Source organism: Glandiceps talaboti, chromosome 4, assembly GCF_964340395.1.
Source record: "Glandiceps talaboti chromosome 4, keGlaTala1.1, whole genome shotgun sequence".
Lineage (NCBI taxonomy): Eukaryota > Metazoa > Hemichordata > Enteropneusta > Spengelidae > Glandiceps > Glandiceps talaboti.
The window spans coordinates 4620616-4692704 of NC_135552.1; the positions used below are offsets into that span (position 1 = coordinate 4620616).

Consider the following 72089-nt stretch of genomic DNA (forward strand, 5'->3'; position numbering starts at 1 on the left):
CTAATTATTGGCCGTTTAACAATTTTCTGTGAATATATTGTTTGTCTGATCGAAACATTACAATCCTTTTATAACTAATAACAAGGAAAACCTGAACTAGACACTCACACATAAAGAAAAAATAATGAAATAAAATAAAAAATCTACCAACCCACCTGTTAAATTGAATGTAATCGGAACCACATATTTTTTTATGCCTAAACAATGTAATACAACATATACAAAGTTTTTATACGTACTTTTCACACTTTGTGAGTTACAAACACAGACTCAGTCCTGGCCCTCACCTACACCGACAGTCCCACCCCAAAAGGGAATTTTTAACAACTTAAAACGTGTAAAGTTAGTTTACAATTTGTGTGGGTGCTCTTGCCATCGTCAACACGACACACACCAGCCATTGATCTTTGGAGTTCCTAATCTATGACCCAGTCCATCTCTATTCGGTGTCCCTCATGGATCTGTCAATGGGGAGGGGGGGGGGGGTTTACACCCCTCTTGGATCACCATTCACCAAGAAGTAAATGCCCTAATTCACCATTCACCAGTATCTCCCGATATCAATTCACGTTCACCAGATATTAATGTAATTCACCATTAATCAGTAAAGGCTGTGTAAATTCACTGCAGTATCATCAAACATACAGTTTTGTCATAGTTTGAATAGCCTTAAAATGTTAACATTTCGTACAGTGTATGAGTTTGGAATGTAGACCAGAGACATGTACACATGAGTTAGGGACTGGTCAGTTTCTCCGGCATGGGGGTGGATTTTTCTATCGTGTAGACAAAAAGTCACTGACCCCCCTGCAATACCAAAAAGGGCAAATCCCTTATATCTAAATACAAAAAGGTGGCACACTGTCATCTAGTCTCACTGCCAGACTCATGAATATCATCCCTAAGCTTTGTAAGCCGTTTTTTGAGGGACTAAAGCTTTATAAGCCGAGCGGCGAAGACTCGAGAAAGAGAGTAAAGTCCCTCACTTTTCACGGCTTCGCCGCTCGGCTTACAACGCTTAGGGATTATAGTCACGAGTCGATCTGGCAGCGAGACTACCTGTCATAGAATAGTGGTTAGATTTTTGTATAATCAAAGTCGAACTTCAGTTAATGAAACGGAAACATTGCAGTTGAAACCAAAGGGGTGTAATCCTGTTATTTAAAGGAATTTATAAGTTGCCAGATACAAATATTGAACTGAGAACCAAAGACAACATAGTAAATGCGGTGTAGGTTACATTAGCTTAAAGGAACATTAGTCTATTGTTTAGTAAATGGATACAGGTGTGCAAACAAATAAATCCCTTTACACTTGGCCAGTAGCTTATTATGATACCAAACAGAGCATTAATTTAATAGTGGAGTTGCATAATCCCATATCTTTGGCCAATAGTGATTCACTGTAGGTTCATGTGACTGCTTTTATCCAATGACGTGTAGAGGGCTGGAGTACAGATGAATGCCTTGCCTATTTGACTTTGAAAATGAGGGAATATGTCAAAGTGTCATTAGAAAGCTCTCCATTGATAACAGGAATGTAGAGTCTTTCAACCACGTTTTCGATGTTACTTGGCAAAATGTGAATTTTCATTTATGGCCAAATTACCTTGAAGGTCAAGGTCTGTCATTTGCCAGTTTGTCGATATTCATTCATAGATAACATGGGTGTAGAAACTAATACATAGTCTTTATATGTACTAAGCTTCCGATGCTACTAGGCAAAAGGTTAATTTTTGTGACAAAAATGGTCGCCATTTGGATGTTTTTGGAAGAATCAAGAAATGGAGTGACGTGCATATGCACAGGATCACTATAGTATTAGATATTTACCATGTTTTGTTGAAATTGGCCTGTGTGTATTATGATAGAGGTGGGCATGGATGGATGCACATACATGACCCTAGGGAGTAAGGTATTTAAATTATTGAAATAACGTGACATGCATATGTCACCTACAGTACACAAAATGTATGCCAGGACTGATTGAACTTGAATTATGCAGATCAAGAATAGGACTGATAACAGATAGTCATTCCTATAGTCCTCTCTTTGCTCTGTCTAGTGGGAATAAATACGAATGGAAACTGTGACAATAGTATAATAATGCTTTATTGAATTCTATAAAAATGTATCACCTTTCAAAAAATATAACACTTGAAACATTTTCATGATATTAATAATTAACATACATGTATACTAGTATATAATGTATACATATAAACTCGGTATACGTAAAATGTATATACTGGAATAAACAGTGCTCAATACATATGTATGTAGAGTTGTGTAAATAACACAGTATCAAGCAACATTCACAAGAACAGTTTTTTCATGCTGTTGCGATCATCACACTGATCACTGTGTTATAGTTATATATATATATATATATATATATATATATATATATATATATATATATATATATATATATATATATATATATATATATATATATATATAACTGGTCAGACCAAGAATGGAACAGCCACGAAAGGTAAACCTGAACTACTCTCTAAAGAACATTCCTCTCCCACCTTCGAACACTTACACAAAAAAACTCATCGAAAAAACTGAAAGCGTCATCCGGAGAATGCGATGGAAGGCATTCTTTTTTCTCAAAAAACAATCAGGCGAAAACGATAGCACCACTACAAAAACAAATTTCGGTTTCAATAGCAAAAGATGCCCACCACAAATCGACGAACTTCGACCATTCGAGAACGATATGTTAAAACTCATAGAAGACATCAAATTCCGTAAAATCAATGACCCGTTCCAAACCACACTTAGAAACGATGTTAGAAAAATCAAAAGCTCCCGCGAAATGATCATCCCAGCCGATAAAACCAGAAACCTGTACCTCCTTCAAAAAGATCAATACAGCAAACTCCTTAGAGATAATATAACCAAACACTACAAACCCGCCAGCGATAGAGCCTACAACAGCATTAACGCAGAAGCAAAAAGTATAGCACAAAAACTCGATTTAGACGATAGGACTTAAATACTCGCCAAGAAAGAAGCTTTTATAACGTTAAAAGACCATAAAGACAATTTCGAACACAGTTTACCTTGCAGACTAATCAACCCCGCAAAAAGCGAGATAGGCATTATTAGCAAAAACATTCTTGACACCATCCTCCAAAACATAAGACCCATAATCGCCGTCAACCAATGGAAAAATTCTATGTCAGTCATCGAATGGTTCAAGAACTTAGAGGACAAAAACAAACACACTTTCGCCTGCTTCGACATATGCGACTTTTACCCATCCATAACCGAAAAATTGTTATTAGAATCCCTCAAATTTGCCGGCCAATACACCACCATATCAGATGAAGACAAACAAATTATCATGCACGCGCGGAAATCCCTCCTCTTTGATAAAACCAAACCATGGGTAAAAAAGAATAGTAATGGATCATTTGACGTCACAATGGGAAGCAACGACGGGGCCGAAATATGCGAACTGGTCGGAATATTCATACTACACAAATTAGCCAAAAAATACGGTAAACAAAACATAGGTCTCTATAGGGACGACGGACTCGCCGCCTTCAAGAACATCACTGGAAGTAAATCAGAAAGCATCAGAAAAGACATAACTAAAACCTTCAAAGCCATGGGGTTAAAAATAACCATACTCACCAATCTGAAAACCGTCAACTTTCTAGACATAACGCTCAACCTCAACAACGGTAAATATTACCCTTACAGAAAACCCAACGACAACCCCATGTACATACACACGCAGTCTAACCACCCACCCAGCATCATCAAGAACATATCGTCAGCCATCGGCCGTAGAATTTCCGACATATCATCCGACGAACACATCTTCAACCAGGCAGCCCCACTGTACCAAAATGCACTAAAAACCAGCGGCCACAAAGAGAACATCACGTACACCAGCACCCCGACGCAGAAAAACAAGAAAAACAGAAATAGAAACACCATCTGGTTTAACCCACCATACAGCAAAAACGTAGCCACCAATGTAGGCAAACGATTCCTCAACCTAATCGCTAAACATTTCCCAGCAGACTCTAAGTTACACAAAATATTCAACAGAAACAATGTCAAAGTCAGTTATAGCTGCATGCCAAACATGGCTACCATAATCAAAGCGCATAACGCCACCATCTCCAACAGCGAAACTAAACCCACTCAAAAACCTTGCAATTGCAGACAGAAAGACACCTGCCCTCTGAACGGCGAATGCCAAACGGAAAACATCGTATACCAAGCCACCGTCCACGGAAAACAAACAAAAGTATATATCGGTCTAACAGAGAACAACTTCAAACAGAGATACGCCAACCACAAACAGTCATTCAAACATGAAAAACACGAAAACAGCACAGAACTATCAAAACACATTTGGAAACTGAAAAGAAACAATGAGCCTTTTTCCGTATCCTGGTCCATCAGCAAGAAAGCCCAAGCATACACCAATAAAACAAAACGATGCAACCTGTGTTTAACCGAAAAACTAACTATTATTAAAGCAGACAAAAGCTCCACACTAAACAAAAGAACTGAGTTGATATCCAAATGCCGACACGAGAATAAGTTTTATTTGTCCAACTTCAATAGAGCATCTATCACCTAAACTAAACCCGTTAACTAACGGAACATCAAAGCCCAACATGTAACAACCCGCCAACACTTACTGGTCCGCACCCAATAGCTCACACAATAACAACCAACACCTCCACACATACAGCACCTACCCACCGACACAGACAATAGTGATGGTATTTCTATTGTCTACACTCTATATATACAGCACACCCAGAGAGTAGGCCTCAGAGTGTCTGATGATCGCACCATGCGTGAAACTCCGAGTTACATCCAAGAAAGAGTTCCAGTACTACCAAAACTATATATATATATATATATACATATATATATATATATATATATATATATATATATATATATATATATATATATATATATATATATACATATATATATACATGTGTGTATATATATTCATAAAAGTTATTAAAAAATTGGGTTGCCATGGAACCCAAAAATATTTACAAAAGGAAATACATTGGGAAATTACTAAAAGTTTTATTTTACAAATAATTGTTTGTGCAAAAAATCTCCATACAAGCGAGATGATCATGTTTCACATCATATGACGTAATCTACTCAAATGTTGCTCAGTCGAATGTTGCTCAGTTACCATGGTAGCAAGTATAGTGTAGTAATAATACACTGCTAAAAACACTTTGGCTTGTTTGCCACAAAATTAACATTTATTCAAAGGTAATATATAGTGCTCATTCAAAGTACATCAGGCGCAATTATGGACAATGCAATGGAGAAAAATATAAAATATTGCCGTATTGCCACAATTTACCATTGAACACACAAGTTTTAAAAGTAATGTACAGCTTTTCCCTTATGAAAATAGAGTGTAAAGGCTCGCAATCAAAGTAAAGTATAACTGTTCTTAGAGCAAAGTAAATTGTAACTCTTAATAAAGCATGACTTTTACCAATCAAAGTAAAGTATAAGTGTTCACCAATCAAAATAAAATGTAACTGTTCACCAATCAAACTAAAGTAAAACTGTCCCCATATCAAAGTAAAGTACAACTGTACCCCAATCAAATTACAGAGTAACTGTTCCTCAATCAAAGTAAAATGTAACTGTTCCAAAAGCAAAGTAAAGTGCAACTGTTCCTTGGTTAGTCTAGTTCCTATACAGAATCATTACTATTTACATCTCCACTCACAGTATAGTCAAAGTTGTTACACTACAAGTCCTGAGATGCACGAGCTGCAATTTAATGTAATTTAAAATTCATACACACCCACCCAAACAGTCATTAACATCATACCTTTAATTTTAATGAATCACAAAATTCTAACCAATAACACAGCCCTCATAAAGATAGTGGTTATTGGGGCAGTTATGTAATGATATATTTGTCAGCTTTGGGTGCTACTTATACACTGTTCATCACTATAGCAGCTGGGGTTCACTGATGGGATGAACAACCTTTTGTGCTGATCGAGGGACTTTGACCAGATGTGGTTTAGTGTGAAACCAAGTTAGCATCCAGACTATTCCCTGTCAGAGTAAAGTGAGACTATTCCCCTAGCAAAATAAAAGTAAAGTAACAACTCTAATCAAAATAAGGGTTAACCTTTCCTCAATCAAAGTAATGTGTAAAAGTTCCCCAATTAAAATCGAAGTGTAAATGTTCCTCAAAGTAAAGTGCAACTGTTCCCTAATCAAAGTAAAGTGCAACTATTCCCCAATCAATGTAAAGTGTAACTCTTCCTCAATCAAAGTAAAGTGTAACTGTTCCCCAATCAAAGAAAAGTGTAACTGTTCCTCAATCAAAGAAAAGTGTAACTGTTCCTCAATCAAAGTAAAGTGTAACTGTTCCTAAATCAAAGAAAAGTGTAACTGTTCCTAAATCAAAGTAAAGTGTAACTGTTCCTCAACCAAAGTAAAGTGTAACTGTTCGCCAATCAAAGTAAAGTATAACTGTATCCAAATCAAAGAAAAGTGTAACTGTTCCCCAATCAAAGTAAAGTGTAACTGTTCGCCAATCAAAGTAAAGGTGTAGCTGTTCCCCAATCAAAGTAAAGTGCAACTGTTCCTCAATCAAAGTAAAGTGTAACTATTCCCCAATCAACGTAAAGTGTAACTCTTCCTCAATCAAAGTAAAGAGTAACTGTTCCCCAATCAAAGAAAAGTGTAACTGTTCCTCAATCAAAGAAAAGTGTAACTGTTCCTAAATCAAAGTAAAGTGTAACTGTTCGCCAATCAAAGTAAAGTGTAACTGTTCCTAAATCAAAGTAAAGTGTAACTGTTTCCCAATCAAAGTAAAGGATAACTGTTCCCCAATAAAGTAAAGTGTAACTGTTCCCCAATCAAAGAAAAGTGCAACTGTTCCTCTACCAAAGTAAAAGTGTAACTGTTCCCCAATATAAGTAAAGTGCAACTGTTCCTCAATCAAAGTAAAGTGTAACTGTTCCTCAATCAAAGTAAAGTATAGCTGTTCCCAAACCAAACTAAAAGTGTAATTGTTCACCAATCAAAGTAAAGTGTAACTGTTCCTAAATCAAAGTAAAGTGTAACTGTATCCAAATCAAAGAAAAGTGTAACTGTTCCCCAATCAAAGTAAAGTGTAACTGTTCCCCAAAGTAAATTGTAACTGTTCCCCAATTAAAGTAAAGTGCAACTGTTGCTCAATCAAAGAAAAGTGTAACTGTATCCAAATCAAAGAAAAGTGTAACTGTTCCCCAATCAAAGTAAAGTGTAACTGTTCCCCAATCAAAGTAAAGTGTAACTGTTCCCCAATCAAAGTAAAGTGTAACTGTTCCCCAATCAAAGTAAAGTGCAACTGTTGCTCAATCAAAGAAAAGTGCAACTGTTCCCCAATCAAAGTAAAGTGTAACTGTTCCCCAATCAAAGTAAAGTGTAACTGTTGCTCAATCAAAGAAAAGTGTAACTGTATCCAAATCAAAGAAAAGTGTAACTGTTCCCCAATCAAAGTAAAGTGTAACTGTTCCCCAATCAAAGTAAAGTGTAACTGTTCCCCAATCAAAGTAAAGTGTAACTGTTGCTCAATCAAAGAAAAGTGTAACTGTTCCTCAAAGTAAAATGTAGCTGTTCCCCAGTCAAGGTATTGAGCAATGGATATTGAGGCGTGTTTGATCTACCGATGAGGGCGCGCTCGTAATTAAGAATCATGAATCCTAGACATGGTATGGAACTGTGGGGTGTCGAAATTTGAAAAGTTCACTAGAAATCACCATTGTTGGATCGCCATTCATGTAAATAGGTCATATGTTTCAATATATACACTTACGGTCTTTCCTTCGAATAAACATTCATATCTACATTGGTAGCGAAGTGATCTTTATAATAACAATAATATATATGCAGTTTATTAAAACAAAAATTGTGACCAAAATCAAATGGTCAAAATGCTTGGGTTCACACAACACTGTCAACAGTAATATAAGCATGCTGAGAAATAAAGAAAAAAAAGTTGATCAATAATTAAAAGAAGTCCTAAAAAGTTGTAAAAGTGCAATTATTACAATTAAAATGTCATTTACAAGGAACAATTGCAACATAAAAGGCAGGGACTAATAAAACAAACAAAGATACATAGATAATAAATGCGAAATTAGCAAACTGTCAACACGCTAACATACGATAAACGCAACCAAACACAAACTTGAAAATTATTGACCGTCGTTTGCGGCTGCTCGAGTCGGACTGCGAAATGACGCTCGGCTTACTAACAATTTTCAACTTTTTTAGGAACAAGAATTTAAAATAAATTATTTGCTTCTTTCTACGTTTCTGTTAAAGTGGCCATATGGATGAGAATTTGGTATTTATTTTGGATTTTTATTTGATAAAACAGCTTCACTATGTTTTTCTACTTGAAAAAATAATGCGAAATAACATATACCAAGTCCATGTTCACATCTCAATAAACGGCAAAACATTAAACAATGTGTAAAATGTTTGTTATTGTACGTACAATAACAAACTTTTTACACTTTGTGCATCTTTTTGCAATGTTTTGAGTTATGAACATGGACTTAGTATATGTTCTTTCGCATTATTTTTTCATGTAGAAAAACATAGTGAAGCTGTTTTATCAAATAAAAATCCAAAATAAATACCAAATTCTCATCCATATGGCCACTTTAAGGTAAAGAAGTCCCCGCCTAGGCTATTATAAGCTTAGATATTATCGCCCGCCTCTCTAGCTAGCTGTCGTTACGGGATTTCGAACACGGCACGGATATAATAGATATGATATATGAGTGCCTTTAAAAAAAACAAAATGTTCCTCAAACAATTTGTTGAGGGCGTCCCATGACCTGGATTCCATGATAACTAACCCAAACATACCGAAGGCTCTATCAACAATGACATGACACTAGCACAGTCCCATATATCAAACCCGTGACCTATTATGCACACCGTCCCGTGGCGTCACACGACTTCGATCGTTTGAAAGGGACAAGACAACAGAACAATGCGTTGACCGGCTGTCCATTTTGTGTGAGGACACGGTACTATTGTTTGTTTACGGAGCTCGAGGTTCGTATGGTACGACATTTACTTACCTTGTGCAGTCCTATGTTATGTCGGAACGTTAAATGATCGAAACTGTAACGTTCACCTTTGCTGAGTCCAGGACTTGGCGACGCTGAGCGGAGTCGAGATCGAGGAACTTACCGTTTGATTTGTTGTAGTGATTGAATTCAATCATAATCTGTCGTTAAGGACGAGTGAACCGAAGAAGAGAGATGGCGGGCGCCGAGAACATGAAAGTTGTGGTCCGTGTCAGACCATTCATATCCTTTTCAATGTACAACAATGTCTAGTTCACCGTCAACTTCACAATAAGTGTTCAATCATAGAAACTTTGTAGGATATTCCTTTTCAGTTATTTGCATGTGTCGTTCAATAATTCTCACAGACTACATGGAAATGTCAGCTCTCGCGTTGCCCACAGGTGTTTATATTTACAAGACCAGTATCGGGAACTGTCAAAACTACATGTCTTAGATCACATAACATATATTCTAAATCTAATTGTATGTACGTACATGGTGTGATTCCTTCTACAAATTACACACAGACTCACGTCAGTACCCAAGTTAAGAGTTACATGAGGTATATTATATTGTCATTCTTCTTAGATTGGGTTCTGGAACGCATATTTATGTTTCAGTGAGAGGAGATCCTGTCTTTGAGAGGTTGAATACGTTGTAAATAAAATATAAAGGAGGAGCACACAGTGAAAGGTTACTGAGGTACAGTGGCACCTATTGAAATTTTGATTGGTTTGACATAATGATTTATGATATTATGACATCATTCAAGGTTTTGGCGATGATGTCATACAATCTTGCTGGAAGTAATGTAAATAATAATAAAACAACAACAACAACAACAACAACAACAATGTTTACTAACAGTGGTATATAATACAAAACATAATATCTTCAGGAAACAAAAGCAGGATACAGACTTTTTTGTTTAGGGATACTAGTGAACTGTTACATATATTATCCACTTATGTCATCTGAGGTCAACTACATGTATACATGATGTATACTTTAATCCAGTCAATGAATAATTACAGAATGTTATTCCTCAACATCTTTCTTCATTCAACCAAGGAAAATACAAGTGAACTACGAGGGCTTTATCATCATGAGTCGATAGACACAACCCTTACATGTAGGACACGAGTATTTTCCGGCTGAATGAAGAAAATATTAGAGAATAACATAATTATACTAATGCCAGTAATATCAAAGAAAAATTGGGGAAATAATGACATTTTGAATGTTTTTATTCATATTTCGAACACAGCAGAACCAGTGACTCATAGAAAAACGTTGTCGTTACATCAACGCACGTTGTCGTGACGTAGAACAACAAGAGTATATATTCCATATTTGTTGTATATGGCTAATGCACATGGTATAATGTACATGTATATATTATTAGGGACTCATTCCTTCTTGGGAATACAGTGTTTAAACTAAGTATTAATGGAACATTTTGTATATATTAACTTGTAAAGAAATCATTGTGAAGTTAACTACCTTTAGCAGTAAAGGCCATGGATTATGTCCCTGGTTCTCACATCATTATTATGTTATCAATGGTGTCGACTTCACATAGGATTATTCTTTTGTTCTGGACCAACATTTTCTGTAATTCCAGCTGTCAGACTACGGGTTTTTTATACTTAAATTGTGATCCTCTATACTTAGTCCAAATAAATCAGACTTTGGAAGCGCTGAAGTCCCCTTTTGCCAGTCAGAGGAATTTTTCTGCTTGAGTCGACTGTCAAAAAAATAATGTGTTGCTGCAAGGCATCCAATGGACCATGGTTTACATATAGCATAATGTTGTGCAGGTTTCTCCATGAAGATAACTCCAAATACATGCACACATTCAGATCACACCCACACAAACACACTCACAAACAAACACACGCACACACACATATGCATGCACACGTGCACATGCACATACCTAAACACACACATATACACACACACACACACACCATGCATGCACACATACATGCACACGCACGCATGCACGTGCGCACACACACACACACACACACACACACACACTCAGAGTTCCATCCATGATTCAATCCCAGAATTGTACAAGTATACAGTATGTTATCTTATCAGAGGAGCCATGATTAGATATGACAGTCATTCTTTAGTAGTTAAGAACCTACTGTTATTTGTACTTCTGTCAGACAACATTTATTTTCTTAGTCCTAGTAAGTCCAGTACAGGCCTTTAAGGCCAGAGTTTCAGTCCCAGATTCTCACATTAGTCTTATCTTAAATCAGTGAAATCATAAGGATTACAGGATATAAACTCTTTTGTCCTGTACTTCTGTCACACAACTGTTTTTTTCTCATCCAAATTTTAGTTCTAATCTAACACGTGACTATAGTACATGTAACAGGGTCCTCTAAGTTTGACTTGATAAAATCATAGACATCAGAGAGATTGAGACTCCAATTTCTATGAGAATTCATTGTATCATTCATTCAACTATTTTCCTCATTTTCTTTGTAAAAAAAAAATTGTGTTTCTGTAAGATTATTCTGTGTGAAAATAATTGTCATTATTACATACACGTTATCATAGCTTAGCCTAAGAATTTAGAACTTTGGTTGGGGGGAGGAGGGGGGGGGGGATCACATGAGGGGCAGTCTTCCCTCTAAATCTAAGGGGTTCACACAAAAAAGTTGTAGAATTTTGAAAACAGTCAAAATTGGTAGAATTGTGAAAACACCCCAAAGGTGTTGTGCACTTCACAAAGTGTGGCTTCTCCCTGTAGAGGTGTGTGTGTGGTGTTAGAAGGCCCTGGCAGGCTTGGGAGGGTGGGTGTGTGGTGTTAGAAGGCCCTGACAGGCTTGGGAGGGTGGCATGTTTTTCCAATAAATCATGTCTGAACTATGGTCAGGAATCTTAGTTACGTGTAAAGCTCCAGTAGTCATAATCCAAATGATATTTCTCTTGATATTTGGTCTTATATTTAGCCTGTTGAAGTCAATGTGTGTATAAATTATAAACACCCAGTGATCAAGCCTACTGAAGTCAATGTGTGTATAAATTATAAACACCCAGTGATCAAGCCTATTGAAGTCATTGTGTGTATAATCACCTAGTGACCAAATTTGTTCAATATCCTACAAATTTATAAGTTGTTGTCAATTACTAGATTAGTCATGTCAAACTGATGTCAGTCCATTGTACACAGTGAAATCAGATAGATAGATAGATAGAGAAGTCATTTACCTTATCAGTAAGGATTGATCTGTTTCCATTACAGTTCTGGTGTGCCTTTCAACAGGTGAAAATTGCCAAAAATATTGAAACATTGAGCCTCGTTTAGAAAAGGATTAACATATAGGTGTGAAAATGTGTTGTCTGGTAGACAGCTATAGAAAAAGTTAGTGCACAACAAAAGAATGGTCTCTTCCATATGGCTCCACTGATAAGATAACACTGGGTGGGTGGTGGAGGTATTTGTATGTTTACTTGTGAAAATCTGCTGTTTTTCATGCCAAAGCTTTTGAAAAATTTGGTCCAGAGTAAAGAAAAATCCTATGTAATACATATGACTTCACTAATAAGATAACACTATTACGAAAACCCAGTATTGAAACCCTGGCCTTTAAAAGCCTTTTGGGAAATCTGCTCAGACAAGTAGATCTTCCCTATATGACAACTCTTAACAAAGACACCATTGGGTGTCAATTGTCAAATGGTCTTAGAAAGTAGGACTGATTGTTGTGACTATTTGTGATAACCAATACAAAGCCTTATTGTGCCCCCAACGTCATCTCTTATTGGTTCGTTATTCAGTTTGTCTAAGTACTGTAAATTATAACATATATTGATTTTACACTTCATATACAGTCATTGAACTAATCAAAACACAGTAATCGTTTGGTGAGGACATCAATATATTTCAAATTTTTTTCAAAGTTGTTAAACTCCTTGAGATGTTGTGTATGGGTTCAATAAGGTAAACAAACATCAGGTGGTATTTGATGTATATATTTGTCATCTAGTACACAATGTAAACGCATATATATACTGCTGACAGTTAAGTGTTTATTTATGTTATTGTATGGTAAAGGGGCACAGACTGAGTTTATGCTTCTTTTCTTTTCTTTTCTTTTTTTTTGGGGGGGGGGTGTAATTTTTGGTGCATATTTATTAAAATGTACTTACTTACAGTATTCTACTTACTGAAGCCATACTCATCACCTGCAATTGAAGACTCAAACCTTGCATTAAGATATAACTTATGATGGTTTTTTTGATATGTATAGAAATGTTATGGATATTTTTACTATACAGTCAACTCTTCTCACAATGCCAAAGGACACTTTTAATATCATAGCAGACATACATTAATATTATTAACATTATACTAGAGTAGTTTAATCAAGATCTTTCTGTAAATATTTTCACTTCGAGAGTAAAAAAACTTATAACCTCAACTTGTCGCCACTTCTAAATGGTATTGCTGCCATACATAAATTGTGACTTAGAGTTGCATAGTCTGTAACTAAAATATCATTTTCAGTAAGTCACCATACAAAATCCACTAACAGAACATAAATATAATTTACATAAAATTATATAAATCCTACCTTGAATTTGAAGGAATCAGAGTCAACACGGTTTGATATAAGTGGTTAGATATGAACAAAGAGTATATGAAATTGAGACTGGTGATTTTCAAATTAATTAGTTACCAAACACCAATTGAATTATGTCATGAATCATTTTGGTATATCATATCTAATTTCCTGTTGAGATGTCCACCAAGTGTTAGACATGGTTCAACATGCTATAATAACTAGTTGGTATAAGAAGAGTATATTGCAGTATGAAACAAAAAGTAACCATCAAAAGTAATGAAGTTATATTTATAATAATTCTAATTATACTACTTTATTGATCTTGTGAGGGGAAATTGGGAAACTGTCAGCAGTTAAGATTATAATACTACATAACAAACAATACACTACAGACATAACAGTTACAAAGAATCAGTACAGGATAGCGACACAAAATTACTACAAATCAAAATTATGTAAATAGGTCTGCCCCTTTAAAGCAGTACTAACTGCAACTGGGAAGTTTTTTTTAAAAACTATTTTGATTAATAATTTGTTCCTACTACTGTATACAGTATTGAATCACCCATGGGTAAACATATATACATGTTATGATATATAGCAGTACACATATATTGTGCAATAAATCCAATCAAATTGAATTTTGGGTCCGCACCTTAAAATCAGTGTCCCTACAATATGTTACTGTACTACTTATGGATAAAGTCGATTGCTACTAAATGAACACGTATAATGTCTAATTATTGGTGTTTTAACAATTCCATGTGAATATACATGTATTGTTGGTTGTCTGATTGAAATAATAATATTACAGTTACAGTTAGTTCAGCTTTAATTTATCAACAGATATTGACTACCCTTACATGATGTATATAGTAGTCAGTGTTTGATGAATACAAGGTGTGTCAGTCAATGTAGATTAATACATTGATACAATGTCATGTAATTTGTCAAAGTTTAAATTGAATTTTTATAGTTTTAATCCTTGTAACAACATAAAGTACAATTTGTGGCAGACTAAACAACAGCTAAGAACATAAGATTGAGTTTGATTCCATAGCAACAATGGTTACATTACACAGTTTATTAGAGCTAAATACTAAAAGGAGCCAAGTAGCATGTAACATACAATAAAAAGTGAGTTTTTGGCTAAAACTCAAAGATGTCCTAATATGTCCAAAATATTTGTAAAATTACACTTCAAATGTAGAGTTAACAAGAAAACATTTAACACTAAAGTTGATAATATCTTTATGATGAAAGAAGGCCTAGAAAGTATTTAGTTCCAGTTACCTGACCCCACCTAGCTTTTTACTGCCGACCCTAAACATTTCTTTACGTATTCGAGAAAAAACTAAGAAAATCATGAAAAGTCTTGCCAAAGATATATAGTGGATGCGGAAACTGACATCAACTAAAAAAGACAATATAAAACTATTCTTCCAATCTGTAATGGCTATACATCTGATAGTAAGAAATAAACAACACAGAGACCATTTGGAAAACAATAGAAAACCTGAACTAGACACTCACACAGAAAAAAATATAATAAAATAAAATAAAAAAAACTACCTACATGTACCGCCACCTATTCTAAAATTGAATGTAATTAGAACTACATAATTTGTTTTTAATAATTTTAAGGAGAAGAAAAAGTAAGCTAGCAAAAATACATATTAGTAATGTAACCATAACTCTATACATTAGCTGTATATTATCATTTGACAGCAGGGAACAAATCAACCCAGCAGACAACCCACAGTTGTAATGTAACCATGGATACATTGCATTTTACTTGGTTGTGTAAAGAATTTGTAGTTTTGGCATGAAGTGGTGTATTTTTTAAACACAAAGGACATTGAATTCAGAACAGAGCCAAGCTGACCTGAAATGACATTTTTTGTATTTTGTAAAACTTACGGTGGTATCAAGTATTTAAGTATTAACCATTTACTGAGTCAAATATGGAAAGAAGTATTTAAGAAGGATTAGAACAGTTATAGTGAAATGTTGGTCAGTTTTACTGTTACTATTAGGAGATAACTAAAGTAGTTTCTAATTACAAAATGTAGCTAAATACTGCACTGTACTGAAACCTTTATTACTAGCAAGCTTAAACTAGTGGCCATATGGATGAGGATTGGGTAGTTATTTTGGATTTTCAATTTATAAAACAAATTTTATCATGGCTTTCTACTTGAAAAACTAATGTGAAACAACATTGACAGAATCTGTGTTTGTGACATTGCAAAAATACTAAAAAATGTGTAAAAAGTTTGTTATTGTACATACAAAGATTTTACATACTGGTAATGCTCCCAGGGTTAGGCACTCCTAGCCTTGTTTGATTCCCAGGATAACTTGTCCCATTGTAGACCTTTTCTATACCAGATTTGCCAATTATCATAACTTTATTTTAGACAGGTTACATGATGCAATATTGTTGAAAATGACTTATCATCACTTGTAACTTGGCAATGACTTACCAACACGTTTAACTTGGCAATGACTTACCAACACTTGTAACCTGACAATGACTTACCAACTCTTGTAACCTGACAATGACTTACCATCACTTGTAACTTTGCAATGACTTACCAACACTTGTAACTTTGCAATGACTTACCATCACTTGTAACTTTGCAATGACTTACCATCACTTGTAACTTTGCAATGACTTACCAACACTTGTAACTTTGCAATGACTTACCAACACTTGTAACTTTGCAATGACTTACCATCACTTGTAACTTTGCAATGACTTACCATCACTTGTAACTTTGCAATGACTTACCATCACTTGTAACTTTGCAATGACTTACCATCACTTGTAACTTTGCAATGACTTACCATCACTTGTAACTTTGCAATGACTTACCATCACTTGTAACTTTGCAATGACTTACCATCACTTGTAACTTTGCAATGACTTACCTACACGTTTAACTTGACAATGACTTACCAACACTTGTAACTTGACAATGACTTATCAACACTTGTAACTTGACAATGACTTACCAACTCTTGTAACTCGACAATGACTTACCATCACTTGTAACTTTGCAATGACTTACCTACACGTTTAACTTGACAATGACTTACCAACACTTGTAATTTGACAATGACTTACCATCACTTGTAACTTTGCAATGACTTACCTACACGTTTAACTTGACAATGACTTACCAACACTTGTAATTTTGCAATGACTTACCTGCACGTTTAACTTGACAATGACTTACCAACACTTGTAACTTGACAATGACTTACCAACTCTTGTAACTTGACAATGACTTACCAACACTTGTAATTTGACAATGACTTACCATCACTTGTAATTTTGCAATGACTTACCTGCACGTTTAACTTGACAATGACTTACCAACACTTGTAACTTGACAATGACTTACCAACTCTTGTAACTTGACAATGACTTACCATCACTTGTAACTTGACAATGACTTACCTACACATTTAACTTGACAATGACTTACCAACACTTGTAACTTGACAATGACTTACCATCACTTGTAACTTTGCAATGACTTACCAAGTCTTGTAACCTGACAATGACTTACCAACACTTGTAACTTGACAATGACTTACCAAGTCTTGTAACTTGACAATGACTTACCAACACTTGTAACTTGCAATGACTTACCAACATATCAGATAAAAACATACATCCAGATTCTGTCAAGTCTTTTCCTTAATATTGTGTACAATGAACGAGAGAGGAACCGCAATGCATTGTGCATTGTTCAGATGTTTGACAAGACTACAGAACTGACCAATCCTGATGCACCTGACAATGAACCTAAACGTTTTGCTTTTGATTACTCATACTGGTCACATGATGGATTTCGGGAAAGACCAGATGACAAATACCTGGAAGGAACAAATCCCAAATATATAGATCAGGTAAGACTTATGGCATGGGATTTCAGTAGAGCCACCCCTCTCTCTTATTGACCCCCCCCCCCCCCCAGCCATATTAAATGCTCTTTGGAGAACCCAGGATCCCAAGGAAGTATGAAATATTTTTGTGACAATATTGTAGTGTACATGAATCGTATTGTTTTGATACATTTGTAGATGATACTTCAGACTTTATGGAACACTTGAATTCATGTTTAAAATAACGAAATAAATATTTACCATTATATAATTATTATTATTAACAACATGAATTTCTGTTGTAATGAAGTTGAAGACTGTATTCCAATATAATTAATTTGTATTTCTAAGTAAGTTCCCATGTGTACATTGTATTATACAGAAGGGAATGAGAATAACCTACTGACTTTAGTTTTAAAAAATCCCAAAGGACCAGAGTTATAGACTGGAAATTTTAAAGTGATACTTATTTTGGATATTTAATTAAGTACTAAAAGAACTCTTCTATGTCTTTCTACTTGAAAAAACCTCAATGTGACAGCATATATGCACCAATTCCTTGCTTGTACTCAACATATTCAATTGCAAATTTGTTTTCAAATTTTAAAAATGTTGTATTTGTTTCAAGTACAAAGGATTTAAAGTGTGATGTATTCCATTCCAATGTTTCTTTTCCAGCATAGAGTTTTTGATGACTTGGGAAGGAAGATGCTGGACAATGCCTGGAAAGGCTATAACTGTTCCCTGTTTGCCTATGGACAAACAGGAAGTGGGAAATCATATTCCATAATGGGATATGGATCAAACAAAGGTAAGAAACTGATTATTTATGAGATAGAAATTGAATATTCATAAATTTGTATTTAAATACATGTATTGATTGTTGAACGTTCATATTATGACAATGTTCTTACAACTTAAATTCTAACCTAGCTACATCTGAACGATTTTTTGAAATTGTTTTTTTTTAGGTACAGTAACTTACTTAAACAATAATGTACGCCCTTCCAGCCCATAATGGACGAAAGCAAACTTTGAACGACATAATGGGCGAGGCGACAGCCGAGCCCATTATGGAGTGCAAAGTTTGCTTTCGTCCATTATGGTCTGGGAGGGCATACATTATTGTTATTATTTTATAGTTTTGCCAATTCCAGTGAATTTGTAGACCGAGAAACGCAAAACAACGTATAATATACACAGCGCTGAACATCGTCTGCCATGTTTGGCCCGGAAGCTGAATACTAATCATAGCGACACACGTACGGACACGTACACACACATATACACTTCAATGAACTGCTGTGAACACAAATTTGTTTCATGAATGCGTTGTATTTTTAAACAGTGGAAATGACAATCATAAGTAACAACATACATTTCGAAAAGATACCTAGTCGTATGAAGAAGCAGAACAAATAAGCTTGTATTGTTATGCTCGTTCCGGGGCCGCGATGCCCAATAACGGAGTACATTATCAGTAATAATGTACAGCGATGACATCACAAAATTCACTGGAATTGGTAATGCTATTATAATATAATTTCCAATATTGTACACTCTCAATCAATTGAAGGTAAACTTGTGTATGTAGCTGCACACATAGGGTAGGGCTCGAATTGACAGTTGTCCCATGTCCACAGACTACCAATTCTTGTCATGGTGCTACCATAATTTGTAGCTGTGACAGCGAACTCAGGCTACCACTGATTATGCTATTATTTAAAGGATGGAAGATTTACAGACATGAAAGTATTTTAATAACAAACGTATTTCCAATAGAGGAACTCTGTTTTCAGTTCAGGAATATAGGACTATTGTTCACCATCCTTAGGCTACCACTTTCTGCATTGGTAGCCCACTGGGACTACAAAGAGAACAGTTAATTTCAAGCCCTGTAGGACGATAAGAAAATGTACTTGAATTTTATGATCCAGACTGTAAAATCAATGGCTCCATTGATCAGAACTGTGTTTTATTGGCTTATAAAATGTAATCATTCGTGACACATGCCATGAAATAATGTGACGATTGCATTGACTGAAAGTGTATGACCTAACTTGAATGTTACAATAAGGCGCAATCAATCAAATACTTTGTTTGGCGTCCTTAAATTTCAACAATACCCACCACTGGCAGACGGGAAAAAACAAATACAGAAAAAAATACCTGCAATGCAAGTATGTCATGTAGAAAAAAAAACCTTTTGTGTCAGTTTACTTTCTGTTTGCACCTATTAGATCTACTACATACACTGGTGCAGTATAAATGTCAGAATCCAAAGTTTGATTCTTTTAAACAACTATTTAGAAATATGTGTAGTTATTCTGAAAATGTCCGTTTATAGTACTATAAATCACAGCCTTTCACAGAAATTTTAAGCAAACAAAATTTGTTTTTAATTTTCAAATCTATCAAAAACCTACCCGCATGCAGGTGGAATGCAAATAATTTAATTGATGGCTCCTAACAGAGATTTAGCTTTTTTTAGAAGTAGCTGGTAAAATTGTAAAACTAGGTAGTGATAACTGTGAGGGAAAGCTATAAAGCAATACTCTGAAAAAAAGGAGCTAGAAAGAAATTGTGGAGTAGCTGGTTACCGATTGTGTTTGTCTTCTACAAGACATTATCATCACTGTTCCCCAATAATTGTCTTCGTTCAGCCAAGTGAGTCACTGACCTATGGGCGTTTTGTCACTACAAGTCACTAGACGAGTAGTGGCAACCCTTAGGGCACAAGTATTTTCCAGCTGAATGAAGAAAAACATTGGAGAATAACATAATTATACCAGCGCCAGTAATATCAAAGAAAAATCGGGGAAAGTAGTGGCAATTTTTGAACGTTTTGACACATACTTCGAACACAGCAGAACCAGTGACATGTGTTGTCATGACATAGAACGACTAGATTTATATTCTATATTTTTTGTTCAACTTGGCTCCTATAACAGCTATAAGTGGCAAATCAAACTCATGAAACTGGATTCAAAACCAATCAATCGCTTGTGATTCAAACATGTTACTACAGTAACACTGGTCTACCTATGTGTGGATAAAATTGATTACTAATTAACAGGCGTAATATGTCTTCTATAAAAAGTAATTTTGATAAATATCTCTTTGATGGCTTGATGGAAAAAATGGTCCAGTTGCAACTAGTGCATGGTTTGAAAATAAATGATGTACTATAGATAATGATTTTAAGATGCTATCATGGATATACATAAATGCTGATAACCAACAAAAATAATTCTCCATTGATGTAAGTCTTAAGTGTATTTTCACCAAATTTCTATAATTGTCTGTTTATACTCTAAATATAGGCATATCCCTTGCTGTAGGCTCCTTAGTAATACATGTACCACTATCTTAACAAATCTAATTCCAGTCATGTTGGCTGCAGATGAATACAAAGATTTTGTACATTACATGTATATACAATTATATTACTCTGGCAATCAAAGTTTCATTTTACTATAAAGATAGACACAAACTCACAACACAGTTGATACAACAGTGATAAGCTACTGAATGGATGTTTTGTTTAATTATAGTCTCAGTAGGTTAGTTTGCTGATAGCCATGTTCCATAAACTTGCAGTATAGTGTTTTGGGACTTCCAATGTTTACACTATTTTGATCACAGGATGACTAGATTCACACAACAGAGGAATGCAGCTATCACTCACTTGTACAGTCTATCATATTGAACAACAAAAGTTTTAGTTTGTCTTTGTCTTAGTAAACTGAAATTTTGATGACCAGAGTAGTATCTCACTCATGCAGGCATTGAGTAAGTTTTCCATGTACTCATGGAAGTCATGATTTTGAGGAGAGTTCAACCGTTGTCATATATACATTTTTGTAGACCATGTGGTTTTACAAACTATGTTATGATAGCTGCCCCATCAGATGAATTCCATAACACTACTGAAATCTATATTAACCATTAGGATGAGATTTCATAATATTTTACCTTACAGTATGTTGCTAGGTCAAAGGTCATGATAAATACATCTGTATATATACAATGCTTTCCCTGAATGATATAAGAAGCCATAATTTCTTAAAACCCATTTGATGAAAAGGAAATGAGACTAGGAACTGTTTTCGTTTATGGAAAAATAAAATCAAAACACATTATTTTACATATACTATATACGTGTTTGTACATTGTTGTACATTGTAGGTGTTGTTCCCATGACATGTGAAGAATTATTTAATGGAATAACAGAAAGACAAAAGTCTGCCACTGCACAAGTTGATTTCCAGGTTTGTACTTTCACTTCTTTCTGAGTTCATAATTACAAAATTATTTAAAGAGTCTACGTAAATTACTATCCTGTTCTTCCTATCTCACACCTTGGAATCACGAACACTTTTAAACTTCAATCTACTTGTCATAAGAATAGTTTCAGTACTTCACGATATACTATGATGATGTAAGTTTTAGATTTCCCACACTACCGGTATGCTCACCACACTGCTCACCCCACTGTGCTCAAAACACGTACTGTTCAACTATACCCGATGCCCTGGCTTGCACATATATATAACTAACGCTTTTGACAGAGTCATACTGTATGCTGGTAGCATTTGTACAGTTGTTAGCCACTGTTTACATCCATATACAGTAGCTGTAATAACACAGCTACAAAGAATGCTACATAAATGATAGCTTTATTTCACCAAAGTAAAAGATAATAGTAATTCACTTCACATGCAAGAAGCATAATATTGTGCATACTACCAGTATTACATTGTGTACATCTTCAGTGTTCTCCCCACTATAGAGAAAGCACAGTGCTAACACTATCCTTGCCATCTAGACCGCCATGCTTGGCAGGTTTCTACCATGCTTCAAAAGTGTTCTACCATCCTTCAGCTTTAGTAATCTTTGAATGTTAAAATCATAATTTTAATACTTTCACATGAAGAGAAATGGCTGATCCTCAATGTACATGTGTGTATGTGTTAAAATAAACATGTTAGAGTTTGTTTCAGTGTTGAAAACATGCATATTATATGCTGACTAATATGCAAATCGATATGCAAATTGTCACATTATTCATATGTAAATTAATATGCAAAGTAGCTACACTCCTCGCAATCAACACTGATCTCAACTGGGGATACAATGTACAATGTATGTATGACTGGCCATGATAGTATATTGAATACATAACTGTACTTAGATATTAATTTCATTGTATTCCCCAGTATTTTACTTAGTTCGGTCAAGGAAGATATGAGTAACATAAGGGGTCTTGTCACTATGAGTAAAAGACAAATAGTCAAAAATTGAAAACCCTTAGGTCACAATTCATATTTTCCTGCTGAATGAAGAAACTATTGAGGAATAATAAAATATAATATATACCTCTACATAATTTGCATAAATTTAGAAAAGTGACAATTTGGAATGTTAGCACTCATATTTTGTGCAATGCGGAACTAATAATGTCGATGTGTTGTCATGATATAGATTGGCCAGGGTATAAATTCCATAGTTTTGTTTGAAAGTGTTCAACTTGGCTTGTGTGAGCTTTGACTGCTAATATTTTGATATCTGCATATTAAATATACTCTCAGTCTCTAATTCTTCAATGTTTTATTTCTATGTCAGGTAACTGTCAGTATGATTGAGATCTATAATGAACAAGTCAAAGATCTTCTCAACCCTAAAAATACACCAAAGGGAGGTCTAAAAGTCAGAGAACATCGAACAAAAGGTTTTTACGGTAAGTGATTGGTCTATTCTGTGATTGGTCACTTCCATTATTGGTCAGTTCTGTGATTGGTCACATCTGTAATTGGTTACTTCTGTGATTGGTTACTTCTGTGATTGGTTACTTCTGTGATTGGTCACTTCTGTGATTGGTCAGTTCTGTAATTGGTCATACTTCAATATAAGGATACTTCATTGTACCAAACCCTTTCCGTGTGTCCAATGACTTCAGTATAAAGAGATGACAGTGTACCTTGTACAAGTATATAGCAGATGCAGGTCAAACTTAGATACCACATTATTTAGTTAGGTTTATCTTGATAAACAGTATGAAAACAAAACTGATTTATAGATCTACATATTTACAGTTGAGTACTATTATGTTCTAGACATTGTATACAATTATCTAGTCATGAATAGTAGTAAAACTACATTGTATACTTGCATTGTTGCAATTTTGCCATGATATTGATATAAACACATCATCTACAAATCAATATTTTGTTCATACATCCCAATGTGTATGTCACTTATGTGCTGCCAGGTTTGGAAAAGAAATCAATCTATGCTTCTTTGGTGCATAACGCCCGTGAGATTGCTCGGCATTGCTGTGTCTATAACTTTACAGTGTTTTTTCTTAAGTTTTGTTTTTACCTTTTTACTTCCAGTTGATTCAGTAAAAGTAATCCCAGTAAACAGTTTTGCAGACATTGAAAGTCAAATGAATGAAGGTACCAGAAATAGAACAATAGCAGCTACTAATATGAACGCAACCAGCAGGTATTTACTCCAATACTATTTTTAACTCCTGGACCAGTACTCTTTTTACTTCAGTACTAATTTACATTTTAGTACTATTTATGTACTTCAGTAATGTTTTATTATTACATAAATTGTATGTACTTGTGCTTACCTGCTTCAGTGCATGTGTGTACTAGTGGTATTTTCACTGCAGTGCAATGCCAACGACACTATTGCATACCTGTCTGCAAGTGATATGTAAACAGCATACAATTATACCTCTTCCACAAAATCATGTGATCACAGCATCATAATATGATTTTTACAGAATTTTGCTCTTTCAGATAAACATATGAAATAATAACAGTACTCCTTGATACGTGAGTGAATACTCCAGGAATTTTCAGAGTCTCATGTTTTCAGTGTTTTCCGCTGCTGTTGTAGATTTTTTGGGCCCTTCAAAGTCAGTTTTAATTGCCCAATGCTGATGAAAGGATGTTTTGAATCACATGCATCTCTAATGGACAGTGACAATGGTAGTACTGAAGAGCACAAATGTTGGTGGTTCTCAGCATATAATTTGTTCTCGATGAGTCCATGGGCAGACTAAGATTATGATGTGTTATGTTGGGTGTCCTAATAACATAATGTTTGTTTTGTGTACCATTACCTACACTGTATGCAGTCGAGCTCATACCATAGTGACAATCACACTACTACAGAAGAGAACTGAAGGTGGTCAGAGTTTATCCAAGACTGCTGTTATCAACCTTGTTGACTTAGCGGGAAGGTATATGTACTACTCAAATTATGTCAAATTATTGGAAATTGAATAATAGTCAGCTGTGTATGTACTGATGCAGAATTACATTTACTGCTACATATGCACATTTTTGAAAGCCTTAGTTGCTGTAAATGGAATGATACACTTCTGAATCATGATATATTTAATATGGTGTTGTACTGGTTGAAATAGGGGTGAATATTGTCAAATAATCAAAATTTATCAACATGCCACAAATTCATAGTTGGTAAATAAACATGTCAGTATTCACAATTGTTTACATATGGACATCAAGTTAGTGTACATGTATACTGTACTGATCACAAAAGTGGTAAACAGAAGGAATAAACTAGTTGAAGGAAAAGTTTTGGTATATTTAGCAATGGGCAAAAAGTAAATGAAAAACAGCATGTGTTCATGTATATGTATAGCTATTACAGTACAATGTAAGCTATGCTTGGGCTTTGAAAATTGCATTTACTGAAACAGATTCAAAGTAAAAGTGCTATCAAATCTTTATAGGGGAAGAAAGATAAAGTTAGCTACAAATCAACATATGCTGTGTACTGCATATTCACAGTGAAGACTAACTTATCATACAATGTATGTCTCTGGTTTTTTCATTTGTCAGTGAGAGAGCTGACCAAACAGGAGCTACAGGTGATAGATTAAAAGAAGGTTCCATGATAAATCAATCTCTGACAACACTTGGAAATGTTATCAAAGCATTGGGAGATTTGGGATCGGGGAAAAAAGTCTCACATGGTGAGTTGTGCAGTGGATCTTTCTTGTTGTATTCAAATCTGTAAAGGGATACAGTCTGTATATTTATAGCTTTTAATGGTTACTTTAATATATTTAATGTAATAACCTTGTGTTATTCCAAATATCAATGTAGAATGTGCCTTAGGAATAAACTTTTTGAACTTTTGTCATCACTTTTTTCAAGGACAATTCCAACCTATTCTCAGTTAAAATCAATAAAACAAATTTGGGATCACTGTACCGGTACATATTTTTGAATTGAGGTCAAAATGAGTCATGTTATCACTATGGCTATCAAATATTGTGTTAAACACCACTCCAGGAAATAGGTGTTTTCATCATTTCATTATTTCACATAATTTGCACCCGGTTGCCAAGAAACATCAAATTGAATCTTTTAATTATCTGAACATAATAAGCACTTAGGAATCTTGAATATTCAGTGTTTATGTAAATACATATGTAAGTCTACCAAGTCCTACGATTAAAAAACAATACAGTATCACTTTTTGCATCTTTTACACTTTTTGCATCTTTTTGCAATTTTTGCAAATCCAAAATAAATATTCAGTTCCCACCCATATGACCACTTTAATGGTCAAATGTCACAACTACAATGTACTGCAGTCTATATTTTTGTGTACAATATATTTTGATTTGATTTGAATGTTGGTTACAAGTTTAGTTATTTGGTTATTTGGACACGTTAGACTACGGTCTATGGTCCTGAAAACATTGTAGTCCAAATATCAAGTCACTACTACATGTGTATGATGTGTTTACAGAGTTATAGACAATACTGTTAATGGCAGAGTTGCCACACTGAAATGTATACACTACCAAGAAATGTTAGGAAATGTCAAATTTTACACCAAATATGTATACTGATGATGCAGTATAATTATGTAAATTGTAGTTGCATATTTGCTGAAAAGTGAGAAATATACATGTAACAATAAACTGATGAGAATATTCTTTGCTTTTCCCCAACTTAACCTAAGTTACACTTGCTGCAGTGACCCATTTCTGTTAATATAACACTGCTCCCTAGCTACCAGCTGTCACTGTTTTTGCCTATTTCACATGTACATGTATTACATCAAGGTTCCAGAATATTGGCAACAGAGGACAAATTTCTAACCGATTTCCCTACAAAATTACATGAAAGACTACAGAAAGGGTAACATTTTCAAAATGTGCTCCATTACACCAGGGATGTAAGGCCTACTGGTAAAATTAAAAAAAAAAAAGTATAACATACAACATATTTCACAAAGTTTTTCTTAGATTTGTGCCTCAGGAAAGTAACTCCAGTATATAGAGTACTGAGATTGACAAACAGTTTCCCCCAAAAATTCAATACTTGTAGGTAACATATCACACAAGTGCAACATTTTCATTTCTTTTACAGCTTTTAGCACTTTTCCTTCACTTCAAAGCGCTCTCTGCCTGGCTGCATTACACATCCAATAAAAACATAGCGGTTAGCTGACTTGGTAAGATTTTATCACATACTAACTATTTCACTCGCACCATTTCACTTAAATTACTAAATCTCATTGCATCACTGTTGTCATATGTTTGCTTCATTAGTAGCCAAGTATCTGGTGAATGTTCTTACCTTTCCAAATGGGAACTGATCACTGATTAGCTTTGTTTTTGCTAGTTGCCAGTCCTACACAGTTTCAGAAATATAACATTAAACTTTTTCCATATATCAGATTGTTGGACTTTTGAACACTTGTATCAGTCACTCTCAGAGATTCATTGAGAGCCCACACCTCTTAAATACTTCTGACTTGTGCATTTTTTGCGTAGTTAAAAATTAAATTGAAAAATATCTTTGACAAATTTAAAGTTAAAGTTAAGTCCACAACTTAGAAAGCCAATGATTCAGTATCCAAACCTAACCTAAATCAAATTTAGTATTTCATACAACAATGATGGAGAGGACATTCCATCCACCTAGATACCGTTGTGTTCTGTAGACAATCACTTACTGTAGGATCAATACATACTTCAGTGAGTACAACTTAAATAGGGGAAAAAATATAAACAATTAGTTAAAAACGGTTCCAGTTTTGAACCAGCTATTGGGACTTTAAACAGTAAATAACATACTGATGTATGAAGGTATTGGCTGTATATTCTAAGCACCACTGAACATTATTTAACTTTGGATATTTGGTGCTATATAAGTTTGTTTGATACATATATCGGTATAGAGACTAATGTAAACTACACCTCAGAAATAAGCTCTTTAAACTTTTGCTGTTACTTTGTTCAACAAGACTCAAACCTATTCTCAGTTAAAATTTAAAAAAATCTGGGTATTAACAACATGTATACAAATATTTGAACTAGAGGTCAAAATGGTATCAAAATTTAGTTGTTTTAGAATCCAATATGGCCACCAAATCCAATATGGCCGCCAAATCCAATATGGCCACCAAATACTGTGATAAACTCTATGGGAAAATAAGAGAGTTAAGATCTCCTTGAAACTAGATTGTGAACAACCAAATTTCTTTTATTATATCAAAAGGACAATGAACAAGGTTTTTATATGGCAAAGTTTGGAGAGAAATAAGGAACTTTGATTTTCAGGGAAATATACTATTTTAGTTGATTTGAAGTTTCTTGATTTATTAAGTTGGTTGCCATTATAAGTTTTACACTGACAATCCATCAAAGTTTATAGATATTGTTTACTTTGAAATGATGTGATTATCATAATTGTCATTACAGTTCCCTACAGAGACTCAGTACTGACCAGACTTTTAAAGAATGCCCTGGGTGGAAACAGTAAAACAATTATGGTAAGGAAAGATGAATTTCTAAACACAGACTAAGTAATTTATATGTCACACATCAAGATATACATTGGACACATGGAAGAAAGGCTAATAAACGTAATGAATACACTAAATGATAAAAAAATGGACAATTTGTGTTGTCAAATGTGTGTAACATGTGTGAGATAAATAAATCACCAGAGGCAACTCTGCTTCCGACATGTCACATGACATCAATACAAGAAATAATAAACAGACAATAAATACCTGAAGTGAAACGGAAAATGGACATTTGTTTTGTCAAATGTGTTTAACACATGTGTGATAGACTCAATCAGTAAGAACTAACTCTGATTCTGACTGGCCAGTGTCTACTGTGAAGAAGACCCTCTGTGTGTCGAGGGTCCAAACATGATTTGAAATAATGAATGATACTTTGACTTTTAGACCTCAGACCTTGTATGTTATTTTTCTGACACTGATCTGTGCCTGTAGTTTTAATATTGCCTCCTGTCATATCATTTTGTATAATTATTTACAGATAGCAGCAATTAGTCCGGCAGATATTAATTATGAAGAAACTCTCTCTACATTGAGATATGGTAAGATTACAATGAGATAGATCAAATTATAGCAATTATCATACACCCAATATTGCTTCCAATGCAATTCAGTGGATCCTTCGAACCCAGGCAATATTTCTCTGTATGGCACACTTTGCCCAAATTATGGCAAGTGGCACACTCATTGATATCTGTTTACTCAGTGATTTGTCTTGGATATTGAGCAATATCTTGGATATAAAATAATGTTTCACTATCAATTTATGTGGTTGTGTCATTGAAATTATGCTTCCATGTCACTACATAAGGGGTATATGATAAAAACTTTACAACCTGGATATTGATTTTGCTTACTGACCCTCCTAAAGTTGAGCCCTTCCACCGTACAGCCTCGGTCAGCAAAACCCACATCCGGGCTGTAAAGATTATTCTCAATATTTTGACCACCACAGAACCTGACTAGAAGTAGAACATGTGATGCGGCATGACATTGCTGGAGATTAGGGCTATAGAAAGTTGATCGATAGATCGATTGATTGATTGATTGATTGATCTGTACCATATGTATACATTACAAAAGAGATTGCAGTGGACAAGCATATGATTGTAAATGTGAAATATGGTAAAAATTGGGTTATCCTTTTAATGAAATAAACAGATTGAGATATTTAGACAAGAAATACATTCATTAAATAAACCTCTGTTCTGATCTTTTGTGAAGTATTTCATCATCCTAAACATTGTTGATTTCATGTTAACAGCTGACAGAGCTAAGTCCATCAAAACCAAGGCAGTTGTCAATGAAAGTGAAACTGATAAATTGATCCGAGAGTTAAAAGAAGAGAATGCACGTCTTCTACAACAAATGATGTCTGGTGGTAATAATGCTGCATTAGGACAAATGATGGGAATACCTGAAGACGGTAAAGATATATTTGTTGGATTTTATTTGTGAAGTTGTTAAAGGCAGACAAGTATGCCATGGAGATGTTGGTTGATTGAGGTCCCAGTTTACAGATAGGCACAATTTTAAATTTGTAACACTGAACCCATGAGGGATGACCCTCACTTCTATAGGAGATAAGTGTTTACATAATGAACTATCCAGTATAAATAAAAGGTTATTTAAAATTTCTTTCTTTCTTTCTTTCTTTCTTTCTTTATTTATTTATTGATTGATTGATTGATTGCTGTAACGTTTTGATATAAGTTATTGGATAGAATGTAGGTGTCATTCTAGGATGGTACATTGTATCTCTGATGATTCTGTTGTCCTTGAGAGTGCTATTTTCACTATCTTGATTACAGGGTGATTACAAAAATGTATATATATTGGGCACTGAGAAAGGAACTGCTATCACCCACTTGTGTGTAATCGTACCAAATCAAACAGCAACACTCACTGTGTTAGTTTGTGTCCATAAACTGAAACCTAGAGTAGTAAATGTTTCAGGTGGTTAAAAATGTGGTTACCAGCCTGTGGAGAATGCCTCTAATGTCCGGTCTAATCTAGTGCATACATGTATTAGCTCAGGGGCGCGTTCGGTAGCCAAAACGTTTTGTCATTGTTTGGCCCTGGCCCTGTTTTGAAGCGTATAATGCATGTTGCGCGTGAAAAACAAAAGATGGCGGCACATCCAAGCAGAAGATTGTTGCATTTTGTGTACATTCAGCACTCATCACTGAAAAGACAATGCGCATAGTTAAATCACACCTTTGCAGTACTGTCAGGATGCTAGAATGCCTAAAAAAGGCCTGTTATTTATGCATACACTATTTTTACACTAATGAAGTGATCTTTGACCTGTGACCTGACCCCAAGTTTATCTTGCATTGCTCAATGTACGTCAAATCGACCGTACCATTATCCCGATGGGTATTCGTATTTCTAAATACCGTTGCCAATTGTAAATGACCAATTCCATCAACTTTTTTTGCAGTGCTGAATCAAAACTAATGTGCACTAAGTAATCCTACACAAAAACTCAAGTTCGCCGATGAAGTGAGAATTCGTGGCTGCCATCTTGGCTTTTGACGAGTCACCTCTCTCTTCCACCTTCCTTCGTCCCAGGTCGCCTGCAAAAAACTATGACAATTAGTCGTTTGGGAACAAAACATTTTGAAACGTCCGCGGGCGTTTTGTCTACCGAATGCGCCCCAGATCATATTTAAGGGGTCATATGACTAGGTTCAAAGATCAAAGGTTATAGTCCAAAGATCGTTAAGATTCAGTTATTGAAAGTACCTGTATTGTCTCCAAATTTCAGCACTTAAGTGTACACTTAGGAGAACCGATTAATTGAAACTTTGAATTTATCGATATGCTTTTGACGAGTGGCAATTAAAATTACCATGGGAATTTCTTGAGTAGGAAATGATTGAAATATCAGTGTGATATTACTCTGTTACAGAGGTTGAAGAGATGAAAAAAATGTTAGAGGGACAAATCAGAAGAAATAAAGAGGAAATGGCAGATATGGAAAAATCATGGCAACAAAGACTGGCTGAAACTGAAGCCTCTAGTATGGTAAGTGATAACATGTATTATCAGATTGTCTACTTTGCATGACAACTAGCATGGTACATGATAACTAGCATGGTATGTGACAACTAGGATGGTATGTGAAATGATGGCCATGGGAACAATAGAAAAACATGATAAATTGAACATAACATAACAGAGTAGATGGGTTGTCAGTGGCTGAGTGGTTAAACCACTTTTGCCTCTTACCATTGTAGTCGGGGTTTAAAATCGATTCTGGGTTTGATTAAAATTTGCCAGCTGTATTAAAGTAAGAAGAGTGTCATCAATATCATTATTTTGCGGGTCGACAGGCCTAAATGTGGGTCGATATGCGGGTTGTTCAAAATGACAATTATTTGTATAAAATCATCCAAAACATATATGAGTTTACAAAAAATATTGACAAATGAATACATATACACGTAAATAATCTGTATGAGCACATAAGTATTCAGTCAATACTATGGTGATGAACCTCACTATGATGATGATTAACTTTTTTAGTATTATAGTAATGACATGGATAGAATACAGTACAGGGAGCTCTATTGTGACAATAACAGAGACAAAATTACTGCATGCACTGATTATTCCATTATTCATTATTTAGTTTCAAGATTGTGGCTGTTCCACTATTCCTTTCTGTTCCTCAGTGATGTAACTATGGCCTACCTACTGGTTGTCATCTTGCTGTGGTCAGGCTAGTGTGTAGGAGCCATATTGTGTAACTAGTCAGACTAATTTGATTGTATAAGATAGATTTCAGCCATAAAACTTGACTTGATGTTTTTTAGAACAACAGGACCACTTCCTGTTATCAGTAAGAGTTGTTTCAGAGATAAGTTGGTCCACTGTCATCTCTGAGGTCTTAATATATAATCATTGTAAGTACAGAATTGGGATATTTTCTGAAGTCAGTGCTATGCTAACTATAATCATTTTTTGAAATAGCCATCATGTTTAGGGGTGGGGGTTTAATACACAAAATTACGTGTGCAATTAGCCCAGCACATTAGGTTCTATGTAATAGTACAGTGCATGTGACCTGCACAATAAGTTACCCCCAGTGGCCAGCCAACTAGTTTTTTTATTTTAAAAAGTGAGTAAATTAACATTTAATGGAAAAATAATAGCGACCCGCAGCCCACACAATAGTTATACTCACTTCCCCACAGTAACCCACAGCAGCCCGCAACCCACACAACAGTTACATTCCCAGGCCCGCAGTGTCGGACCCGCAGCAGCTCACAACCTGAACAAAGCGACCCGCAGTGGCCCGCAGCAGCCCGCAACCCACACAATAGTTACACTCTGTGTCGTTCAGTTTGACTCTACCGAACAACACAGGTTTTCCCCGGGTACTCTGGTTTCCTCCTGCATTAACACTGAACCTTCCTCCTGTAATTGAGCAATGCCTGTTGGATAGTTTATAAATAAATAAATAAATAAATAAAGTGCACCTGTTAATTACAAAACAGCCATCTGTAAGCCATTATCTGGATTTGCCTATCATGTACATTTGTATGTTCATGAGGAATTCTTGTTCCTGTTCAGTTACATGTACCAGTACATGACACATGTAGTGGACGATTTTGTTAACATTTGCTATGAATACAGATTAAGATGATGTGGTTTGTAATTAAAGTAAACTTGATATGCTGTATATACTTATTTTCAATTCCTACTTTTATTGGTATTCAGGCCCATAAACGGCAAAATGTAAGTGTAGACATATTGCCATGTACTGCACTAAAGTGAATCTATTGTGTTGTGATGTCACGTTTATTGTGTCAGTAATATTAAATGCATTTTACTGTACTGTTATGTTTGCATAGCATATTTTGTGTTCCTGTGTTGGACTGCACTGTATTATGTTTTAATAGTTCAGCGTAGAATTGTCTTGCTGTGCATTGTTTTCCTATAGTGCTGTGCCTTGATGTGTTGTGTTGTGCTGTTCTGTACTGTGCTATGTTGTGTTTTGTTGCATTGTGATGTGTTGTGCGTTGTGTTGTGTAATGCTGTGGTGTGTTGTGTTGTGGTGTGTTGTGTTGTGTTGTGTTGTGTTGTGTTGTGTTGTGTTGCATGGTATTGTGCTGTGCTGTGTGGTGTGGTGTGGTGTTGTGTTGTAATGTGTTGTGCCATGCCGTGCAATGCAGTGCCGTGCTGTGCAGCAATCAATCTTCAATCAATTGACTTCACAGAATTTTTGCAACTTTTTGAACCTGAAGTGACATGGTGCAATGTAGTTCATGTACTTATTTTCTCAAGACGTGGGTTAACTGTGAAATCCTCCTTGTTTGACAGGATAAACTTATAGCTGAACAGAAGAAACAAGCACAGATGAAAGTTGTTCCACATTTTTGGAATCTAAATGAAGATCCTTCTTTGACAGCAATGATTGTACATTTTGTTACTGAAGGTAGATAATATACATAATGTAATTGTATAGTTTAGTTAGTATGTGCTCCACTCATAATACAATACATAGAGTTTTTTGTCATGAATCAAGAGACTAATAGTCTATTCCAGTCCAGCAGTGTTCTCCCCAGGTCCATTTTAGGATGTCAAACAACATTACTTGAAATGTGAAAATTTAACAAAATCATTTGCATAGCAAAACATTCAACTCATATGCAAATTGACAATGATGATTTGGTAGTCTTCTTGGGAGAACACTTAACCTAGAGACTTGGCTAGCCTGCTTGACATACTGGCTTTTCAAGCAAATGATATTTTCAATCTGAATACTAGGCAAGTCTGTGGGCTAAATCTATACAGGATGTCCACCACAATATTGCCTTAATGCATTGGATAAAGTATAGTGTGTTCATCTATCATCATGATTACAATGTATTGTGTAATGGCATTGCTCTAAATTAAACATAGAAATTAGATGTGCAGTCTAGATAAAGTAGCAAACACAGTCTGTACAGAGGCCCCCTTTTCAGCTAATGTTTGTGTACCAAATACAAAAAAACCCAATATATGTATATGCCAAAATATATCTCAGAGCAAATCAGCATCAACACAACAGGATGAACTGGTTGAGTATGCATATAGAGACTTGTTTTCTAAAACTTGGCAGCTTTTGAATTTTTTGGTAACCGAAAAAATGACAACATGATGTATATGTTTATGTCAAATCTGAATACCTGATTAAGAACTCTACTAGTTACAAGACATAATTCAACATGTGTTTGTATTTGGATAGTATAAGGATACTTCAATATGCATGAAAAGGAACCACCACATACCATATAGTTACAGCATATACCCCTTTAAGGACAAGTTTTAATATCAAGTTTGCAGACTGTTTGGAGGGACAGGTTCATGCAAACTTGATATTCCACCTCTTGTGTGTCAGTCAAAGCAACTACTTTCAACATTCAGCTGTGAAAACATTTTATTGTTGCAAAGTAACACCTTACTGTAAATGGGTAACTCCAAATACTACTACATAAAAGAGGTGTGAGCATTGTGTTTATTCAACATAAGGGCAGCTGATCACATGTCATACAACAAAGGGCTTTGCAATTCATATCTTTTGTTTTCTCTTTTGAGCACTTAAATCACGCTTATAGTTTTCAGAGATTGAGAATTCATAGTTAAATACACACCCCAGTTCGTGCATTTACAGTATATAAATGGGTACCTGGTAGGATGTGATTGTTATATGGTGGATATGCTTAGAAACAGTATGTGTGCTTTATGGGACAGTGACAATATGATAAAAATAAAACATTTTATGTACATTTATACTAGTGGTGATAACAGTACTTTTACTTTAACTTGTTGGAGAGTTCAATATGAAATTATTCACTTATTTGTTATTTGCCAGGTGTGACTAAGATTGGTAATGGTGCGTCATCGCAGGCTGATATTCTACTGAAAGGTCTCAGGTAAAAAGATTACGTCGTCTCCTATATGATTACATCATCATCTACTATATGATTACATCATTGTATCCTATATGATTACATCATCATCTCCTATATGATTACATCATTGTTTCCTATATGATTACATCATTGTCTCCTATATGATTACATCATTGTTTCCTATATGATTACATCATTGTCTCCTATATGATTACATCATTGTATCCTATATGATTACATCATCATCTCCTATATGATTACATCATCATCTACTATATGATTACATCATTGTCTACTATATGATTACATCATTGTCTACTATATGATTACATCATTGTCTACTATATGATTACATCATTGTTTCCTATATGATTACATCATTGTCTCCTATATGATTAGATTACATCATTGTCTCCTATATGAGTCAGTATTCTATATTTTTTGAACGTTTGATATATGCATTAACAATTTCACTTCAGAGAAGTCAAAATTGACTTCCAATGTAAGGCACCATGAAACTATATTGATTTTGGGTTAATTTCACTCTATGAATGTAATAGTTTGAGTTACTTACAGATCTCATATCGGAGAGAACAGTGCAATATTTGTTTGAAATAATAAGTTACAGTATTTGACTAAGAGATAGTATTCTAGGACTGTTGTAATGCTATGTATACGCAAAAGGTGACAATATTTGAGTGTTTTCTGTGACTTAAATGGCACAAGCTGAGTTCATGAGTTTTTTACTCAAGTGAAAATATATATAATTATATATTTTTAAAAACACATTCCAGTATAATGTTAATGATGGTACATGTCTTCTATAACATTCCAAATGTCTGCTGGCATTGTTAGAACAGTTGATTGTATAGTAGCGAGTTCCTCAATATTTTTTGATAATTATAATTATAATAATTTATATGATTGGAACATTTATGAGTTATATCATTCTTAATACCAGGTTCAGTCTATTTCAAGTGGTGATTATGTATGCTTCAGTAGGTACAATACACTGAATACCTTTTAAATATACCATAAAAACTATGACAAAAAACATACAAACTCAGCTTGTGCCTCTTTAATAATATAGCATATATAAACAAAGTGTGACAGTATTTGAGACTGTACAATTACAATTTTGATATTGGCATGTAAACATGATTAACTTTGAAACTGTTTGTAATGTTTTAAGTTTTAAATCTGTGATACAGTAACTCTTCATGTTCACTCCAAGCTACAGTCACATTCACATGACATGTATACTTTACTGACTACAGTATCCAGAAAGATCATGCCATTGTGACAAACAAGAAAATGATAGTTAAACTTAAGGTGTGCAAGAATGCTAAGGTGTTGATTAACGGCAAAGAAATCACGGAAGATGTGGTAGAACTACACCATAATGACAGGTAAGTGATCAGAGAGACACGATGACAAGATAGTTACATCACAAAAAAAGTATTCAATGAAAAATTGTAAAATGTTGAAAAGTTTGAAGTAAAGATGTTAAACATGCATGGTTGGATATTTCCAAAAATGTGTATGCTACATTTTATATTGTAAACATGTTTACTTTGAATTCAGTGTGCTGGTGCCAGAACATATATTTTACAAATTTTAGCAAATGGTGTTTTCAAGTACTACCCTAGTAGTTATTTTGATATTTTCACAAAAGTGCTTAGGGATGATCACACAATGTCGCACAAGCTCAATAAACAAACATCGTTCATTTAGGACAAAACTCCCTCCCCTAAATGAATGTTCACAAGTGTGACATATGATGTTTATATATGATGTAAACACTTATGAAAACTGTAGTGGTCACACCACTATGATCAGTGTACTGTAAAATCATGAATGTAAACATGAAGTTCCAACCATATGAACCTGTTAACTGAGATGATTTTAAACACATCAAAATGCTAACAGAAACCAAGCACTGTATCTCACATTAGAAGTAAATTTTTATCAACTTATCAACATCACAGTCACTGTAGTAAATACATAAGCTGTTACCATTGAAGGCGTGAAAGTTTTTTAAATTTGGTTTAAAAGCGTGAAAATGAAGTTCAGCAATTGCATTGATGCCAGACCACCTCCCCATCCCCATCCCCCTCCCCCTCCCCCTCCCTAAATGAATGAAGTTCGCATATTGAGCTCTTGTGACATTGTGCAATTGTCACTTAGAAAGATATCCGTTCAACAACCACTACCTTGGTTTCTGGTCAAACAAGGAAGAGATGATTGGAGGTCAACAGGGGATGGGGTTAACATTCACAAACAAATCAGATGGTCTTAGGACACTAGTAACTATTGTATAATGAATTTTAGTTGACAAGAAACTTTCAAAAGAACTCAGCTCCCCGGTTATCTTGTACAGCTAAAGAGAAATCTGATGAATATCAATGCTGAATGTGTAGTGTTTCATCTTCCCACACCTCCCCCCCCCCCCCCACACACACACACGCAACAGTATTGTTTTGATTTCATACACAGGGTAATGTTTGGGTCCAATCATCTATATGTGTTCCATCATCCACAAGATTTGGCCAAATATATGAAGTCTGGTAAGAAAGAGGAAAAAGTTAGCTATGATCAAGCCCAGGCTGAGATTGCTGAAAATTCAGGATTTCACATTGAAGCAAGACCTGGCATGTCTAAATGTGAGTACTAAATTAATAAATCAACTTTTACATAACATTATATTACTAATGTACCTTTCTATACTGTTATATTGGAATATGAAAAAAAAAAATTATTTGTTTGAATATGAGACTAACATTTTAAAGAGAGGAAACAAGTTTAGTGTTAAAATTATCTAATGAGATTGTGAAGCAGTCAGTGTAAAGTGTATCACACTATGCATTATTTCTTACTTTGGTTAGGCCTAAAAATAAATTGTGTTTTTCCGATTACACTCAATTTAAGAATAGGTGGAGTAAGTAGATTTTTTACTTTCTTTATATATATTTATATATTTCTCATGTGTGAATGTCTAGTTCAGGTAGTTATGTTTTCCATTGTTTTCCATATGGTCTCTGTGTTATTGGTTTCTTGTCATCAGATGTACAGCTATTACAGATTGGAAGAACAGTTTTATATTGTCTTTTTAAGTTCATGTCAGTTTCACGATTTCTCACGAGACACAATTTTCTCAATTTTATTTTTTTATTTTTTTGAATACGTTAAAAAGGTTAGGCTCGGCAGTGCAAAACTAGGTGGGGTCAGGTAACCGGAACTAAACAATTTTTTTTTAGGCCTAACAGTGTTACTGGAATCACGGTTTCATATGAACTTTGTATTGTCTGAACATTTATGTCTAGTGGCCTATATTACTTGTAACCCCATATTTGGGTCACCAGACCTTATTGCAATAATAGTATCTCTGTATGGATCAAGGGGTCAGGCAGGTGATTGATACATGGTCCCTTGGATGTGCCATTTAGTATTTACATGTTACTTGGCAATGCAATGTACAATTGTCAATTGACCAATTGTTTTTGATATCTCAGCCTAAGTTCTTGTCCACATTAAGTTACAAAATAACGTAGGTCTTCAAATGAATGTACTGTTGCAATACACATATTCTGTGGACGAAAGAATTCCACATTCATGGCCATGAATTATCAATGTTAGTTAAATTCAGGAGTATACTCAAATCTGTATATGTTGTGTAAAAAAGATATTGAAGCACATTTTTAATTACCATACTGTAATTATTAATTAGACAATCTTATATCACACTCAAACCCTTGACAGAAGTTTGTCAGTTAGATGTTATATCAGTCAGTCTAACCATATTCTTTTGAGATTTTTTGTACTTTATTGAGTTACAAACACAGACTTGGTGCATGTTGTTACTATAGTTTTTTTCAAGTATAAAAATACACTAAGGCCTAACAAAAAAAATTGTGTGGTTCCAATTATACTAAATTTTAGAATACTAGTAGGTGGGATAGGTAGATTTTTTTTATTTTATATAATTATATATATAATATACTTTTATATTGTCTTTTTTTAATTGATGTCAGTTTCTGCATGAACTATTTCTTGTGAGACTTCACAATTTTCACGATTTTTATTAGTTTTATTCTTGAATACGTAAAAAAAGTTTATGGTTGGCGTGAAAAGGTAGGTGCTGTCGGGTAACCAGAACCAAACAATTTTTTAATTTTTTCTTAGGCCTAAGGTTGCCTTGTAAATTAAAAAATCCAAAATAAATAGCCATACGATCACTTTACGTAAAACAGTGGTAACTTTCAGCAAAAATGACCCCGAATAGAGATGGATAAACTGAGCTTGTGTTGCTTCAACAGAAACATGTAGATTTATTTATTAATGTCATTTGATCTCCACAGATGATCTATTGTTACAAGAAGACTTGATACAAATGTTACCAATGGTGAATGAAGCTAATGCTATAGCTGAGGAACTAGGTAAAAATGCACATCTTAAGATAGCGTTGGTGTCACCGATGTCTAGGGGACTAAAAGAAGGAAGAACTGAGGTATGTAGTAGTTATCATCTAGATGTACTATCAGAAAATAGGTTTAAACTGTATGCAGATGTCATAGACATGGATCATGTGAGCTGTTATACAAACATACAGATGACCGTATTTTTGACAGAACTGTTTTAGTTTAACCAGCTCCCCCTGTGGCATAGTTGTATAAAGCTTAGCAGTCAAGATGTCATGGGTTCAAATCCCACTGGTCTGTGACTGACTCAAACCCAGGGTGAGTGTTCTACAGACTTGATGGGTAGGCCATATCACTTAGCTATGTCTCACTCACAAAACGAGTACAAAATTGGGGGACTCCTGGAGCAATGAGACGAACTTTTGTTCCAAACACAACTTGAAAATCCACCTGAAATTTTCGACTGCACAGTTGAGTCTTTGTTAACAGATTGACCCATTATTCAGTACACATGACCTTATATGGACATGTGAGCCTTAGAAGGGGTCATAGGTGTCTGGAAGATTCTTTCACCCTCCATATCTGTTTAACGATGGTTTGAGTGCCCAGATGTAGATGGCTTCTTTCACTCCCTGTTCAAAATATCTAGTTTTGGTGTCCAGAATATTTACATTGTTTATGTTGACAGAATTTAATTTAACCATCGTTAAACAGAGATGGAAGGCGATATAAACTTCCAGGCACCTATGATCCCTTATTAGGCTCACATGTCCATAAGGTCACGTTACTGAATAGTGGGTCAATCTGTTGACAAAGACTGAAGTGTGCAGTCGAAAATTTCAGGTAAATTTTCAAGTTGTGTTTGGAACAAAACTTAAATTGAATATAGTATTATGGTTTACCTACACAGATGAATTTCCATTTGAGTATATATTCCATATTTTTTTGTTGAACCTGGCGTGTGCATGGTATAATATTCATTGACAAATGGTGGCTTTTCTAGGTATTTACAACATCTACTCTGTGTCATCTTTACTAGGTCAATGTCATTCTGAGAAACTTGGACAATAACAACGAGTTTATGTGGAACAGAGAAAAGTTCCTGAATAGGAAATATTTAATGCAGGAGATGTACCAGAAATACATGGAAGGTGACCAAGACTGGAATGTAGATAGGGTAAGTTTTATGTGACATGTACATTATAATAGTGTGGAAGGCAAAGAAAGTCAATTAATCTACACAACATTTTTGTTTTGCTTTCTGCAATGATTTTTGTACTAATGTACATTAACAAACTACACTTACTGATTGCATACACATATTAATTACTTTTCCTCAGGATGTGTTAGCATCTAGAAGGATTGCCTTCACCAGCTTCATGTTAACACCATACTAGCCAGTACATGTTAACACCATACTAGCCAGTATATGTTAACCTCAGACTAGCCAGTACTTGTTAACCTCAGACTAGCCAGTACATGTTAACTTCAGACTAGCCAGTATATGTTAACCTCAGACTAGCCAGTACTTGTTAACCTCAGACTAGCCAGTACATGTTAACTTCAGACTAGCCAGTATATGTTAACCTCAGACTAGCCAGTACTTGTTAACCTCAGACTAGCCAGTACATGTTAACTTCAGACTAGCCAGTATATGTTAACCTCAGACTAGCCAGTACTTGTTAACCTCAGACTAGCCAGTACATGTTAACCTCAGACTAGCCAGTACATGTTAACACCAGACTAGCCAGTACATGTTAACACCAGACTAGCCAGTACATGTTAACCTCAGACTAGCCAGTACTTGTTAACCTCAGACTAGCCAGTACATGTTAACTTCAGACTAGCCAGTACATGTTAACACCAGACTAGCCAGTACATGTTAACCTCAGACTAACCAGTACATGTTAACTTCAGACTAGCCAGTACATGTAAACCTCAGACTAGCCAGTACATGTTAACTTCAGACTAGCAAGTACATGTTAACTTCAGACTAGCCAGTACATGTTAACACCAGACTAGCCAGTACATGTTAACCTCACACTAGCCAGTACATGTTAACTTCAGACTAGCCAGTACATGTTAACACCATACTAGCCAGTACATGTTAACCTCACACTAGCCAGTACATGTTAACCTCAGACTAGCCAGTACTTGTTAACCTCAGACTAGCCAGTACATGTTAACTTCAGACTAGCCAGTATATGTTAACCTCAGACTAGCCAGTACTTGTTAACCTCAGACTAGCCAGTACATGTTAACTTCAGACTAGCCAGTATATGTTAACCTCAGACTAGCCAGTACTTGTTAACCTCAGACTAGCCAGTACATGTTAACTTCAGACTAGCCAGTATATGTTAACCTCAGACTAGCCAGTACTTGTTAACCTCAGACTAGCCAGTACATGTTAACCTCAGACTAGCCAGTACATGTTAACACCAGACTAGCCAGTACATGTTAACACCAGACTAGCCAGTACATGTTAACCTCAGACTAGCCAGTACTTGTTAACCTCAGACTAGCCAGTACATGTTAACTTCAGACTAGCCAGTACATGTTAACACCAGACTAGCCAGTACATGTTAACCTCAGACTAACCAGTACATGTTAACTTCAGACTAGCCAGTACATGTAAACCTCAGACTAGCCAGTACATGTTAACTTCAGACTAGCAAGTACATGTTAACTTCAGACTAGCCAGTACATGTTAACACCAGACTAGCCAGTACATGTTAACCTCACACTAGCCAGTACATGTTAACTTCAGACTAGCCAGTACATGTTAACACCATACTAGCCAGTACATGTTAACCTCACACTAGCCAGTACATGTTAACCTCAGACTAGCCAGTACTTGTTAACCTCAGACTAGCCAGTACATGTTAACTTCAGACTAGCCAGTACATGTAAACCTCAGACTAGCCAGTACTTGTTAACCTCAGACTAGCCAGTACATGTTAACTTCAGACTAGCCAGTACATGTAAACCTCAGACTAGCCAGTACATGTTAACCTCAGACTAGCCAGTACATGTTAACACCAGACTAGCCAGTACATGTAAACCTCAGACTAGCCAGTACTTGTTAACCTCAGACTAGCCAGTACATGTTAACACCAGACTAGCCAGTACATGTAAACCTCAGACTAGCCAGTACTTGTTAACCTCAGACTAGCCAGTACATGTTAACTTCAGACTAGCCAGTACATGTTAACCTCAGACTAGCCAGTACATGTTAACACCAGACTAGCCAGTACATGTTAACCTCAGACTAGCCAGTACATGTTAACACCAGACTAGCCAGTACATGTTAACCTCAGACTAGCCAGTACATGTTAACCTCAGACTAGCCAGTACATGTTAACCTCAGACTAGCCAGTACATGTTAACACCAGACTAGCCAGTATATGTTAACACCAGACTAGCCAGTACATGTTAACACCAGACTAGCCAGTACATGTTAACACCAGACTAGCCAGTACATGTTAACCTCAGACTAGCCAGTACATGTTAACCTCAGACTAGCCAGTACATGTTAACACCAGACTAGCCAGTACATGTTAACCTCAGACTAGCCAGTACATGTTAACCTCAGACTAGCCAGTATATGTTAACACCAGACTAGCCAGTACATGTTAACACCAGACTAGCCAGTACATGTTAACCTCAGACTAGCCAGTATATGTTAACACCAGACTAGCCAGTACATGTTAACACCAGACTAGCCAGTACATGTTAACCTCAGACTAGCCAGTATATGTTAACACCATACTAGCCAGTACATGTTAACACCAGACTAGCCAGTACATGTTAACACCAGACTAGCCAGTACATGTTAACTTCAGACTAGCCAGTATATGTTAACACCAGACTAGCCAGTACTTGTTAACCTCAGACTAGCCAGTACATGTTAACTTCAGACTAGCCAGTACATGTTAACCTCAGACTAGCCAGTACATGTTAACACCAGACTAGCCAGTACATGTTAACCTCAGACTAGCCAGTACATGTTAACACCAGACTAGCCAGTACATGTTAACCTCAGACTAGCCAGTACATGTTAACCTCAGACTAGCCAGTACATGTTAACCTCAGACTAGCCAGTACATGTTAACACCAGACTAGCCAGTACATGTTAACACCAGACTAGCCAGTACATGTTAACACCAGACTAGCCAGTACATGTTAACACCAGACTAGCCAGTACATGTTAACCTCAGACTAGCCAGTACATGTTAACCTCAGACTAGCCAGTACATGTTAACACCAGACTAGCCAGTACATGTTAACCTCAGACTAGCCAGTACATGTTAACACCAGACTAGCCAGTACATGTTAACCTCAGACTAGCCAGTACATGTTAACACCAGACTAGCCAGTACATGTTAACACCAGACTAGCCAGTACATGTTAACACCAGACTAGCCAGTACATGTTAACACCAGACTAGCCAGTACATGTTAACACCAGACTAGCCAGTACATGTTAACCTCAGACTAGCCAGTACATGTTAACACCAGACTAGCCAGTACATGTTAACACCAGACTAGCCAGTACTTGTTAACCTCAGACTAGCCAGTACATGTTAACCTCAGACTAGCCAGTACATGTTAACACCAGACTAGCCAGTACATGTTAACCTCAGACTAGCCAGTACATGTTAACCTCAGACTAGCCAGTACATGTTAACCTCAGACTAGCCAGTACATGTTAACCTCAGACTATCATGGGGTTCGGAAATCAGAAATATATTCTTCAACTGTATAGTACACCTTCAGTGGTTCGAAATATAAATTATGTCTTTATGGTGGGCTTTCTAAGCTTCATCAGTCCACTTTTCCGTACTAGTGAAAATTTAGTTAAAAACTTACATCAGACAATTCTAAAATACTGTTAAACTGATCTAGCAGTGGCCAAATATGATTTATGAACCAAAATGATGATGTACAGTATTCACTAACCTGGTCAGTACTATGTGTAATTGTGATTTCAACGTATGGAGAGCCAAAGTCAAGAACTGTACATCATTCTTTATTTTCATATATTATCTCTGAGGTATTTAAATTTGCTGAAAACATGTTGTATTGTTATAGTATGTGGCCCACATGGAAAAGTTTCAAACTTTTGCTGTTAATTTGTTTAAGAAAATGCCAACCTGATCTCAGTTCTTAAAGATCAAGAACAAAATCTGGGGTCACCGTGAAATTATTAGTCAAGGTCAAAATGACCTTAAAATGAACCCAATTTAGAAATCAAAATGACCACTGAATAGTACGTGTGTTAATTAACTGTATGGGAAAATACAGATCGTTGATTTCCTTGAATATAAGGTTAGTTAACCCTCAAATTTCTGTTACTGTTTCTGGATGACCAAGAACAAGTTTCAAAAAAGCAAAGTTGTGAGAGATTTGCACAAGTTAGATTTTCAAGTAAATTGACTCTACTGCTGGCTTTAAGTATAAGTAAGTTTGACCATTTGCACAGTTCATCTTGAGAGCGTGGGAAGTCATCATATCCTAGTATTTAGATTACACTGATCCATCAATACTGTATGTATAAATAGAGTAACGTAACTCAGCCTCCCTTACTGCCGAGTACTCTACATATGATATACTAGTACATGTATTATGACTTGGCATAAATATTTAGTCTCTGGTCCATTCATTCATAGTATGTATGAACGATATAATAATGGCCAGTGTTCTCCCCAGGATAGGATTGCAAGGATGATGGTTAATTTGCACATTAATTAACATATACATAATAATTTGCATATTGGTTTGCATAGTGATCTGTATATAATATAGATATCTTGAACACTGGAACAAACTCTGACATGTTTATTTTAACACATACACACATGGACATTGAGGATCAGCCATTTCTCTTCATAATTATGATTTTGACATTCAAAGATTACTAAAGCTCAAGGATGGTAGAACACTTTTGTAGCATGGTAGAAACCTGCCAAGCATGGCAGCCTAGATAGCAAGGATGGTGTTTGCACCATGCTTTCCCTATAGTGGGGAGAACACTTGATATAACTATTAGAATGCCTTCTCAGCATTTTAATACTAAAGTTGTAATGTTACAGGAGAGAAAGCAAATTCTTTTTTAGCAGAAAATGAGAGCAAATATAACTCCTTAAATTATCATAATGACAGCCCTTTCAGGATTTGAATTGTTTGTATTCACTTTGAAATCCTAATTTAAAAAGTACTTCAAAATGTTCCAGGAAAGTATTTGAAAGTCTCTGGAAAATTACTCCTTACTCCTTGAAACTCCTTGAAAGTGAAATCAGATTAGTCTTACAGTGTTGAAAATTTTCCATTTTCTGACAAAGGAAATGTTACTTGTACTTTTAAGTGACTGTCTGGTGGTGAGAGATGTACATGTACACAAAATACATGTGTATGCCTAGCAGTTGACAGTAGGCAACCATGAAACTTAATAACAAAAATAAAGTCACAAACTCTTCGTAAATAAATCACAAACTCTTAGAAAATTCACATACTCATTGATAATGACTTGCAAACTCTTAGAAAATAGATTTTTTAAATCCAAATGCTAAGACTGCGAAAATTGTTCATCCAGACCAAAACCTCTTCCATTGAAGGAAAGTCCAAAATTACACAATTAGCCAAGTTCAACTATTTTTTGACTCTTTCATGTACAGTATATTCTGATGTGTAATTCTTAATCAAGATATAAACACCATGAGAAGCAAGTCAGTTGAAAAACAAAATTATTTTGTTATAATTTTGGCAAACTATCATTCAATGAAATGAACAACTTTGACATCCCCATGTAAGAATTTGAGATAACCCTTAGCCTAGCACATGTTCACCTCCATGCAAGAATTCCAGACATTATATTATATTATGCTAGCACAATTTTACCTCCATGCAACCTAGCACAGTTTCATTTCTGTGCAAGAATTTGAGATGACCCTTAGCTTAGGCTAGTACAGTTTTGCTTGCATGCAAGAATTTTGAAACAACTCTTAGCTTAACCCAACACAGTTTCACCCCCATGCAAGAATCTAGCTGAGACGACCCTTTAACCTCAGCCAGCTAGCACAACCTCCAGTGTCCTACATTTCAAGTGTACATATACATGTACATGTCACAGTGCTTAATAGGTTTATTAGCAGTGTGATCAAATGTTAAACAGCTGTCAACACATTATTTATAAGTCTCTCTGTGTGTGATGATGGCTGTGATGATTAATGGGGTTTTAAACTGAGTTCTCACTTCGAATTTATTTAGTCTACATTGTAGTATGTCACTCTAGGCTAGTACAAATACAAGTTACACAGTAACTCTTTTGATAGTGAGAAATGGACCAGCTGGTTGAGTGTATTCAGTCCATCGATGAAAATTAATAAGCAAAAGGAACATAAATCGATATTTTCTGATCAAGTCTTGAGTTTCAAGAAACTGCAAGGAAATTATAACGTTGTGTTCAAATTAAGAAGAGTTACCACATACGTAGTCAAACTTGGTCTAGTGCTATCCTTAATCGTATCTCAAGATCTCTCTTTAAAGATGATTCTATACCATGTTGACATCCAGACTATTAAACCCAAAACTGATCATTGGCAATGTTTTATTGTACAACTCATAATTATAATATTATTTCCCATGATATTATATTCTCATCTTATTTTCTCCATCATAATTGATAGTATATTATAAAAACATGGACCTGGATTTTGTTGCCCATGGCAACAAGGTTCCCTTGACCTCCAAAGGTCAGGAACTCAACCATATACATGTAGTTTATGCATGACACACACCAAGGCCATAATGATAACTTTAATATATATATCTGTAAAATATGCATGCAAGTCAATGTCAAGTATTCACTTTTACTATATTAGTGTGAAATAGTATTCTTAGTGAATAGACTTGTACATATACTTAATATACACATTTAGTAAAATCCTGTTTTTCTCAGTTTATACCAGTAGATTTTTTGTGTGCAAACATAAACCCCCACCCCACCCCACCTGGTAGAAAGAGGATCTAGTTGTCTAGCATTGTTTATTTTTTCTCATGTATTTTGTGATAACCAAAAAGTAGCAATCGTTATGTTGTGCTTAATGTTTAGTTCATTGTAAATTGTAACTGTTACTAAAATCAGTCTGAATCACTGTGCTTGAGCTCGAGTTGAGAAGAACTTGTCAAATTTGATTAAAGGGAAAAGATTCTTTAGGTGGAATGTTTATTCCAAATGTTTTGGCCTCACACAGGAGGTCTTCTTTGTTAGGGTAAAAACAATAACTTGCTTGCCATATGTCCGTAGACACAGCGATGGATCTTGTCAATGGATGGAACCTGTTTGTAGGTTTACAATCTATAATCACATGATGGGAGTATTTCCAAAGTACTTGTGACATGGATGAGGAGTGGGGTAATACACTTATTTTGGAATTTATAAAACAATTTTATCATGGCTTCCTTGAAGAATCAATATGAAACAACATATAATTTTTATTAATGTTTTGGTCAAAATTTTATAAAATCATCATCACTTTGGTTCAGATAGACTTAAGACGAACCTGTCAGATTTGATTAAAGTGAAAAGATTCTTTCAGTGTAATGTTATTCCATATGTTTTGGCCTCACACAGGAGGTCTTCTTTGTTAGGGTTAAAAATAATAACTGGCTCAATGTGTGCAGAAACAGAGATGGCTTTGGTAAATAGATGGAAGTCATTGTCTAGGTTTAGAATCCATATAATCACGTGATTAAAGTATTTCCAAAGTGCTTGACGTGGTGTTTTTAAGACAAAGTATTTGTCACAATCTGTTCTATTATGTATTTCTATCTCTTATTATTTGAACTGAACCATTGACAGCTTATAGTAAACACTATCCATACCAGATATAGCCACACAGTAGTTAGTGCACTTAGTCTTATATTATATCACCATTATGTATAGCCCTAAAGTCACTGTCCAAGTCGTGTACAAATTATAGAGAACAACTAACTCCCTGTAGTCTGGATGCCAACGTGGTTTCTAACAGTGGAGGAGTGGAGGTATAAATGCAGGTAACAATACTGTATAGAAACTAGACAAGACTCCCTGCTACAGCCCTCAATTATTTGTACTGGTATAAAAATTAGTACGCCAGTAGTAATGGGAATTACTGATACCCTCCCCCCACTACAGCCGTCAATTCTTTGTACAACTGGTTTAAAATAAGCCTTAATAGAGGGAATACCAATAACCTACCACAGCTGTAAGTCACTGTGCAATTATATTTATATGGCCAAGTTTGGCCTTGAAGAGATTACTGACTACATACAGCCCTTGCAAGCAACTATTCAACTTTATGCCTAACAAAGCCCAAGAGAAACACTTGCCAGCTTGTCAGTTACAAATAAAAGTTGAAGGAGGATAAATCTGACTGTAAGATACGTCATGTCGCGCTGCCCTCATAGGCCTACTCTATCTATGAAAGGGGTTGACAGCTGTGTGAGGGCGCCCTATCATGCTTACAGACTAGAACAAATCTGTGACAGACATTTTTCCGAGTTTGAATTAATGTTCTCTGAGATTCTTGGGTTTTTTTTATTGCATTTTTCATTAATGTTTTCTCTTGTTTGATTTGACAGGAGAAAGATCCGTTCTGGGAACCACCAGAGACAGAAGTACATATTGGTAATGGCTTTGTTCATATGCAGAGTTTAGAATACTTAGTAGACTCTAATCAAACACTTCAAATCACAGATTATCGGAGTCAAGAAAGAGGACATGTTACAGTAGAAATGGTACCCTGTCGAAGTGATGGCTCACTTCTTAGTGAAGAAGATATGATTGATGATCCTCAACAACTGGTAATTATTATTGTCTATATATTAGAGGGGAACGAAGGTGATATTTCATTTCAACAGCTTAAGCTGATATCCAGTAAGTCTTGAAAAAGTCACTTTCACTACGTCTGTATTGTATGACTTCTCTGACTCACACAATGGCATACAAGGTCAATTAATGAACTTCGTTGGGGGGGGGGGGGGGTTCGAGTGTCACTGCAATTGCTGAACTTCATTTTCATACTTTTAACCAAATTTTGAAATCTTTCATTCCTTCAATGATAAAGGGTACCAGTTCTGTATTTACTACTGATTCAGAGATGTTAATTAAAATTTACTGCTAATATGATATGCAATCCAGGGTTTCCGGTTAGCATTTTAATATGTTTACTATGTTTTTAAATTGTATTGACCATAATTTTTTCCTTAGTTATACACCATATACATGTATAAAGGTGTCAGTGTCACACTTGGAATATTCATATGGGGGGGGGGGGGGGGGGGGGGGGGGCTAACAAAACAAACTTCGTTCATTGAGCTTGTGTGACCATTCCCAAGAGAAATAAATTATTGAAATCAGTAATGAACAGATCCACTGTAAATAGGGGTACGGGTAGGGATTAATTATTTCATTCTCATAATCTCTAATGAGGTCTTGACAAATCATAATAGCAAAGACATTTACAAGTTAGACAAGTCTTTTTCATTTATTCATATATTATTCTTTCTAATCACTCAATATGCTATTCTCAAGTTTGTTACTAAGAAAACTACATGTATACCAGGTCTCTTAGAAGAATGTTTTACAGATATCATAAGGTGGGATTATGGTTTTCACATTGGTACAGTCCTTGTCATCTTTATACATTTTATGTTATTTGCATGTACACTTCAGAAGTTTTCCGGTGCTTTCTTAAAATGAAAATATACAGTGTAAAATGTGCCATCAGCTGAACATATTGTAATAATATCTAACAGTCATATAATGTACATTTCTCTCATACAGCTTCACAAGAATCTATATTTTAGATTTAGAATACCCTATGCCAGGGGTATACCTCCACAGTATAACAAGGTATGTATAGTGAGAGAACATTCAAGCTAGGCTGTGATTCCAACTTTAACATTATCACAGTGTGCAACATATAACAGTGATAAATATGAATTTTTGATGCACAAGAAAAAAAATCAGCTGAAAATGATTATTCACGTTTTGTTCAGATGGCAATATGTTCTGGTGGATCAAGAAATGGAGATTGCTGACAAGTTCACAGACTTGTAATTAAATGACTTGTGTTTTAAAGCTGTGTGAGCTACAACTTAACGATTTATTTGAAACTGTGTAGTTAGATATAATGGCTTAATCTTCAATATTGTACACCCTAAGGTGTATTGAATCATCTATAGGTAAACTTACATGTTTGAGTAGCTGTACACATAACACAGTAACGAAATGTTATCATGGAGTCATGATGGGCAAATGGTTAAAGTGGCTGGCTAGGAATCTGCATATTGCAGATTCGAGCCCCGTCACTGCCATTTGTTTCTGAGTGGCTAAAGTCCTTGGGCAAGATTTGAACAACGATTGTGCCTCAGTCAATGTAGCTATAGTTGGGAACCTGGTAGGATAGAGGTTGCAATGTGAGTGCTTTAATCCTATGCGCTTATAAAGACTGCAATGGATTGTATGCTTCCCAGTGAGTTGAGGAAGTATAAAGGGCTGTTGTGTTGCTATAGATCCATGCCAGGGTCATATTAAATTGTAAAGGGCTTTGAGCACAGAGTGGGAAGTGCTATATAAAAATCAACAATATTAGGCCAAAAAAGAAAGAAAAGAATTGTTTCTGGTCTACATGCACATCACTTAAATACCCCCGCGTTGGTCCTTTTTTTCATGTTTGTCCAGCTCATGCACTCTGCAGAACCGTGGGGAAACACAAAAATAAACCTCCCTACTTCAGTGAAGACAACTGCAGAGCCAATCATGAACAAGCAAATGACATCTGCTCCACATACACACTTGTTCTAAAGTACTAAATAAAAAGAACAGTAACTGCCATAAATAGTAGATTGAGTGACAGAATTTTGTTTTTAAAAAAGGCGCACCATTTTAGACAAACTATCCTGATCAGAAACAATTTTTTTTCCCTTAGCCTTACTATGAATTTATATTTTAGGTAATAGCATGTAATGTACAATGCAATCATTGGTTTCAGAGCTTTTGCAAATACAGAGTTTTTATGGATGAAGAGATGACATCATCCAAACACATTAGTGGGACAAGTAACCCAGATTATAACCATGAAAATATCGTCAAGACTGGGCCAGTTACACAACAGGTAAGTGTAACAATTATACCTACCAAGCACTCATGACAACAATGATACCTACCAAGCACTCATGACAACAATGATATCTACCAAGCACTCATGACAACAATGATACCTACCAAGCACTCATGACAAAGAAAATAATTCATTTTAAATAGAAAATTTCAATGGGTGAAAATGATTGGCATGTTAAATATGATATCATCCATGGACATGCTTACACTGTTTGTTTATTTATTTAGTGTTGCCCATTGTACAATATGCCAGTTATGGAAAAACAAAAGATTAAACGATTTTACACTTTGGCCACTAGGTGTGCTACTCAGCAGCAAGAAACTGAGGTCAAAGTAGCTGATTATTCCTTTTTGAAAAAAAATCACCATCCCCAGTGTTTCAGCTGTTAAGTTGATACTGTACTTAGCCAGTTCAGTAGTTCTGTTTATTGTGTGAAGGAAGATGTAAATTTTAGGAACTTACAGAATTATTTTATGCATTTTATTGACTTTGTCTGATACAATCATGTGGTTGGCATGTATGAGGCTGCAAAGTGGGCAGACCAAGAATATGGCTTATTGAAAAGATAAAGCGTTATTAAATAATAGTATTCAAATTATTCAAATCAGCTTGGTAGATCAAATGATATCCCTCAACTTTACATAAGTTATAAATTGCAGAAGATTTGAAGGTTTTTATCAGCATTGAGATTTCTATATGTCTTGGTCAATGTTCGTCATCAGAATGACAAATTTCATAGTTACAGCTGACCACTAGGTGGCAGTATAACTAATTATTGTGTTCATTTCAGCTACTAAATTACCTTGAGAATGAGCCAATGGTAGTAGAAGTATGGGGCACACAGTATGACCATGCTAGGGGTGTGGTCAACACAAACCATACAGATATGTACAATACACATAACCACACCACACAGGTAAGAAACATAGTTAATACTTGCTTCTTAAGTTCAAGTGTTTTGTTTTCAGCCAATTTCAATTATATTTCAAATTTGGCTCATTTTGAACCAGTTTGCAGAAACAGCATCATTGATTTGTTATCTAAGATCACTATGCTCATGAAAGTATGGCCACAGAGAACTCAATGCATTCAAGCACTCATGCAAATACACCTAGTACACCACAGTGGTGCTTACAAGGCATTGGGTTCTGTTATATTATTTTAACTAGTGAAGAGATTATAACTTATCAGAAAGATTGCATGTTTCCAGTCAAGGTTTGGTGTATTTTTTGATTTTCTGTGAAAAGTTACAGTAACTAGGCTTCGATAATATTTTCAACTAATTGTCCAGTTTCACTTTACAAATGTTCTACTATTTTACAGGAAGCAGATCATTATTACAACTTACAGGAAGAAATACTTATACTCAGGAAAAAATTGGTAAGATTTCAAAACATTCAAGATAAACTGATATTTCTTTAATTGAAAAAAGTCCAAATTTGGCTTTGATGAGATTTAATGTTCCTAACTGAATTGGAATTGACAATAATTTTTGGAACATTTGTCAGGTATTCCAAGTTACCAACTTACTTAGTTTGTAAGTTAGGTATGAGGCTGTAGGTAGGCAGAGGGGGGAATGTTCCAAGTTACCAACTTACTTAAGTTTGTATTAAAGTTAGATACGAGGCAGTAGGTAGGCAGAGGGGGGAATGTTCCAAGTTACCAACTTACTTAGTTTGTAAGTTACATGTAGGTACAAGGCTGTAGGTAGGCAGAGAGAGAATGTTCTAAGTTACCAACTTACTTAGTTTGTAAGTTAGGTACAAGGGGGGAATGTTCCAAGTTACCAACTTAGGCAGAGGGGGAATGTAAGTTACCAACTTACTTAGTTTGTAAGTTAGGTACAAGGCTGTAGGTAGGCAGAGGGGGAATGTTCCAAGTTACCAACTTACTTAGTTTGTAAGTTAGGCACAAGGCTGTAGATAGGCAGAGGGGGGAGTGTTCCAAGTTACCAACTTACTTAGTTTGTAAGTTAGGTACGAGGCTGTAGGTTGACTAGTTTCCCAAGTTATCAATTTAGTTACTTCCCAAGTTACATAGACACCTATTCCAATGTATGTTTGCTTCCCTGATGTTGGTAGTAGTAGAATACATGTAGAGACAGTGTGAGGGGGTATAGCCAAAATCGTTAAAACTAAGTTGTAACTTGGTGTAATTGCATATCATTAACAGCTACATGGACTGTCTACCCATGCCTAATTAGGTCAGGATCAGTTTGAATGGCTACTTTAACAAGCTAAGAGTTATGAGTGTTATCAGAGTCACAGATCAGTGTTGTATACATTCTACTGATTTCAATTGCAAACAAGTACCTGCCTTTTAAACAACCTGATTATTATTTTTCAAAAGAGATATAATCAAGAAATATATCTTTATTTGCAGTACAACATTCAAGAGTTAGTTGAAGAGGCCAAGAGTTCAGGGAAAGAAACTGTACCAATTGATGATGTTGATGAAATCCTTGGAGATGAATATATTGAACTTCCTGTCAAACGAAGTCGAACATGTACATTGTTGTGAACAGTGACTGAGATAGTCAGATTTTATATACCATGGAAACTAATCAAGGTGGACATGAAGAAAAATGGCTGGTCCTCAGTGTACATGTGTGTATGTGTTAAAAATAAACACGTCAGAGTTTGTTCCAGTGTTGAAGACATGCATATTATATACTGATCACTTTACAAACCAATATGCAAATTATCATGTTATTTATATGTAAATTAATATGCAAATTAGTCATTCCTGCAATCTATCCTGGGGAGAACACTGGAATTGATTGTGAAATATGATGAGACTCCACGCATAGTTTGGATTCTAGGTTTTAAAGTCACTGTAGAATGATTTGATAGAAGGTTCTCAGTAACCATGTCTGGTTCTAAAATTATTTCTGTGACCATTCCTTTTTTTTGCAGCTCAATTAATTTCCATAGTAGACAGTGTGAATACAGATTCAGGCTTGGTTACACTTCTATGTATACGTTATCCATGTAAAATTTTACACCATTTCCTTTCCTCTGTTACCATCATGGTTTTCAAACATTGGTAAAAACAGTGGTTAGATCTTAGACTACATAAAGTACTGCTGTCTACTTTAACTTGTAAACTTTGTGTATTGTCGCTTAGCCTATCTGCATTATGGTCTGTGATTCAACTTTGCCATCTCACTGGCCACTTGTTCTGGTTTCTGTATCAAGCCGTTATTACGATTAAAAAATATTCACCCAATGAGTTGATTACCTCGCATTGGGGAGTGATTACCTATGTCAGACTATGATTATTCAATTGAAGTCATTATGTAAATGAACCTATCCCAACTACAATGAACGTATGACAATGAATGTACACAACACATGAAATGTGATAATTTATATGTAATTAATATGCAAATTTAATGTGCAACACTGCTGATAAGGACTTTTAGGAGTGTCTCTGAAACAGTGATTTACAAAGAGAGTATAACACACCAAGTTTTTTAGCATTGAGCTTTCTATCTTGTCTTGATCGACAATCCCCATCAGAATAACAATTCTGTAGTTACAACTATAACCACTAGGTCATCCGGTTAAATAAATCAGTTTGAACGTAGTCCAGAACACATGGTGAACGAGACAGCAAACCAAAATCACAGACTGCAATGTAGACAAACTAGTTATTACTGTAGAATTTCAACTTGTGTTTAATTCAATTCCTGGAATTTTAGAAGGAACTCCATATCTCTATTTCTTGGCTCCCAAACCTTATTGGGAAAGAAGCAGATATGAGAAAGAACTATTGTAATTATTTCTTGCCATGCAATTTTCTTCGTAATATTTTCATTTCAATCTTGACAAATATGCTGTTTAAAAGCAGACATCGTTTGATTATTCCTGATGTCAATAATAGAAATGTGCTCACTGAAATGATCGGTGTTATAAAGTATATATTTTGGTTAGTATTTGTAAATATGAAAAATGAAAAAGTGAAAAAGAGATTTTTAAAAAAAAGATACAAAGAAGTGAAACTTTGGCCAGACATCTATGTTCACTCCAGAGTTGATTTGTAGCCAAACTCCCAATGAATGTATATATTTAATGCAAAAGACATTTACATAATATTATATTTTGTACAACAGTGTGCATGCTTGCTTTTGGACACAGTTGTAAGGCTTATAATTGTGTTATAAGCAGACATGCCTTCAAGTATTGCCGAAGCTCTTAGAATTATAAGCTTTCCAGGGCCGCTTCTTTAAAGTTTAATGAGGACCCTTAGATTTTTCAATTTCAATTTTATATTTTACAACCATTGCAGAACTTGTCTAGTCTTTTGTTTCTATGTATCTGTACAACAGTTTAGCAGTTGTGTACAGCTGAAAATGTCTTTGATGGCACTGACATGCATAAAACTTCTCAGTCTACATAACCTAGTGTTTGTGTCTATCTGTACAACAGTTTACCAGTGGAGAGTTTTCCAGTATTTATTGACGGTGAAAACAAGTCTGCAACTGATAAATCTACAGTTTTTGTCATATATTTATTTCAGTTTACCAGTGGCCAGCATTTCAATGCTCTTTGGTGATGTCAGTAAGTCTACAGTTTGAAATGTTCAGTCTATCAATACATTGTAATATTTAATTAGTCCATTCATTGATACTGATACAATGTATCAAAGTAAGAAGCCATCTATTTTTGACAGTACAAAAGAAATTACCAAACATCCACCGGGATTGATCCTGTTTTTCCCAACTTGTAGATTTATTGTACAAACAAATCCCCCTCCCGATCCCTCCCGTAGAACGAGGAATAACTATTGTACAGAAAGAAGCAAGTGTTAGATATGTTCTGTAATGGTGCTATTTCTTACAGCCAGTTTCACCTACAACCTTGTCATAACACACCAGGTAAGGTGTTATAGAATGTATTTTTAGCACAACTGAACTGATAAGGTTAGGAACTGATAGCAACAGCCAAATGATCACGTATATTGCAAAGACAACATCAGGGATTCATATACAAGTGAACGAACATTTCAAAAAATGTGTATGCAAATATGTCTAGCAACATGACCACACCCATAGCAACAGCCAAATGATTGGTATATTGCAAAGATAACACTAAACAGCAGGGTTGGTTAGGCAACTGGATAGTCGTTCAGCAAATGAACACCTATTGTTAGCATGAACTAGCATATGGGTAAACATTTTTAAAACAGTACAGTTGTGCTACAACACCATTGGTGTTATTTTTTTTTTTATCTTAATGTTCGTACAATATTGGTGGATAAGGACATCACTTCAGACACACTAACTCATTACAAATGAAAACAAAATACATCCAAGTAATTGTGATACACTGTTACAATCTAGCCATTGCAGTAGACACATAAAGTGTAACATGTATACATCCAAGTAATTGTGATACACTGTTACTATCTAGTCATTGCAGTAGACACATAAAGTGTAACATGTATACATCCAAGTAATTGTGATACACTGTTACTATCTAGTCATTGCAGTAGACACATAAAGTGTAACATGTATACATTCAAGTAATTGTGATACACTGTTACTATCTAGTCATTGCAGTAGACACATAAAGTGTAACATGTATACATTCAAGTAATTGTGATACACTGTTACTATCTAGCCATTGCAGTAGACACATAAAGTGTAACATGTATACATTCAAGTAATTGTGATACACTGTTACTATCTAGTCATTGCAGTAGACACATAAAGTGTAACATGTATACATCCATTCAAGTAATTGTGATACACTGTTACTATCTAGCCATTGCAGTAGACACATAAAGTGTAACATGTATACATCCATCCAAGTAATTGTGATACACTGTTACTATCTAGTCATTGCAGTAGACACATAAAGTGTAACATGTATACATTCAAGTAATTGTGATACACTGTTACTATCTAGTCATTGCAGTAGACACATAAAGTGTAACATGTATACATCCATCCAAGTAATTGTGATACACTGTTACTATCTAGTCATTGCAGTAGACACATAAAGTGTAACATGTATACATTCAAGTAATTGTGATACACTGTTACTATCTAGTCATTGCAGTAGACACATAAAGTGTAACATGTATACATTCAAGTAATTGTGATACACTGTTACTATCTAGCCATTGCAGTAGACACATAAAGTGTAACATGTATACATTCAAGTAATTGTGATACACTGTTACTATCTAGTCATTGCAGTAGACACATAAAAGTGTAACATGTATACATCCATCCAAGTAATTGTGATACACTGTTACTATCTAGTCATTGCAGTAGACACATAAAGTGTAACATGTATACATCCATTCAAGTAATTGTGATACACTGTTACTATCTAGTCATTGCAGTAGACACATAAAGTGTAACATGTATACATCCATTCAAGTAATTGTGATACACTGTTACTATCTAGTCATTGCAGTAGACACATAAAGTGTAACATGTATACATCCATTCAAGTAATTGTGATACACTGTTACTATCTAGCCATTGGAGTAGACACATAAAGTGTAACATGTATACATCCAAGTAATTGTGATACACTGTTACTATCTAGTCATTGCAGTAGACACATAAAGTGTAACATGTATACATCCATTCAAGTAATTGTGATACACTGTTACTATCTAGTCATTGCAGTAGACACATATAAAGTATAACATGTATACATCCATTCAAGTAATTGTGATACACTGTTACTATCTAGCCATTGCAGTAGACACATAAAGTGTAACATGTATACATCCAAGTAATTGTGATACACTGTTACTATCTAGTCATTGCAGTAGACACATAAAGTGTAACATGTATACATCCAAGTAATTGTGATACACTGTTACTATCTAGTCATTGCAGTAGACACATAAAGTGTAACATGTATACATCCAAGTAATTGTGATACACTGTTACTATCTAGTCATTGCAGTAGACACATAAAGTGTAACATGTATACATCCAAGTAATTGTGATACACTGTTACTATCTAGTCATTGCAGTAGACACATAAAGTGTAACATGTATACATCCAAGTAATTGTGATACACTGTTACTATCTAGTCATTGCAGTAGACACATAAAGTGTAACATGTATACATCCAAGTAATTGTGATACACTGTTACTATCTAGCCATTGCAGTAGACACATAAAGTGTAACATGTATACATCCAAGTAATTGTGATACACTGTTACTATCTAGTCATTGCAGTAGACACATAAAGTGTAACATGTATACATCCAAGTAATTGTGATACACTGTTACTATCTAGTCATTGCAGTAGACACATAAAGTATAACATGTATACATCCATCCAAGTAATTGTGATACACTGTTACTATCTAGTCATTGCAGTAGACACATAAAGTGTAACATGTATACATCCATTCAAGTAATTGTGATACACTGTTACTATCTAGTCATTGCAGTAGACACATAAAGTGTAACATGTATACATCCATTCAAGTAATTGTGATACACTGTTACTATCTAGTCATTGCAGTAGACACATAAAGTGTAACATGTATACATCCATCCAAGTAATTGTGATACACTGTTACTATCTAGTCATTGCAGTAGACACATAAAGTATAACATGTATACATCCATTCAAGTAATTGTGATACACTGTTACTATCTAGTCATTGCAGTAGACACATAAAGTGTAACATGTATACATCCATTCAAGTAGTTGTGATACACTGTTACTACCTAGCCATTGCAGTAGACACATAAAGTGTAACATGTATACATCCATTCAAGTAATTGTGATACACTGTTACTATCTAGTCATTGCAGTAGACACATAAAGTGTAACATGTATACATCCAAGTAATTGTGATACACTGTTACTATCTAGCCATTGCAGTAGACACATAAAGTGTAACATGTATACATCCATCCAAGTAATTGTGATACACTGTTACTATCTAGTCATTGCAGTAGACACATATAAAGTATAACATGTATACATCCATTCAAGTAATTGTGATACACTGTTACTATCTAGCCATTGCAGTAGACACATAAAGTATAACATGTATACATCCATTCAAGTAATTGTGATACACTGTTACTATCTAGTCATTGCAGTAGACACATAAAGTGTAACATGTATACATCCATTCAAGTAATTGTGATACACTGTTACTATCTAGTCATTGCAGTAGACACATAAAGTGTAACATGTATACATCCATCCAAGTAATTGTGATACACTGTTACTATCTAGTCATTGCAGTAGACACATAAAGTATAACATGTATACATCCATTCAAGTAATTGTGATACACTGTTACTATCTAGTCATTGCAGTAGACACATAAAGTGTAACATGTATACATCCAAGTAATTGTGATACACTGTTACTATCTAGCCATTGCAGTAGACACATAAAGTGTAACATGTATACATTCAAGTAATTGTGATACACTGTTACTATCTAGCCATTGCAGTAGACACATAAAGTATAACATGTATACATCCAAGTAATTGTGATACACTGTTACTATCTAGTCATTGCAGTAGACACATAAAGTGTAACATGTATACATCCAAGTAATTGTGATACACTGTTACTATCTAGTCATTGCAGTAGACACATAAAGTGTAACATGTATACATTCAAGTAATTGTGATACATTGTTACTATCTAGTCATTGCAGTAGACACATAAAGTGTAACATGTATACATCCATCCAAGTAATTGTGATACACTGTTACTATCTAGTCATTGCAGTAGACACATAAAGTGTAACATGTATACATCCATTCAAGTAATTGTGATACACTGTTACTATCTAGCCATTGCAGTAGACACATAAAGTGTAACATGTATACATCCATTCAAGTAATTGTGATACACTGTTACTATCTAGTCATTGCAGTAGACACATAAAGTGTAACATGTATACATCCATCCAAGTAATTGTGATACACTGTTACTATCTAGTCATTGCAGTAGACACATAAAGTGTAACATGTATACATCCATTCAAGTAATTGTGATACACTGTTACTATCTAGTCATTGCAGTAGACACATAAAGTGTAACATGTATACATCCATCCAAGTAATTGTGATACACTGTTACTATCTAGTCATTGCAGTAGACACATAAAGTGTAACATGTATACATCCATTCAAGTAATTGTGATACACTGTTACTATCTAGTCATTGCAGTAGACACATAAAGTGTAACATGTATACATCCAAGTAATTGTGATACACTGTTACTATCTAGTCATTGCAGTAGACACATAAAGTGTAACATGTATACATTTAAGTAATTGTGATACACTGTTACTATCTAGTCATTGCAGTAGACACATATAAAGTGTAACATGTATACATCCATTCAAGTAATTGTGATACACTGTTACTATCTAGTCATTGCAGTAGACACATAAAGTGTAACATGTATACATTCAAGTAATTGTGATACACTGTTACTATCTAGTCATTGCAGTAGACACATAAAGTGTAACATGTATACATCCAAGTAATTGTGATACACTGTTACTATCTAGCCATTGCAGTAGACACATAAAGTGTAACATGTATACATCCAAGTAATTGTGATACACTGTTACTATCTAGCCATTGCAGTAGACACATAAAGTGTAACATGTATACATTCAAGTAATTGTGATACACTGTTACTATCTAGCCATTGCAGTAGACACATAAAGTGTAACATGTATACATCCAAGTAATTGTGATACACTGTTACAATCTAGCCATTGCAGTAGACACATAAAGTGTAACATGTATACATCCAAGTAATTGTGATACACTGTTACTACCTAGCCATTGCAGTAGACACATAAAGTGTAACATGTATACATCCAAGTAATTGTGATACACTGTTACAATCTAGCCATTGCAGTAGACACATAAAGTGTAACATGTATACATTCAAGTAATTGTGATACACTGTTACTATCTAGCCATTGCAGTGGACACATAAAGTGTAACATGTATACATCCATTCAAGTAGTTGTGATACACTGTTACTATCTAGCCATTGCAGTAGACACATAAAGTGTAACATGTATACATCCAAGTAATTGTGATACACTGTTACTATCTAGCCATTGCAGTGGACACATAAAGTGTAACATGTATACATCCATTCAAGTAGTTGTGATACACTGTTACTATCTAGCCATTGCAGTAGACACATAAAGTGTAACATGTATACATCCATTCAAGTAATTGTGATACACTGTTACTATCTAGCCATTGCAGTGGACACATAAAGTGTAACATGTATACATCCAAGTAATTGTGATACACTGTTACTATCTAGTCATTGCAGTAGACACATAAAGTATAACATGTATACATCCATTCAAGTAGTTGTGATACACTGTTACTATCTAGCCATTGCAGTAGACACATAAAGTGTAACATGTATACATCCATCCAAGTAATTGTGATACACTGTTACTATCTAGCCATTGCAGTGGACACATAAAGTGTAACATGTATACATCCATTCAAGTAATTGTGATACACTGTTACTATCTAGCCATTGCAGTGGACACATAAAGTGTAACATGTATACATCCATTAAAGTAGTTGTGATACACTGTTACTATCTAGCCATTGCAGTAGACACATAAAGTGTAACATGTATACATCCATTCAAGTAGTTGTGATACACTGTTACTATCTAGCCATTGCAGTAGACACATAAAGTGTAACATGTATACATCCATTCAAGTAGTTGTGATACACTGTTACTATCTAGTCATTGCAGTGGACACATAAAGTGTAACATGTATACATCCATTCAAGTAATTGTGATACACTGTTACTATCTAGCCATTGCAGTAGACACATAAAAGTGTAACATGTATACATTTTCCCAGACTTCAACTACTTTAGCAGTAATAACTATTTGGATTTGTTTTGAATTCATATATATGTAAAGACACAATGTCTCTGGAGTGTTGTCCTATAGCCAAGATTGTATGGACCAACATGAAAATACAGTCTGTAACACACACTGTTTCAGTGAGGAGAGGTGAGGTGAAATTGACAGTAATTGTTTAAATATAAAGGTGCATTTTTGTGCATGTACTTAATACATTGCTGCATACAATTTATAAAGTACTTATATTTTTGTCACATATAATTTTGTCATTTTTTTATATTTACTTTTTCATTTTCTGACTTTTGTAAGAGAAAATGAATTTATTTTAAAAGGTTTTTATTTGTAAATGGTGTCTCTAAATTGTGTATTTTGACATATTCATGTCTTTGTGATTTTACCAGCTAGTAATTTAAAATTTAGACATCATTTTTTAGAGTTTTTAGAGTGATATTTTTTGCATGCTAATTTCACAGGTTTGAGACACAACTATTTTTAACTAATGCTCATTGTATATTATAATAATTTTACAAATTTATACTTTCTATCTATTTTAAATTTATATCATAATTATGGTACTAAATGGGCACAATTGTCTTAAGGTACACGTACCGTGCGCAGAGACGAATTTCACTTAAAATCAAAGTTCTTGGTATCCCTCCAAACCTCTCCATATTGAAGCATGCTTCTGGTCCTTTTGAAATAATTTTGGGGTTCACCATCTTGTTTTCGAGGAAATCAATAATCTTTACTTTCTCCTAGAGTTACTATATTAGCTGGATTCTAAAATGGCTTTATTTTGGTAACATTATTACAATACAAATTACAATACAATACAATACAAAATAATGAAATACAATACAGTACAATACAGTACAATACAACGTAATATATTGTATTACCGAACAGGGAGAAACTGAAATGTCTGCTTTGAAACATATACAAACACATATATTTCAAAAAAAAAATAAACAAAGCAATAGTCGGTTTAACAATTAAACAATAGATAGACTTTGACCAAATATTAAAACATTAAAAAATAGAAACTAGTCACTTACCTCTATATTACCTCTTTATAAAATCTGTATGGTGACCTCTACATTTTTTTCTTGATTTGAACTGAGAATAGATTCAAGTTTTTCTTGAACAGTCACAGAAAAAGTTTACACAGTTGATTTCCGAGACGCATTTTACATTAAGGTTTAATATTTATTCAGATTGAAATACATGTTAAATAACATCTAGTTAATGATGTCTTTGCCCTTCACTTCTTTCATGTTATAATGTTGACCTGTCATGACCCCTAGTTGACCTGTGAGAGAGAGAGAGAGAGAGATAGATAGATAGATAGATAGATAGATAGATAGATAGATAGATAGATAGACAGACAGACAGACAGACAGATAGATAGACAGACAGACAGACAGACAGACAGAGAGAGAGATAGATAGATAGATAGATAGATAGATAGATAGATAGATAGATAGATAGATAGATAGATAGATAGATAGATAGATAGATAGATAGATAGATAGATATGAAATGTTTTGGTACAAATACTTCCTGGTTAAAACTCTTCACAGATTTGTCAAATGAAATCCAAGCAAAAAAAAACAACTAAGTACTGGCAGTCAAATTTGAATTAAATTGAATTCCTTACAGCTGCAGTATCTGTAACTTGAAAATTATCTTTTTTTCAATCAGAGAACTGACATTTATTCACTGAAAATTGTTGAAATACCAATAATTAGATGTTTTACATGTTAAGTAGAGGTCAGGTGTAAAGCAACAGGTTTAAATTGTAATCAGGTTGAGAGCATTGATTTTAGTGTGTGAACCCAACAAAATCAATTTGATTTGATATATTTTATGATAGGACATGTACAGCTACACAAATAGGTTTACCTATACAAATGATTCAGTACTATTCAGAGTGTACCATATTACAATGAAGTCCATTATATCTAACAAATCGGTTTCAAAAAACATTCCTAGTACAACGTTGAAATCTTGAGTCCATTAGTTGAAGACTGTAGTAGTTCATATGATTGTATATTTAAATACTGCAAGTTTTTGTGTAAGTAATTCAGTAGACTAAAAAACATAATAGTCTGCTATCTTAACATGCCAACACATTTCAGAGAAGTTATAGAAAGTATGACATAATGGTAGGGAAAAATGGACTGAGGTGAGTCTTTGGTTTGGGGGTTGGGAGGTTTTATATTGACCCTCATTTCTGTAGCTTCACGTTGTCCACCTTTATGACAACACGTTGATGTTTATATACACTGTGAATTTGCCTTGAGAGAATGATTTTATGATCTGTACACATTTCATGTGATAAATATGATGAAAAAGACTTTAAAAAATGTTTTTGCTGGGATTTAGTGTTTACAACACATGCAGACACACACGTACACACACACATCTACACATGCACACACACATGCACACACACATACACACACATACACAGACAGACAGACAGACAGACAGACAGACAGACATAATCAAAATTGAAAAGAAAAAGAAATGTTTAGTTCTAGCCATTGTTGCTTTTGAAAAGTTGAAAATGTCTGTTTTGTTTTACATAATCCCCTACATTAGGTGTTTTAAGCTTTTGTGATAATTTGAGACTGTCCCTATACTGTAATGTGGTCTTTTTGGAATAACACAAAGTGTTACAGCATGTATATAATTATGTCATTTTATCCAGTAATTTTTTCCCAAATGAGTTGCTTTCTTGCTGAAATAAAATTTCTGTGAATATTTTTTATTAGGTATTTTTTATTGGAACTTTTAAAATCAAACCTTTATACATTTATACCCAAAATTAACAGGTTTTTATCATCATTATTATTATTCAGAAAAATTTTTTGTAAATAGAAATTAACCAGATATTTGATTTTGTTGTGTATATATGTTATTTTGAAATATATACCATTGATGATATGTGTCTGACTCTGTGTGTGTGTGTGCCTTCATGTGTGTGCATGTGTGTGTGTGTATGCATGTTAGTCTTGAAAGACCTCAGTTGAATCTGCACTTTGGGTGTTGTTGAATAAAACGAGTAACTTGGCGCAGCGCAGACAGGTTTAGCTAGTGTCCTCAGTGGCAGCCTTCGGTCGCTTAGTAAGCAGAATAGCCCAAGGGGTTTAGCACCTAGGCTATGATGTGTATGTGTGTTCATTTTAATATTTCTCTCAACTAAAAAGCTAAGGGAGTTGAGAAGGTCAAAGGTCAGACAATATACTGAGGGAATGAAATTCAGCAAGTTTGTTTGTTTGTTTGTTTGTATGTCATCCTCACCTGAGCTGTCTGTATCAGTTCAAGACACTTTGCCATCCAGTAGAGATGATGTCATGCTGACAATTTTCCAACAAAAGGGAACACATTTTAATTCTTACTTCACTAAAAGTAAGTGGGTATTTCACTGGGCTTGTGCCACTTTGAATAATGCTTATAATTACACGGTACTGACAAAAAACATGTTCTGCTGTAGTACAGAGTACAATATACAAGTGACTTTAACTTGGATAAGTGTTAATATTGTCAATATAAGTATTGATGTCTACTTGATAATACAACTCTCAGTGGTGCTATTTTGCAGTCATTCCCAACTCTTGGTGGCGCTATTTAGTATTCTCATCAATGTCCTTGTTCTAATCTCTACCACAGACCCTTGAGGGCACTATGACATATTTTAGGTAAGACCCCAAGTCCGTGGAACAGACTACTGCTGTCCTTGCTCCATTGCTGTTTGAACTATAAGATACTGTACTGTGGATATCATATATCTTCCGCTGATGTCTTCTACACTTACCATATTCTGATAGCAATTGTGTAATTAGGTAAACAATAAACAGTAAATCCAAGTACAATGTAATCCTGTACTGCAAAGGTTCCGAATAGCTGCAGTATTTACACATTTCAATCCCACCAAGTACATGTAACTAGGAGTCAGTACCATTGTGTTTACAATGGTGCTATGGACTTAACAATACTTTCAAAGTTCAATATCAGATTAGGAATAGAATTTGAGTGAGAAAAACAGTTGCCTAGCAGAGTCATTGAAAAAGTGGCCAAGAACAACAGAATGATCTATGTAACACTCACTGTTAGATACCTTAATGTGAGAACCTGGAATTGAGTCACAGGCCATTAATGATTAAGACGATATTCATGTTTAACCTGCACTTGCTGTAACTGGGGTATTCTTTTTTCTATTAGACAACCATCAATATTCTCACCGGAAATTCTTAAAATAATTAGACACTGTACATGTTTATTAGAGGTCTATTTTATCAATAATGAGAATAGTAATAAGTTGAAATCGTGATTCATTGGGTGTGTTGATTTTTGAGTGCGGACCCAAAAATCAATTTGATTGGATATATTGAACCATACTGTGTGTATTGTTATATAAATATGTTCACCCACAGCTGATTCAATACATCTCATGGTGTACATAATTATATGTATTCTGAGTACATCGTTATATCAAATAGAACAATTTCACAAAAAACATTCCAGTTGCAGCTAGTGCACCTTTGATAGAGAATCAACAATGCCTTGTTTCCCAGATCATACATAAAAATCACACAATTACAAACCACGATTTCTTTGTTATAGAAATTCTGATCATTTATTGGAATATTAGCATAATAACAATATTAGCAAAATTAGGAATCAACAACAAACTCACATCAATGGTGAAGAAAGTCATGTTTCAAGTTTTAACAATTTCACATTAATTCATGACTATATGTGTTCTATGTAAAAAAAAAAATGTATAAAGGAAAATAGAGAGAAACTATTTTTTACTTTACCATACTTAAAATGCAGTAAAATGTTATGATTATAATACATTAACAGACACTCTACAGTAAATTTTAATAGGCATGCAACACTAATGCCTTAAGTCACAGTAACTACAATTTTAACTCTGCCAATCACCATGGCAACCTATGACATAAATCTGACCACACCGTCTAATTTACCTATCTATACAGCATATTATCAAAAGTACACTAAACATACATAATGAGTATCTACAAACAATCACACTGCTCTAACTTTTTCTCACAATACATGACAATGTACATTTTTTCCACATACAAGTGGTTCACAAAGTTTGCTTGATTAACTTTTGAATTGACTCTATTGGGAAAAGTATGCACTGTTACTGCCAGTACAGCCAGAGCATGCAGTTTCATTGAAATATCCAGTTTGATAAACATGATAAAGATGGCAGAGATTGACCTCTCACCATGAAGTGTTTCATCATCTTATCTGTATGGCCACTGCAAAGTTGGATATCTGAATGTTCAAACATGAACAATTTTGCCAAGTCTACCATGTGTCTATTGTTTATTGTAATAGTAGTAGTAGTGTTACTGTTTACATCATGAAGTTAACCATACATAACACTAACAGATGCTTTGGAAGCATGCACTGATTGTACATTTTGCATATAAACCTAACCAGAACAATGATATAACATTTTTCACTACATACCAGTATATTTGTGTTCTGGACTTCTCAGATGTAGAGATTAACTCCAAACAAAGATACATCCTTGTAATCATCATTGCAAAGTTTGTACTGCATTATGCATAGGTTAGGGCTGGTATGTTAAACTTACACAATTCAATGTTTGCAAAAGTGGACAAAAATGAAAATTACTACCCTAGCTATTTAAATATACAGATAAATAAGTTTGGATTTAAGCATCACTTTCACCCTGCTGTATTTCATCCAGGATTGGTACAATCAAATTGTCCTTAGACATCAGGTTGTATTTCATAACAAATGTTGTGAATCGCCGACATAGGTATGTTTCATTCTGTAGGACAGAGAAAGAGAAATAGACTTAGTGACTGTGAAATACATGAACTGACCATTCCTAGTGGAACACATGGTGTAAAGAACTCTTAATATTTTCTCATCATATGGTATTGTCATCTGTACTCTTGTGGTAGAATATAACAGAATCCTAACATACATGTACACATTGTAACATATAACAGAATCCCATGATGTGTACAGAGTGAAATGTACATGTACCAGAGTCCCATGACATGCGAGTACCATTATGGCATAATGGGGGTACCATATTTGCATGTGGTTTTTCTCTGCAGACTTCTTCCACTAGCATTTAAACAAGTGTACGTTGAGCAGAAAACACAATTGCAAATATCCTGTGGAGCCACAGGGGTACTCATGAGTGATATGGTTTTGTTATTATTACACATGATTATTCGAAACAAATTTTGTTAAATGGCAATACAACATTCATTTGAATCATATTGGTAAGGCCTAAACAAAAATGTGTGGTTCCCATTATGCTCAATTTTAGAATAGGTGGGGTAGATAGATTTTTGTTTTAAAAATTAAAATTAAAATCAGACGTACAGGCATTACAGATTGGAAGAACAGTTTTATATTGTCTTTTTAAGTTGATGTCAGTTTCCACATCCACTATTTCTTGCGAGACTTGACAATTTTTGCGATTTTATTTCTAATATGCAATTAATGTTTCCAGTATTGCACTGCAGTGTAAAATACATACAATGTAGTATGTAACCTCACAATTCAAGTAATAACTGGACTGGTTTATAATACAGTACATGTATGTGATACAATAACTTCATGTACATCATGAAAGAAACAACAATCAGTGGACATATTGAAATCTAGTCCCTGTGATCAAATTACTACCGAATCAGAGAGACTATAGAGTTTGTAATCAAGTGTCATGGTGATTTTGACATCTCACACATCGTTTTTTTTGTTACAAATTACACAAAACAAAATGGAGGCACTGATAACATGCATGCACATGAAATGTTACATTTGATCTCACCATGAACACAAAATAAACAGTTTTGTGTTTGAATGTTCCTTGTTTCATCCGGCAGCGATGTTGAAATTTGTGAATATGTTTTTTATTTCAATATTATTAAAAATCCTAATATTGAATTTCTACTTTGTACCTTACGATTCTTTTCATCAGATATATCTCATACTTCCACAGCGTGGTTAATTTTACACGGCTTTCTCAGAGCCTTCCTCAACTTCTCCCAGAATACAATCTGTCCCCGTGGATCATCAGTCCACTTGTAACAAGTCCGTTTACACAGTATACGCCACAACAGTTTAGAATATTTGGAGTGTGGGATATCTGTGAGTAGAATGGGTATTATGACATCACGATGGTCATCAAATAGTCGATGTTGGGCCATCTGCATCTCAAAATAACACCACTCGCTAGCCACAAAGTTTGGAGTCAAGACTAGAATTGTTTTACAACTACTGTGAACACTGTCAACGATATTCTCAATCACTGCCTTGCCAACTTCAAAGTTCCGATAATCAACGCAGAGTTTAAACTCGGGAGGTTCTCCTCGTTCTAAGGTTGGTACTAAATTGTGCAATACCCAATCTTGATCTTTGTTATTGTACGCGATGAAGGCATCATATATCATGTGATGTTCCTCAGGGTCAGCATGGTCAATTGCATCATATCCTCTGATTTTACCTTTCACGATGAACACAGCATATTTCAAATGCCACTGTTTGCGGTGACAGACATAGCCAATGATGATCAAAACAACAGTGACGGTTGTCAGGGAGACAGAAAGTCTCATCGGGAGATGATTGACACAGTCAGGGTTGAAATCTATGATATATTGTCCTGTTACTCTGTCAAGTGAGGTACAGTCATAGGTACTCCCAGCAAAGAAGTATACATCTGAAGTCATCATGAAATCTTTAAAAGCCACTAGGTCACAGCTACATGTGAAAGGATTTCCAACCAAACTTATAGAATATAGAGAATGCAAGTTAATCACGACTGACACATTAAAGTTGGTAAATTTGTTATCATTCAACACCAGAGTAGTGATACTGGAGAGATCAGCAAAAACATCTTTGTCTAAGTAGCTCAATGAATTCGAGTGAAGATCAAGCATTTGAAGATTGGTTAGATTAGCAAACATTGTCCTCGGTATTTGTGTTATTCTGTTGCTTGACAAGGAAAGTCTGACTAAGCCGTGACAGTGTGAAAGTTGAGGCAGTACATGATCCCATAAGTACACATTGTTCAATGTAAGATCTTTCACATTTGGAAATATATTGCCATTAACATTCTGGAAATCACTTCCTATTTCATTGCCGCTAAGATCCAAAACTTCCAGTTTCTTAAACTGCAATAATGTATTATTTTGTGGGAGTGGTCTTTCGAGGTCTTGTAAGAAGTCAATGTTGCTGTTAGATGCGTACAGCTTTTGTAGGGATACTAACGGTGTCAGATAAGCAAATATGAACTGAAGAATGTTGTTTGAGTTGAGACACAATACTTTCAACTCTGGCAGGCCATAGAAAACAAGAGACTTTGAGGAAGATGATAAGACCAATTCATTGTGCTCCAAATCTAACACTTTCAAAACACATAAGCCCTCAAACGTATATGGTGTTATTGTTCTGATACGGTTGTATTTAAGACGTAAATACTTCAATGAATGACACCATCTTGGATGAAATGATGACTTTGGAACAGCTGTCAGTTCATTGTAGCTGAGATCAAGATGTTCAAGTTGTTCAAGGCCAGCGAATGCTTTGTCTCCAATTGATTCTAAATCACAGATTGTAAGCTGTAAATGTCTCAGCTGTGACAATGTGGAAAATAGGAAGTCTTCAAGTTCTAGCAGATCATTAATTGTCAGCTTCAATGAAGTAAGGTTCTCAAACATTTGAAAGTTCAAAACTGTGGGGAAATCTGTTACTTTTTCAACTCTCAGTTCTAGGGCTTTCAAACCAAGTACCATGCCGACACTGTAGAGAAGGCCTTCCAGTTGAGATGAATTTGATAACATTATGGTGCCAATAGTTAGATTCTGAATAGACCCAACATTTGAAAAAACTAGTGGATCAAACCCTGTAAGAATATTGCCACTGACATCAACAAGATCTAAATGATGATTTTTGAGTACTTCAAAATCTCCTTGTCTGACAGACAGTGGTAATAAGTTATCTGCTAATCGTATTTCTTTCAAGTGTGTTAAGTTTCTGAATTGTGGACATAACTTTGCAGAGACATAACTTAGATCACTCACATCAATTCTTTGTAAGTTACCGAGTACACCAATGGCTTCGCTAGGAATTTCATGCAGTGGATTCGATGCTATGTTAAGTGTCTTTAACTTAAGCAGACTGACAAAGAGTTTAGGACTGATTTTTGAAA

At 34.9% G+C, this 72089-nt stretch overlaps 2 protein-coding genes across 3 annotated transcripts in view; one reads left to right on the forward strand and one right to left on the reverse strand.

The window, feature by feature from the left end:
• The first annotated feature begins 9319 nt into the window (after positions 1–9319).
• Positions 9320–54485, forward strand: LOC144433698 (kinesin-like protein KIF28). The gene is made up of 24 exons (XM_078122049.1): positions 9320–9358; positions 17434–17631; positions 18286–18418; positions 21796–21878; positions 23233–23347; positions 24003–24114; positions 24761–24865; positions 25491–25624; positions 28373–28443; positions 28961–29021; positions 29744–29905; positions 31394–31509; positions 33811–33925; positions 35345–35405; positions 36662–36793; positions 37881–38047; positions 39743–39891; positions 40842–40979; positions 49423–49644; positions 50627–50695; positions 51837–51959; positions 52756–52881; positions 53289–53345; positions 54348–54485. The coding sequence occupies exons 1-24, from the start codon at positions 9329–9331 to the stop codon at positions 54483–54485; spliced, it is 2817 nt and encodes a 938-aa protein (XP_077978175.1). The 5' UTR covers positions 9320–9328.
• A 13003-nt stretch (positions 54486–67488) lies between these two features.
• The window catches only part of LOC144433504 (MOB-like protein phocein), a 12884-nt gene continuing 8283 nt past the window's right edge, over positions 67489–72089 (reverse strand). Inside the window, exons 1-2 of one of the 2 annotated variants that reach the window (XM_078121811.1) lie at positions 69841–72089; positions 68554–68690 (exon numbers count right to left, since the gene is read on the reverse strand). The exon at positions 69841–72089 is cut by the window's right edge and continues 840 nt beyond it. In XM_078121811.1, coding sequence (XP_077977937.1) covers positions 69868–72089 — 2222 coding nt within the window. In that variant the 3' untranslated portion in view covers positions 68554–68690; positions 69841–69867. Of the gene's footprint in view, positions 68691–69840 lie in introns of both variants that reach the window. The other variant, XM_078121812.1, reaches the window with a different exon arrangement.

Excerpts from the sequence above, each read along its gene's own strand:
- LOC144433698 (XM_078122049.1), top strand. The coding sequence starts at position 9,329 with ATGAAAGTTGTGGTCCGTGTCAGACCATTC. Across the intron at positions 39,892-40,841 it reads TAAAAGAAGGAAGAACTGAG|GTCAATGTCATTCTGAGAAA; the intron begins GTATGTAGTAGT and ends CATCTTTACTAG. Across the intron at positions 51,960-52,755 it reads CTGGGCCAGTTACACAACAG|CTACTAAATTACCTTGAGAA; the intron begins GTAAGTGTAACA and ends TGTTCATTTCAG.